Source organism: Physcomitrium patens, chromosome 11, assembly GCF_059467195.1.
Source record: "Physcomitrium patens ecotype Gransden chromosome 11, ASM5946719v1, whole genome shotgun sequence".
Classification (NCBI taxonomy): domain Eukaryota; kingdom Viridiplantae; phylum Streptophyta; class Bryopsida; order Funariales; family Funariaceae; genus Physcomitrium; species Physcomitrium patens.
Genome location: NC_143420.1, coordinates 13,890,270 through 13,962,358, shown reverse-complemented (window position 1 = coordinate 13,962,358; position 72,089 = coordinate 13,890,270). Strand labels below are relative to the sequence as shown.

Below are 72,089 nucleotides of genomic sequence, written 5' to 3'. Positions count from 1 at the left end.
GTTTTTTGATATTTCTATCTTCTTGAATATTAATGTACCTACACATAATGTAAATCAATTTATGATTAGTCCAATGATACAACAATTAAGATCACAAATAATCAAAACACTAATAAAATACTTCTTCTTCCTATCAAAGAATGTATCTTTGTAATTCTTTAGGCACTAACTCAGGAAAAACGGTGTCTCTTTGATAAGTCTAATGCAACCTTAAAATCCAAAAAGACTAAAAGATTGGCTAATTTAAAGTCTTTGGATAATATTTGGCCACTACAAATATTGTTGTTTGAATAAAAGAATTATCAAAATTATTTGATTTGTAAATACATATATTATATTTTTACTAATATTCCAAGTCCTTCTCAATCTTCAAATATTGGCTCTATTTTCATATGATCCAAATATCATGGACATATCTATTTACTCCAATAATTATCTAGATAATATAAATAGCTAGAAGTAAATTAGAGTAGATAAATTTGATAATACCATGTAGAAAAGCTTCTTAGAAGCTTCATAAATATGACTTTGACTTTATATATATTTGAAGTTGATTTTAGGATTAGAAACGTGGCCAACAAATTAGCCTTATTTTGCACATATTGGTAGCTTATAATACAAGTTAATTATATAATATACATATAAGAAACTTGCCTTACAAATTAAGACATGTGTCTTACAAATTAAAAACATGTTAGAAGTCCTATAGAATGTTGCCATATAGCTTCTAGTTAGATAATATATATGGATGCAAGAAAATAGCCTTCTTTATTCTTGTCATTTTCTTTCTATTTCTTAATCTTATTTCAAGACTTTTTAATCTTTTTGTCTTTGGAAAAAGCTATTCTAGTTTAATATTAAGTTACATGATTTGATATTGAATGCCAAATCTTGTCAAATATATGTAGTTTACTTTAATTGTGGTTTTTCATCTATTGATATTTTTTTTATTAATTGACTTTTTTCATATCAACTAAGGTTTAAATACTTAGATGGAAAAAAATTCTTAACTTAACATTCTTGTCAAGTCAAGTCTTAAAAGTAATTTTTGAAAGATTTTTTTTAAGGATTTATTTTAGCTATGGTGATTTAGCAATTTTGTAAAGCTTTAAAGTTTTTTTTTTATCTTCACACTTACACTCTTAGATTTCCCTTTTATAATGTGAAAGATAGCTTGACTTAATTTAGTGTAGGTTTCTAATCTTTCCTTGAAAATGTGTTAAGTATGTATTTGTATTTAATTTAAATTACATATTTTATGATTGATTTATAGCAATTGATATGTTGTGTATAACAATCTTTATTTACAAAACAACTATATCATCTTTGAATGATTATCTATTTTTTTTGAATAACACAAGAATATATTGATTTTTTTGATTCTTTAAGATTTATATTCTTAATAATTTGATAAGAATATTATTTTATTATTCTTATTTTATTTTTACAAGTGAATAAATTATCTTACTTCTATTGTTGTTTTTTGAAGATTGTAGATTATCCATTTTTAAATCAATAGTATAATTTATAAGATTAATATTTTTCTTAAATAGAGTCGACTACTCTTCTTTGTAGAAATTTTTATTTGATATGAGAGGTTTTTGATTATCTTCTTCTAATTTGACTTATGAATTTATTTGAGTTGTCTATAGAAGAAATTATTTTAGATACAATTATTATCATTAAAATCATAGGTTTTGTGAGTTAGTAGTAGAATTCTTAGATAAATAGAAAATAGACTGCCTATAGCATATATTCAATCTAAAGTACGATTTATTAAGACAAATTTCTAAGATGAATATGTTTTTTTTAAAATTTAGCTAATATTAGATGATGATTAAATAGGTATATATATAATAATAAAAAATAAAATAAATTAGAAGTAAAATAAATAAATAAATAAATATATATATGTATATATATATATATACTAGAAGAAGAAAAAAAATATAAAAGTGAGAAGAAAAACAAGAAGTAAAAAAAAAAAAAAAAAAAAAAAAAAAAAAATGAGGAGAAAGATAAGAAACTGTCCTTGAATTTCAATAGCTTCTTTATTGATAGGAATTTGGATTGTCTCAGATCCCTCCTCCTTCTTCATTTTTTGTTTTTTGTGTATGATGAATCTTGGATTCTAATCATTGTGCATTTTCTTCTTATCTGTATGTATGTATGTATGTATGTATGTATGTATGTATGTATATTTTTTTTCCTACATGTGTATAGTTATAAGGTGTATTCTAGGTCTCATTGAAAATTTTGGATGTGGAGATGCTTTGATCAAGAGGCGTTAGTGTTTCTAGAGCTAATTTTTTTTTTTTTTTTTTTTTTTTTTTTTTTATTTCAATGGCATAGCTTTTTTCTTTATTTTTTTTTTGTATCTTAATAAGGTGCTATTGCAGCTTTCTTTCTACAACTTAGTTGTGATGTCTCTAGTAAGTGCTTTAGGTTGTAAAACTTCTTCAAGAAGAGTTCTAGTGCTAGCTGGAGCAAATTTTAACCTAATAGAAGTAGTGACTTAAGACTATTGATATTATTGCCTTGGTTTCTTTACTCATATTATTATGCAACAATAAGATATCTTGGATTTAGCACGTGGTTCTTTTTTATTTTCTAATTGGTATTATCTTCATGATATTTTAGTAATTAAAGCTATTATCACTTTTTATTGTATTATATGAAGTCTTGCTTGAGAATGCACCAAGTACTTGGCTATGGAAGGTAAAGAAATTTGGAACAATAAGTCATAATAATTCTAATAGAATCACATATAAATTTCAATTAAAACTTAACAAATAGAATTAAACATTGATCAAGTTAAATTAATTTTTCAAATAAATTTAAAAAAAAATACAAAAAAATCTTTAAAAAATCTAAAAGAAATCTATAAAAATCTTAAAGAAATTTTAAAGAAATCCTAAAGAAATCTTAAATAATTTAAAAGAAAAATAAAAATAAAAATCTTTAAAGAAATCTAAAAAAAATTCTAAAGAAATTTAAAAGAAATCCACAAAAACCTTAAAAAAATAATAAAAAAAATTTAAATCCTAAACCAATCTTAATTAAATCTTAAATCCTAAATTAATCCTAATCAGATCATAAATCATAAATCAAATTCTAATCAAATCATAAATCCTAAATCAAATCCTAATCAATCTCTAAATAAATCCTAACTATAACCTAATTAATTTAAATCAATCCTAGGGCAATTTTAAAACATCAATATCTATTGAATAAACCATCAATCTTGCTTCAAATTTTACATACATCTCAATTTATTATATAACAAAAATCATAATAAATTTGAAAAAAATCAAACTTACTAAATAATAGAAAAATTTCATAATCCATTAAAGTCTCAGTTAGCTTCTATCTTTGATCTTCTTTCAATAATAACTTGTAATTGAATTAGTAAATTACTTTCAAATTTTGGACAAGTATTGAAAGTCAAGTCAACTCTTTGATTAAGGTCAAATTTACAACATGCATTTAGCACAATTATACTTATAATTCTATAAAATTTTATTTAAAGATCTATTACAATAGTTATAAAATTTTCCAAATTATTATCTCTATTATATTTCATAAAACCTAGAGTTATTTAAAACAACTCTAACTTTGCAAATCTCTTACAAAGTCATTATAAACTTAAATTACTCAAAAGAAATGCTTTAAAAAACCTTAGAAAGTCTTCTTCCAAATTCAATTATTTGATTTGCAAAAAACCCTAGAGCCATTGTAGGTACATGGTTTTATGCCTCATGGTCTAATTTTGAGCCTAGTTGACAACCATTCTTCTTTAGGTATCAATTTTTGTCTTCTTTCAATAAATTCTACTAAAATTAAATCCTAAATCTTTCTTATATATGCCTTTATGTTTTATTTTTCTAATCTACCTTATTTTTTATTATTTATGGCTTCACAAAGTAAGTAAGAGCCCACTTTGCAAAAAGACAATATTTATAATTTAAGTTTACTATTCTTTAATTCTTATCTATATTTATAAGATGATTTGTTATAATATTTTGAAATAAAATCTTCTAAAATATAATATTTTATTCATTATTTTATCTATTAGCTATGTTATATCACAACATCCATCCTCTTTAAATTTGTGCATCTTCATGCTAAAACTTCTTCCAACATCTCTACTGTCACTTCAATATCATTAGATCTTCTTTCTAATTGTTCAATTTGTAATGCTAAAAGTTCTTCTCTATTGAGATCATTCTTTCAAAGCAATATAATCCATGTAGGTATTACTTCTTGTATTGGCATTATTGATTTTTTTCCTTATATTAATTTAAAAGGCATATAACTTATTATTGAACTATAAATTGTGAAATCTACCAATAGTGCAAAGAATACTAATCTAAGCCATTCATATGCTTAGCCATTGCATATCTTTGCTAATGCCTTAATAATAAGTAAATGTCCATGCTTATTCTTATCTTTACATTTTAGATTATATGCTATTGTTAAAAAATGTTTAATTTTTGTTCTATTAAAAAATTCTTATGCTTTTTTTGCATCTAATTCAATCCTATCAATTGAAATTCTTCAATACAATCAAAGCAACAAATAACATCTTCTAAATCAAATTGACACACACTTTCAATACCTTTTGTTCTTAATCCTTATCTTTCACCTATATTTAATAAATCTTTTCATGAAAATATCAAATACTTCATTTCTCTAAGTCCTATAAATATTCTTACTAAATCCACCATCCACTTATAATATAAAGCTAAAAGTTATGATGGAAGTAATCCATCTCAATGCCAAATATTTGAATATACTCGATAAGTTTTATAAGATCATACAAAATTTACTACATCTTTATGCATGCCTTTCTATCAATATTTTTCTTTCAACTTAATAAATATTGTCCAAATATCTTGATGCTCTATCTATAAATTTTCATAAAATTCCTTAATAATATTTTTTTGAGCTTTTAAACCACATAAAACTTGTTGTGGTATTTTTATTCCCCTCTTTCAATGCTTTTATAAATATCTATCATGTAAAAAATATCCAAAGGCTTTCTTATAGACTTTCTTAAATTCTTGATTTGTCCAACCTTCTTATTACTTCAATGTGCTTAAATACTCTTCAATATTTTTTTTTCTTCATATAAATGTCTTAAAAATATTTTTAATTGTGTATTCAAGTATATACCTTCTTTCTTTGATAATGCATAAGTATAAAAATTTGTACTCACATCATCTTTCAAATCAATCATATCTTTTTTATTGTAATACCTTGCTCTTGATAACATATCTACAATTGAATTTTTTTTCCCTGCAATGTGTTTAAATTCTAAATTCATAGATTTGATATATGTTATCTACTTTAACATAGCAATATCATGAGTTGAACAACTTATAATCATGTCTAATAAAGATAAACAATCTGATTCTATAAGTACTAATGCATCAATCAAATATTATTTTTTTTTAAATTTTTTTTAAAGCTATTACTATAGTCCATAATTTTCTTTTGATTTGTACATATATCCTTTATTTAGCACTCAATAATTTTTTTCCAAAATTTATTACATATCTATTCTTTTATTCATTATCTTATCCAACTGTCCAAGCTATTCTAATTGGACTTGCATTAATAGTTAATATTACTAATCTTCCACATTCATAATTTATTTTCTTCAAAGTTAAAATATCTATATATGATAGAAAATACATGGTCTTATAAACCTTTTGATTTTTTTCATGTTTGCACAATCTTTCATTTTTTTAATAATATCAACTTTTTCTATATTTAACTTGTATCCATATGATCTACATATGTCTCCTACCACCAAAACTTCTTTTATTCCAAACATTGATTTTGTCCCTAATAAGGTTGAACAAACTTCTTCTAACCTTGTAAAAACCTTCTCATAATCATCAATATGATTGGCTACAAGCTTTCTACATTCCTTTGAATCCAATGTTTCATCTTTTCTTTCTTTTTGTCATCACTTAATTTGCACAACATCTAAAAAATAAATTATTATACTTGAAATAAATTCTCTTAATACCTAATGTATCCCATTTATCATATCTGCTATTGAATTTGTAGCCCCTTATGGTTTTGTTGTTATAAACATACATAGGTATTCTAATAAATATCTATATGATTAGGTAAGAATATATAAAAATGGATAAAAGTGGATTAATTTCATAAAATCTTTTATAAAGGTTCCTAAAAGCTTCATAGATGCTTCTTGACTTTACATGTATTTTTAGTTGATTGATAGGTTAGAAACTTGGTCAACAAGTTTATCACGTATTGATAGCTTATAAAATAAGTTAACTATATGGTGCACATTTAAAAAACTTGTCTTACAAGTTAAGATACATGTCTTACAAAGTCAACATATTTTGGAGGTTCTATAGGCCATCGCCACATAGTTCCTACTTTAGAATATATATGGAAGCAAGAGTGAAGCCTTCTTTACTCTTGTCAATGCCTTTTTAGTCCATAGTATTGTTCCAAGTCTTTCTAGTCTTCTTGTTTTTGGCAATAGTCATTCTAGTTCAATATTATATGATTTTTGAGTGACTTTCTAGTTCCTTTCAGTGATATATGGATGTATTAAGGATTTTCTTTTCTTGAGATTCATGTCTTTGACGATTTGATAAGAATCCTAATATATTATTTTTGTCTTATTTTAGAAATAAATGCATTATCCTACTTTTACTGTTGTGGTTTGAAGATTATAGACTATCCACCTTTAAACAAAAAATTCTTATTTTTAACATTGATCTTTTCTTTAAAGAGAGTGAATTATCCGTCTTTATAGAAATTTGTATTAGTCGTTGTGGATTATCCTCTTCTAATTTAATTTTTTGAATTTATTTGAATTATCTATAAAAGAAAAGATTATAGATGCTACTCTTAGTAGAAAAGAAAATAGATTTGTAAGTCTTGCAAATCTTCATGACCTTATCAAAATTCTAAGAATAAAAATCTTATGTATTTTTAATGTGAATCATGAAGATACTATGCCTATGCCTATGGAAGAAGTTCAAAATCTACAATAAGAAATTGTGCAATTGAAGAAAGCAAGTACATCAATCTTATAATCAAATCTAGAGAATTTCGCTTCTACAAGTATGATGAAGACAAAGATTAATATTCTCTAGAATTTTATTGGAAAAAAATCCAAATTTTGAGGATTTTTGCAATAAGTCAATATCTCGATGGATTTACTCAAGTTAAATTCATAGGTGTACTTTTATCAGGAAGTGCTCTCTCTTGGTTTGCATCTTTAATAGAAAAAAATTTGCTACTCTTTTATGTTTTGAATTCATTCTTAGAAGTATTTATGGCCACATTTGAAGAAAGTGATCGAGAAAGAATAGCAAAGACTAAACTCTTATCTTTACGATAAGGATCATGATCAGCCACTATACATGCTGCTAAATTCTAAAACCTTGCTTGCGATGTGGACTAGAATAACAAAGCCTTTATCAATCAATTTTGATATGGGTTGAAGAATAATGTCAAAGACTTGTTACTGACAATGCTAAAGACTAAATCTTTTGAATAATTTATTGCTTAAGCCATTGTATATGACAATCAATTATTTGAAAGACATCAAGAATAAAGATATGGCTAGAGAGAAACAAATCAAATAATATTGACACTTCCTAAGTTGTCAAAAACTTATTAATCAAAACTAAAACCAATGCAAAATGATACGGTATGTTTTAAATCTTTCACAGAGTTGAAAAAGAGTTGATGACGTCAAGAGGGCTTATGCTTATATTATAGAGAAGCTAAATATATTGCTCAATATTATCTAAAGAAACAATGCAATTATAAAATGAGAAGCACAATTGCCAAAGAAGACAATGTATTGGAAAATGAATTCCTCTAGCTACAATAGAGATTGTATGGCTCAAATCATATGAAACATCTAGTAAAGGTCCTATTCTCTTTTCTGATTTCTCATCTTATTTTACAATAAAAGTTTGTTTAGGTGTTAGGGACATAGTCCTTAGACCTTTCTAGAGACAAGTTTCTAGAACCTTCTAGAAAGAAGTCTCTAGAAACTTCCAGAAGATTCTTTGAATATTCTCTTAGAATATTCTTCAAAGATTCCCTAAAGATTCTTTGAAGATTTCCTAAAGATTCCCTTAGAAGGCTCTAGAAGATTCTTAGAATATTCTAGTAGATTCTAGGAAGTTACTTGAAAAGCTTCCTAGCTCTTGGGTAGTTGCTCGAGAAGCTTCATAGTTCTTGGGAAGCTTCTTGATGCGCTTCCTTAGAATCATAGGCCAGTAGTATATATAGGAGTCGAGGCTGAAGAGTTCTTCAGTCTCGACAACACATCTCTTGGAGTTCTAGCTCACCTTTCTGGTGTTGTTCTTGTACTCATCTGTTTAATCTAGTTCTGCCACTTCTTCTTGAACTTCTTGTTAGATTTCAAGTCTGTATTTTGTGTTCGTGACAGTTTGTCGAGACTACCTTTATCTTAATATCAGAGCTGAATCCTTCTTGTTTGAGAGCGGATTACCCCTCTTCTTGAAGGTATTCTAGCGCTTTAGGGGTTGCGGATTACCTTCCTCTAAACTGATATTTTCTCAATCACAATATCAGAGCTTAGTTCTTTGAGGCAGAGAGTGGACTACCCCTTTCCTTGGAGATACTTGAGCGTTCTAAGGGTTGCGGATTACCCTCTCTTGGACTGATATTAATTCCTTCTTTTTGTTTAGCATAGCTAGTAGAAAAGACTGTTAACATCGATTTCAGAGCTTTGCCTTCTTGATAGAGTGCGGATTACCCCTCTTCTCGAAAGCATTGAGGCATTTTTAGAGGTTGCGGATTACCCTCCTCTAAAACTGAAATCGTTTAGTGTTTTTTTTTTTTCCTTTTCTCCGAGTAGGTTTTAGTGACAGGTAGTACTACAATTTTCTCCAAGAGACTTAGCAATTTCTTCTTCTCTCAAAATTTTAATCCATCTATTCTCTAAATATGGAAGTAGACCAGGTCATAGACAGTGCATCTCTACAAGTAGACAATAGAGTGGCAACTCTTGCAGATCTTCAAGCTCTTATGAATAGTGTACGAAAGGAGATTGCATTTCTTCGCAATCCAAGTAAAGAACCTCAAATTGATCTAGTGACCGAAGAAGCTAGACGCGAAATTCATAGCCTACAACAAGAGATTATTCGACTGAGAGAATCAAGACATGTATCACATACGACCCCTATAGATACTTCAAGGATTAGTACAAAAGAACCAAAAGCGAGTATGCCAGACAAGTTTGACGGAACAAGAGCCAACTTCCGAGGTTTTGTACAACAAGTACGGCTTTACCTACGCCTATACCTTTCTCGTTATCCGAATGGATTTACCCAGGTTGCTTTCATAGGTACTTGTCACGGACACAAAATACAGACTTTAAATCTAACAAGAAGTTCAAGAAGAAGTGGCAAAACTAGATTAAACAGATGAGTACAAGAACAACACCAGAAAGGTGAGCTAGAACTCCAAGAGATGTGTTGTCGAGACTGAAGAACCCTTCAGCCTCGACTCCTATATATACTACTGAATAGGAAGCTTCTCGAGCTACTTCCGCTAACTAGGACGCTTCTCCAACAACTTCTACTAATTAGGAAACTTCTCGAGCAACTTCCTAGAATCTATCAGAATATTCTAGAACCTTCTAAGAATATTCTAGAACCTTCTAAGAGAATCTTAGGGAATATTCTAAGAATCTTCTAGAACCTTCTAAAGGAATCTTTAGAGAATCTTTAGAGAATATTCTAAAAGAATATTCGAAGAATCTTCCAATGTATGTCCATGACATCACCTCCTCTTCTAACTTCGAGGTCTCCGAGAAGCAATGTTGTTATCAGTCAATACCAACGCAAGAAAATGAAAATCTGTCGCATCACATCCGCTATGAATTCCAATTGTTGTTCGCGAGGCAAATGATTCATCGGCCCTTGGAGCCAACGGTAGTGACCAACACCTTCAACCTCTGACCAAGCGTGGACTTCTGTGTCTTCATTGTGAAACTGTCCTCCAAACACACCTTCTGGCTGACCGTCGTAGGCAGGCTCGACCTCAAATACAATTACTAGCGATCTATTGCTCGGTATCCTCCGACGTCGTCGTGGTGCAGGCGGTTCTTCATCTCGCGGTCGTCTTCGTGAGCTAGTCGCTTGAGATGACATAACAAGTGTAGTATCTTGACTATCCATGTCTAAAGGCTAAAATGATAAGAGCAAACTATAGTTGCTAACAAAGTTCTACACTATCGAACTATGGATTTTGGAGGTGCCCTCCTCCCTTTTTATGCTACTTGATGAGCAAGCTTCAGCAAGAAGCTATCGTTGAATCGGCTTAGGTTTATGAGGATATCGTTGATGAAATTCTTGTACCTTTTTTGGCGCATTGGCAAGATTTTCGGCACGCTCCCACGTTCGTTCATTGATGTCGTATCCACTCCAATGCACTAAATACTCCAATTTTCTTCTATTACGCCGTGAATCTAGTACCTTTTCCACCTCGTATTCCTCATGGTTTTCAATTTCGATACTTGGTGGCGGACTTTGTACTCTTTGGGGAAAAGCTGACTCTCGATAAGGTTCCAACAAAGACACGTGAAAGACTGGATGTACCTTCATAGTAGCTGGTAACTCCAGACGATATGCCACCGGATTGATCTGCTTCCCGATAACAAATGGCCCTAATCTCCGATAGTCCAATTTGTCACATGGCCGCTTGGTCTTGATATTCCGTCGAAGAAGCCATACTTTACTTCCAACTTTAAAAGTAGGCGCCTCATTTCGATATTTATCTGCAGATGCCTTGTAACTCTCTTGGGCAGATTGCAATTGAAGCTTCAACGTCGCTTGAAGCTCCGATAGTTGCTTCACAAATCCTTCAGCTGCTGGGTTGTTATTTGCTGAAGAACTCAATAAATTGAGCTTGGGGTGGTATCCGTAGTTGGAGAAGAATGGTGTTTGTTGAGTTGACGCATGAAGAGTGTTGTTGTATGCGAACTCAGCAAGCGGTAGATATGCAGTCCAATCATCTTGTTGATAGTTGATGGTGCATCGTAAATATTGCTCCAAAACTTGATTCACCCGCTATGTTTGACCGTCAGTTTGAGGATGAAAAGCCGAAGAGAGCTTAATATCCACCTTCAATATCTCAAAGAGGGACCTCCAAAACTTGGATACAAACTGAGTACCTCGATCCGACACGATATCATCTGGTAGGCTATGATAACGATATATGTTATCAAGAAAGAGTCTTGCGGTGTCTTCACTTGACGATGTTTTCTTGCAAGGCACGAAATGCGCCATCTTTGTAAATCGATCCACCACAACAAAGATGCTGTCAAATGAATTCGATGGCGGTAGGTCCGTAATGAAGTCCATAGAAACTGAAGACCATGGTCGGTGCGGAATAGGCAATGGCTGGAGAAGTCCATATGGACGATGTCGAGGGATCTTGGATCTTGAACAAACATCACAAGAAAGGACAAATTCCTTCACATCCTTCCACATTTGGGGCCACCAAAAATCTCTTGAAATGAGCTCCAAAGTCTTGTTGAATCCAAAATGTCCCGCAGCTGGAAAGTCGTGGCGAGATTGAAGTACTCGGAGTCGAGTTGGTCCTTTTGGGATATACAACCGCTCTTCAAAATACAGAAGATCTCCTTCTACCTTAAACTTGTCATTATCGACACGTTGTTTGATGTCAAGAGCTATAGAATCCTCAATGGTCGCAGTACGTACCTCGCTGAGGAAGCCGTCATCGATAGTTGCAACAGTAGCAAAAATCCTGAATTTTTCTGGTTTCAACAATGTTGTACATTGTTGATCAAACGCTGCTTCTCCAGCCTTTGGCGCAAGATACGATCTCCTCGATAATGCGTCAGATAATCCTTGCTGTTTTCCAGGGCGGTAGGTGATAATAAAGTCAAATCGTGATAGAGACATATTCCATCGAACTTGACGACGATTCAAAATTCGAGCTGTCATGAAGTACTCCAAATTCTTGTGGTCCGTATAAACAGTCACTGGATGTGCAGCTCCTTCGAGGAAGTGACGCCACTCTTGGAAGGCATCCACTATAGCAAGCAGCTCTTTGTCGTGGATCTCGTAGTTGATCTCAGCAGCAGAGAACTTTCGTGAATAGAACGCAACTGGGTGAAGCTTCTTGTCTATGCCCATCTGTGAAAGCATAGCTCCCAAAGCAAAATCTGAAGCATCGGTCTCTAAATAGAAAGCCTTTGCAAAGTCAGGGTGTACCAAGATTGGAGCCGTAGTGAATGCCGTCTTGAGATCTTGAAATGCTTTTGCTGCTTGTGATCCCCATTCGAGCTTGTCTTTGCTTGTTAGACGCGTGAGTGGTGCAGCAACTTGAGAATAATTCTTGATGAAGATCCGATAGAAGTTAGCAAATCCAAGAAAACACTGAACATCTCTAACCGTCTTCGGAACTTCCCAAGATATAATTGCTTCTACCTTTTTTGGATCCATCTTCAAGCCCTCTGTAGTCGCAATGAAGCCCAAAAATTCCATCTCATTCTAGTGAAATTGACACTTCTCTAACTTGGCGTAGAGTCCTCGTTCGCGTAGTTTTTCAAGAACCAAACAAACGTGCTTCTCATGTTCTTCTTCATTCTTGGAAAATATCAAAATATCATCCAGATAGATGACAACAAAGTCATCGAGGTACTCCCGAAAGATGTCGTTCATCATATGCTGAAAGACCGCTGGAGCATTGGTAAGACCAAAAGGCATGACATTGTACTCAAAATGGCCATACCTTGTACGAAAGGCTGTCTTCCATTCATCTCCTTCTTTGATTCGCACAAGGTTGTAGGCTCCTCTTAAATCAATCTTTGTAAAAATTCTTGCACGTCCAAGTTGATCTAAGAGGCCGGAGATCAAAGGTAAGGGATAGCGATTTTTCTTGGTCACCTTGTTGAGTCCTCGGTAGTCCACGCACATCCGCAGTGAGCCATCCTTTTTCTTCACGAATAGGATTGGTGCTCCAGCTGGCGACTTTGAATGTCGAATAAAATTCTTGGCTAGATTCTCATCGATGTACTTCCGCAATTCTGCCAACTCCGTCTGCGATAGGTTGTATATTGGACCAAAAGGTGGTTGCGCTCCTTCCTCTAAGTCTATGGCGCAATCATATGGTCGATGTTCCGGCAGTATATCGGCGTTCTTCTTCTGAAACACGTCTTCAAAATCCCTATATTGCTCTGGTATATTCGATGTTGAGATATTCTCGCCGCTAGTTGGAGCTGCATAAATGACAAATGGTGCGCCTTTCTTGGACGATCTTAGGAACGCTCTCGCTCCAATAAACATGGATTTCTTCATATAGGTTCTACCAACAGGTTTATTATTATTTTTTTCAGGAAATGTTATCCTTCGTAGCCTCCAATCAATGGACGGAGTATGATCTTCTAACCAAGAAAGACCAAGGATAACAGGGCTTGATGGGGTTCTAATAATATTAAAAATAACGTGACTACTATGGTCCTTAAACACCACTTCTATAGGTTCTGATTCGTGGGTAACGTTGCCTGACAATAAGGGTCGTCCATCTATCACCTCTACGTGAACAGGTTTGGACTTCTGTACTAAACGGATCTTGTGGCGTTTAGCAAACTCTTCATCTAAAAAACAAGTAGATGCCCCCGAATCCAATAAAGCTAAAGTTTTTTGTTTTTGAGGGCCTAAAAACAAAGGAATTGTAAAACAACGGGCAGGTTGGACAGAAAAGGAGGAACCTGATTGTTGTCGTGATATTAGATTGTCCAGCCGCACGGTTCCTACTATGGCTGGGCATCGTCGTTTTCCGGAATCATCGCACTTCTAGTCTTGACAGGGTACCAATTTTGCTTCTTTGGGCAATTTCCAACCTTGTGACCTTCTTCTCCACAGTACAAACATAACCCTTCCTCCATACGCCGTTTCTTCTCTGTTGGAGTAAGAGATCGGACACGCGCCGTGTCGATTTGCATGTCTGTTGCCTCCGAATGTGAGTTTAAGCTATTTGCAGACATAGTCACGTCGTAACGAGTCATTTGGTGTCTTGGACGTTGGTCTTGGCGATGCTGGAATAGGCGGTTGTCACACTTTACAGCTTGGCTAATAGCTTCGTTGAGCGTTTGAGGATCAGGAAGAGATAACAGCAAGTCCTTCACATCATCCTTCAAGCCCCAATAAAACTGACTCACCAACGCTTCTTCACCTCAATTAATGTCACTTGCCAATTGTCTGAAATCCGAGGCATAGACTGATGCAGAGCGTGTTCCTTGTCGTAGCGATCGGATCTTTGTTGTAGCCCATCAAACTTTATCATGCTCGCCAAATGCTTCTGCAAACGCCTCCAAGAACGTTTCAAAGTTGCTCAGGATTGGCGATCGCTTCTCAAACAAGGGAGTAAACCAAGACAGAGCTTGTGCTGTAAGCAAGGTTCTAACAAGCCCAACACGCGCTTCCTCCGTCGGATAACTTTCGGGCTGTAAAATTGTTATCAACCTGATTTGGTTGACAAAACCTCGAAACTTGGAACGAGTTCCATCAAACTTATCCGGAAAACTAACTCGAGGCTCCTTTCATTGTAGGACTACTCGATCTTGTTGAAATGGAGGTAGAACTGCTTCTTCTGGCGCAGAAGTTTGAGGCTGATATGCTTTAGATGGCGCTATCCCAGATGCTCCATTGTTATGGAGTCCTACCATGACTCCTTCGATCTCTGTTGTCCTATGTGACAACGAGGCAAGAGCATTTATGATGGCGTCTAGTTTGGATTCCAAACTTTCAGCCATTTTAACGTCTTAACCTTCGGCTAACCTTCAGAAAGAAGAAAAAAGAGTTTTGACAAGAGGACAATATTGGTTCAGAGGAGGGTACTCCGCAACCTCTAAAACGCCTTAAGACTCCAAGATGAGGGGTAATCCACTCTCTCCAAGAAGAATAAGGCTCCAATATTGAGAAAGAAGAGATATCAGGTTAGAGGAGAGTAATCCGCAACCTCTAAAACACTAGCACACCTTCAAGAAGAGGGGTAATCCACTCTCTAACAAGAAGGAACTAGCTCTGATACCAGTGAAAATGTAGTCTCGACAAACTGTCACGGACACAAAATACAGACTTGAAATCTAACAAGAAGTTCAAGAAGAAGTGGCAAAACTAGATTAAACAGATGAGTACAAGAATAACACCAGAAAGGTGAGCTAGAACTCCAAGAGATGTGTTGTCGAGACTGAAGAACCCTTCAGCCTCGACTCCTATATATACTACTGAATAGGAAGCTTCTCGAGCTACTTCCGCTAACTAGGACGCTTCTCCAACAACTTCTACTAATTAGGAAACTTCTCGAGCAACTTCCTAGAATCTTTCAGAATATTCTAGAACCTTCTAAGAGAATCTTTAGGGAATATTTTAAGAATCTTCTAAAACCTTCTAAAGGAATCTTTAGAGAATCTTTAGAGAATATTCTAGAAGAATATTCGAAGAATCTTCCAATGTATGTCCATGACAGTACTCTTCTATCAGGAAATGCTCGCTCTTGATTTGCTCTACTATTGGAGAAGGATTCTCCAATATTGTACGACCTAGAGGCTTTCATAGAGAGACTTATTGCTACGTTTGGAGATAGCGATCGAAAAAGAGTGGCTGAAAGAAAGATACAAAATCTGCGACAAGGATCACGTTTTGCTGCAATCTATGCTGCAGAATTTCAACAGCTTACATGTGATCTTGATTGGAATGATAAGGCGTTCATGACTCGATTTCGATATGGACTGAGAGATGATGTCAAGAACTTATTGATCACCATGCCTAAGGCGGATACTTTAGAAGAACTTATATCTCAAGCAATTATTTGTGACAACCGCCTCTTTGAATTACGACAAGAAAGAAGATCAGGCTGGAGAAATGATGGAGCATTTGCTACATTTTCAAAAGGTCCAGAGAATCACTCCACAGATCCTGAACCCATGTAAATTGATGCGGTACGTTTCAAACCCCTCACAGCTGAGGAAAGGAAGCGACGGTTTGAACAAAACTTGTGTTTATATTGCGGAGAAGCGGGCCATAAAGCTGTAGATTGTCGGAAGAAACAGAAGCCTCAAACAACAAGACTCAGGAGTACAAGCATGCAGGAAAACAAGGACGCCCAGCCATAATAGGGACCGTGCGGCTGGACATCTCAACATCCAAAATTAATCAAGGTCCCTTTCTCTCAGCTCAACCTTCAGATTGTTTTATGGTACCTTTACATCTGGGTATTCAAGAACTACAAGTCGATGCTTTATTAGACTCGGGTGCATCCGCTTGCTTTATAGATGAAGAGTTTGCCAAACTTCACAATATTTCTCTTGTAAAGACACTTAAGCCTGTCCATGTAGAAGTCATAGACGGACGACCATTGTCTTCGGACAATGTTATCCATGAAACTAAACCATTGAAGGTACGTCTTGAAAGCCATGAGAGCAATATTGTGTTTAATGTTATCAAGACCCCTTCATGTCCTATCATTTTGGGACTATCTTGGCTTGATAGATATAATCCATTGATAGATTGGAAGTTGCGGAAAGTGACATTTCCAACAAACTCCTTGAAGGTGGAATCTGCCAAGACAATGTCTAGAAACAAATCCTTGTTTATAGGTGCAAGGGCTTTCATGAAGGAAGCCAAGCAAAATACACCTCTTGTCATCTTTGCAACTCCGACTCGAGAAGATGCAACTCCGACTTTGGTTATTCCAAAGCAGTATGAAGAATTCAAAGATGTCTTTGAAAAGAAGAATGCTGATATGCTGCCAGAGCATCGACCCTATGATTGTGCCATTGAATTGCAAGAAGGAGCACAACCACCTTTTGGACCAATCTACAATTTGTCGCAGACGGAGTTGACTGAGTTGCGGAAGTACATTGACAAGAATCTAGCCAAGAACTTCATCCGTCATTCGAAGTCGCCAGCTGGGGCACCAATCTTATTTGTGAAGAAGAAAGATGGCTCACTACGGATGTGCATGGACTATCGAGGTCTCAACAAGGTGACAAAAAAGAATCGCTACCCACTGCCTTTGATCTCTGGTCTTCTAGAACAACTTGGGCATGCAAGGATCTTTACAAAGATTGACCTAAGGGGAGCTTACAACCTTGTGCGAATTAAGGAAGGAGATGAATGGAAGACAACTTTTCGAACAAGGTATGGCCATTTTGAATACAATGTCATGCCATTTGGTCTTACTAATGCTCCAGCAGTCTTTCAACACATGATGAATGACATCTTTCGAGAGCATCTAGACGATTTTGTTGTCATCTATCTAGATGATATTTTGATATTTTCTAAGAATGAGGAAGAACATGAGAAGCACGTTCGTCTGGTACTCAAAAAACTACGGGAGCGAGGACTCTATGCCAAATTAGAGAAGTGCTTATTTCACCAAACTGAAATGGAGTTTTTGGGATTCATTGCGACTACGGAAGGATTGAAGATGGATCCAAAGAAGGTGGAAGCAATCATGTCTTGGGAAGTTCCGAAGACCGTTAGGGACGTACAATATTTTCTTGGATTTGCTAACTACTATCGGATCTTCATCAAGAATTATTCTCAAGTTGCTGCCCCCCTCACTCGGTTAACGTGCAAGGATAAGCTCGAATGGGGACCTATCGCAGAAAAAGCATTCCAAGATTTGAAGATGGTATTTACTACAGCTCCAATCTTGGTACATCCGGACTTTATAAAGGCCTTTTATTTGGAGACAGATGCTTCGGATTTTGCTTTGGGAGCTGTACTTTCACAGATGGGCGTAGATGAGAAGCTCCATCCAGTTGCGTTCTATTCTCAAAAATTCTCTGCTGCTGAGATCAACTATGAGATCCACGATAAGGAACTCCTTGCTATAGTAGATTCTTTCCAAGAGTGGCGCCACTTTCTCGAAGGAACTGCACATCCATTGACCGTATATACGGATCACAAGAATTTGGAGTATTTTATGTCGGCTCGGGTTTTGAATCGGCGTCAAGCTTGGTGGAGTATGTCGCTATCCAGGTTCAACTTTGTTATTACTTATCGGCCTGGGAAGCAACAAGGGTTGTTCGATGCATTATCAAGGAGATCATATCTCGCGCCAAAGGCTGGAAATGCAGCATTTGATCAACAGTGCACGACATTGTTGAAGCCAGAGAAATTTCGGCTCAACGGAGCTATTGTACCAATTGATGTTGACTTTCTCGACCAGGTACGGGCCGCAACCATTGAAGATTCTCTAGCCCTTGATATCAAGCAACATGCTAGTGATGATAAATTCAAGATGGAAGGAGATCTAGTATATTTCGAAGAGCGGTTGTATATCCCAAAAGGGCCAGCATGACTCCGAGTTCTTCAATCTCGTCATGACTTCCCAACTGCGGGACATTTTGGATTCAATAAGACCTTGGAACTTATTTCCCGCGATTTCTGGTGGCCTCAAATGTGGAAGGATGTGAAAGATTTTGTTGTATCTTGTGACATTTGTTCAAGATCCAAAAACCCTAGACATTGGCCTTATGGACTTCTACAGCCATTGCCTATTCCGAGCCGACCATGGTCTTCGGTTTCCATGGACTTTATTACGGATCTACCACCATCGAATTCATTTGACAGCATTTTTGTTGTCGTAGACCGGCTTACAAAGATGGCACATTTTGTCCCTTGCAAGAAGACATCGTCAAGCGAAGACACAGCAAGACTCTTTCTTGATAATGTGTATCGATATCATGGTCTACCAGATGATATCGTATCGGATCGAGGAACCCAGTTTGTGTCAAAGTTTTGGAAATCTCTTTTTGAGATATTGAAGGTGGATATCAAGCTTTCTTCGGCATTTCATCCTCAAACGGACGGCCAAACAGAACAGGTGAATCAAGTTTTAGAGCAATATTTACGTTGCACCATCAACTATCAACAAGATGATTGGGTCGCATATCTACCGCTAGCTGAGTTCGCATATAACAACACCCTTCATGCGTCAACTCAACAAACACCATTCTTTTTCAATTATGGATACCATCCGAAGCTTGACTTATGGAGTTCGTCAACGATTAACAATCCGGCAGCTGAAGGATTAGTGAAGGAGCTTTCGCAGCTTCAAACTACATTGAAGCTTCAATTGCAAACTGCCCAAGAATCTTACAAGGCGTCCGCAGACAAATTTCGAAATCAGGCACCTAAATTCACGATTGGAGACAAAGTTTGGCTGCTTCGACGAAATATTAAGACCAAGTGGCCATGTGACAAATTGGACTATCGGAGATTGGGACCATTTGTTATCCAGAAGCAGATCAATCCTGTAGCGTATCGTCTGGAGTTACCAGCTACTATGAAGGTACATCCTGTCTTTCATGTTTCTTTGTTGGAGCCTTATCGAGAATCGTCTTTTCCTGGAAGAGTACAATGTCCACCACCTAGCATAGAAATAGAGAACCACGAAGAATACGAGGTGGAAAAGGTCCTGGATTCACGGCAAAGACGGGGTAAATTAGAATACTTTGTGCATTGGAGCAGTTACGATATTATTGAACGAACATGGGAGCCGGCCGAAAATCTCGCGAATGCGCCACAAAAGGTACAGGAGTTTCATCGACGATATCCTGAGAAACCCAAGCCGGTTCGACGATAGCTTCTTATTGAAGCTTGCTCATCTAGAAAACAGAAAAGAAGAGAGAGCACCACCAAAATCCATAGTTGATGTAGTCATTCTCTCCAAGATAGCGTAGAACTTTGTTAGTAGCCCAAATTTGTTCTTATTGTTTTAGCCTTTGAATATGGATAGCCAAGATACTACACTTGTCATGTCATCTCAAGCAACTAGCTCACAAAGACGACCGCGAGATGAAGAACCGCCTGCACCACGACGACGTCGAAGGATTCCGAGCAACAGATCGCTGGTGATTGTATTTGAGGTCGAGCCTGCCTACAATGGTCAGCCAGAAGGAGTGTTTGCAGGACAATTTCACAATGAAGACATGGAGGTTCATGCTTGGTCAGAAGTTGAAGGCGTGGGCCACTACCGTTGGCTTCAAGGACCATTGAATCACTTGCCTCGTGAACAACAATTGGAGTTCATAGCAGAGGTTATGCGACAGATCTTCATTTTCTTGCGTTGGTATTGACTGACGATAATATTGCTTCTCGGAGACCTCAAAGCTAAAGGAGGAGGTGATGTTAGGGACATAGTCCTTAGACCTTTCTAGAGACAAGTTTCTAGAACCTTCTAGAAAGAAGTCTCTAGAAACTTCCAGAAGATTCCTTGAATATTCTCTTAGAATATTCTTCAAAGATTATCTAAAAATTCTTTGAAGATTCCCTAAAGATTCCCTTAGAAGGCTCTAAAGTATTCTTAGAATATTCTAGTAGATTCTAAGAAGTTGCTTGAGAAGCTTCCTAGCTCTTGGGTACTTGCTTGAGAAGCTTCATAGTTCTTGGGAAGCTTCTTGATGCGCTTCCTTAGAACCATAGGCCAGTAGTATATATAGGAGTCGAGGTTGAAGAGTTCTTCAGTCTCGACAACACATCTCTTGGAGTTCTGGCTCACCTTTCTCGTGTTGTTCTTGTACTCATCTGTTTAATCTAGTTTTGCCACTTTTTCTTGAACTTCTTGTTAGATTTCAAGTCTGTATTTTGTGTCCGTGACATTGGGATAAAAAATCACAAAGTCTTAGCTTTGTTGGATTCAAGAACCTCAACTTGTTTGATAGATGAAGATTTTTTCAAAAAATAAGATATAACTCTAGTTAAGAAAATCAAACCTGTACATGTAGAAGTAATAGATAGATGTTCATTATCTTCTGGAGATGTTATATATGAAGCTATTCCTATAAAAGTAACAACTAGTCATCACAATAGTTTAATAATATTTAATGTGATTAAATCTCCTTCTAATTTAATTATTTTAGGATTATTGTGGTTAGAAAGATATAACCCTCAGATAGACTGAATTTCTTACAATCTTGATTTCTTCCATAATTTAGCCTAAGGTCCTCCTAAGTAAGTAGAAATCTATAAGTCTAGTACATTCAAATCTTTATTAGTAGGTGCAAGAGCTTTCATGCATGCCGCAAATGAAGGACCATCTTTTGCTATATATGCCATATCTATTGTTAATAGTGAGAAGATATTAAGTCATATTCTTAGCCAATATTAAGATTTTTAAGATATTTTTGAAAAAAAAAATGTAGATATTCTTTTAGAGCATCGTTCTTATGATTGTACCATCAATCTTTAAGAAAGAAATCAACCACCATTTGAACCAATCTATAACCTAGCACAAAATGAGTTGGCTGCATTCAAAAAATATATTAATGAAAACTTAGCTAAGAACTTTATATGCTATTTTAAATCTCCAGTTGGTGCTCCTATCTTATTTGTGAAGAAAAAAGATGATCTTCTATGGATGTAAGTGGATTATTGAGGACTTAACAAGATCACTATCAAGAATAGGTATCTTCTACCTTTGATTTCAAGATTTTTGATCAATTAAATCAAGCAAAGATCTATACAAAAATAGATCTACGAGGAGCATATAACTTGATCCACATCAAAGAAAGAGATGAATAAAAGATTACTTTTTGAATTAGATATGGACATTTTGAATATAATGTCATGCCTTTTGGACTCACAAATGTACTTGCTACTTTTGAATATCTAATGAATGGTATCTTTCATGAGTTTCTTAATGATTTTATTATCTATTATTTAGACATTAATTTATTTTTATTCTAAGAACAGAGAAGAGCATAAAGTTCATATTTGTCATATGTTACAAAAATTAAAAGATGCAAGATTATATGCAAAGATGGAAAAGTATATATTCCACACTACTCAAGTTGATTTTTTGGGATACATCTTTTTTAAGGCCTTATAATAGATGCAAAGAAGGTCCAAACTATCATCAAGAATAATAAGAGATGTCCAATATTTTTTGGACTTTGTCAAATATTATTAAAATTTATCTAGAATTTTTCTCAAGTTGTAGCTCCACTTACATGTTTCACTTTTAAATACAAACTTGAGTAGAATAAAGAAGCCAAAGCATTGTTTATTGCTTTGAAGAAAGAATTTACTTCTGCACCAACTTTGTATTGCATTGACTTTTTTAAGGCATTCTTTATGGAAATAAATGTTCTTTCTTGAATAAATGGCAATGTATTTGATATAAGGACCTTCGAAGAAACTCTCCATGTTTGGTGATTTTATTAGAGGTAGGAACAACTTGTAATGGTGTTCCAAATATTTTATTTGAAGGAAGTTACAAAGGCCTTAATAATGACTAAATAATAAGATGGTCTTCTTGCCCTGATATAAGATACTATCGATGGCTATGAGGACCTATCAACCATCTTTGAAGAGAATAAAGATTAGAGTATGTAATAAATACAATTTATCACATCTTGGATTTCTTCAACATATGAAGACTACTCCTCATAGAACTTATCTCTAAAAGAGGAAATAATATCACGGACATATATAGGTATTCTAGTAAATACCTATATGATTAAGTAGGAGTAGGTAAAATTAAATAAAAGTAAGTTAACTTCATCAGACCTTTTAGAAAAGCTTCCTAAGAGCTTCATAGATGCTTCTTGATTTCATATATCTTTGTAGTTGATTAGTAGGTTAGAAACTTCGTCAACAATTTAACCATGTATTGATAGCTTGTAAAACAAGCTAATTATGTAGCATACATATAGAAAACTTGCCTTACAAGTAAAGATATGTATCTTGTAAAGTCAACATAAGTTGGAGGTCCTATAGGACATTGCCATGTAGCTCGTGGTTAAGAATATATATAGAACCAAGAGTGAAGTCTTCTTCACTCTTGTCAATGCCTTACTAGTCTTTAGTCTTGTTTTAAGACTTTTTAGTTTTCTTGTTTTTAGCAATAGCCATTCTAGTTCAATATTATATCAATTTTGAGTGACTTTCTAGTTCTTTTCAATAATACATGAGTATATTAAGGATTTTCTTTCCTTGAGATTCATGTCATTAATACATTATAAAATAGAGTTGCAATGAAAGAAGGAAAGATGTCTTCTTGCCTAGTAGAAGAAATGAGGCCATTGTAAGATCATCACAAGATGGATATATTTTATTCAAAAATATAAATAATTTAGAAAAGATAGAAAAAAAAATATAAAAAAAATATAAAACATGAGTTGAAAAAATGAGAGTGATTGATGAAAATAAATATATATCAAAGATGTTTAAAGAATCTTGCTATAGAGATATTATGGATACTTTTCAAATGCTAATGGATTTAGATTTTGAAGGTGCTGATAAGATAACAAATGTGTGTTCCAAGTAATTTTGTGATAGAATGAAATAATATGTAAATAAGAATGAAGTGAAGATGAATAAAAAATATCAAATTATTACAAAGAAGATTAAAACAATGGCATTGCCACTACCATGAGATTTTGAAGTGAAGATTGAGAAGGCTTTTATACAACTCAATTTAAAAGATCCTAAAAAATAGGTCATGAATTCAAGGATGAATTGACATTAGATGGTTTGATAGTTGGATGTGAGGAATTTTTAACAAAAGATGAATAGAGGTATTTCAAAAAAATGCTTTTACAACATGGTAAGGCATTTGCATTTGAATTACATGAGATAAAATGTATTGATCTAAGTATTGTAGCTCCTATGGTTATTTTCACAATTTCACATGAATCATGAAATACGAGTCTAATTCCAATTTTTAGGGCCCATTTATCAAAGCTAGTCAAATTACTCAATAAAAAAATTACAATGGAAATTTTAGAACCATCTATTATATCATATTACTATTGATGGCTCATACTACCTAAAAAAAATGGCACATTGAGATTTATTTAAGATAAACAATATATAAATAAAATAATTATTAATAACATGGACTCAAGTCCAATTATGGATAAATTTGTAAAGGTATTTATATAAAAATAAATTTATTCTATAGAAGATCTATATTTGGAATATGATCAATTTTAATTGTTAATACAAAACAGAAATTTGATAACTATGAAGATACTATTAGGATTAATCAGAATGTATAAATAACCTTAAGAGGCTACTAATTCAATGGCAGATATGATAAATGGAATACATTAGGTATTAAGAGAATTTATTTCAAGTATAATAATATATTTTTTAGATGTTGTACAAATCAAGTGATGACAAAAAGAAAGAAAAGATGAGACATTGGATTCAAAAGAATGTAGAAAGCTTGTAGCCAATCATATTGATGATTATGAGAAGGTTTTTACAAGGTTAGAAGAAGTTCGTTCAACCTTATTAGGTACAAAATCAATGTTTGGAATAAAAGAAGTTTTGGTGGTAGGAGACATATGTAGATCATATGGATACAAGTTAAATATAGAAAAAGTTGATATTATTAAAAAAATGAAAGATTGTGCAAACATGAAAAAAATCAAAAGGTTTATAAGACCATGTATTTTCTATCATATATAGATATTTTAACTTTGAAGAAAATAAATTATGAATGTGGAAGATTAGTAATATTAACTATTAATGCAAGTCCAATTAGAATAGCTTGGACAGTTGGATAAGATAATGAATAAAAGAATAGATATGTAATAAATTTTGGAAAAAAATTATTGAGTGCTAAATAAAGGATATATGTACAAATCAAAAGAAAATTATGGACTATAGTAATAGCTTTAAAAAAAATTTAAAAAAAAATAATATTTGATTGATGCATTAGTACTTATAGAATCAGATTGTTTATCTTTATTAGACATGATTATAAGTTGTTCAACTCATGATATTGCTATGTTAAAGTAGATAACATATATCAAATCTATGAATTTAGAATTTAAACACATTGCAGGGAAAAAAAATTCAATTGTAGATATGTTATCAAGAGCAAGGTATTACAATAAAAAAGATATGATTGATTTGAAAGATGATGTGAGTACAAATTTTTATACTTATGCATTATCAAAGAAAGAAGGTATATACTTGAATACACAATTAAAAATATTTTTAAGACATTTATATGAAGAAAAAAAAATATTGAAGAGTATTTAAGCACATTGAAGTAATAAGAAGATTGGACAAATCAAGAATTTAAGAAAGTCTATAAGAAAGCCTTTGGATATTTTTTACATGATAGATATTTATAAAAGCATTGAAAGAGGGGAATAAAAATACCACAACAAGTTTTATGTGGTTTAAAAACTCAAAAAAATATTATTAAGGAATTTTATGAAAATTTATAAATAGAGCATCAAGATATTTGGACAATATTTATTAAGTTGAAAGAAAAATATTGATAGAAAGGCATGCACAAAGATGTAGCAAATTTTGTATGATCTTATAAAACTTATCGAGTATATTCAAATATTTGGCATTGAGATGGATTACTTCCATCATATCTTTTAGTTTTATATTATAAGTGGGTGGTGGATTTAGTGAGAATATTTATAGGACTTAGAGAAATAAATTATTTGATATTTGCATGAAAATATTTATGTTTTTATGCAAGTACTTGCGCAAAACTTCATACCTATTATATCATATTCAATTTTTTTTAATATGAAATAATGTTGGATATTAATATACTTGATTCTTGAATGGTATTTTGGATTTTTGGCAAATACATGACATCTTTCATTGTCACTCATTATTGGAGTTGCTTTTAATTATATTAGTCTAATGTCTTCTAAAAGTTATCTTATCCAATATATATCTATTGCACAATGACTTGCTATCATGTACTCAGCGTTTATTATTGATCTTGGAATAGTAGGTTATGTCTTCTTATTCTATAAAATGGCTTCTATTCCAATAAAGAACACATACCCTATTGTAGATCTTCTATCATTTGCATCTCTAGTGCAATTTGTATCATAATAACCTTACAAATCAATATTCTTACCACCAATGCACAATTTGAAGTTTTTTATATATTTTAGGTACCTCAATATCTTTTTTATTATTATCTAATACAATGGTCCTGCTTTAAATATGTGTTAGCTCATAACATTCTTACTTAATATAAGATCCACTCTTATAGCTACCATTACATGCATAAGTAAGCTTACTGCTAGTTATTATAGAATACTTTACATCTCACCTTTAACTTATACATACTCTTCATTCGTGAGCTTTATCAACTTCAAATTGGCCTCTAAAGGTATTCCAATTGGCTTGCATTCTTCCATGTTGAATCATTTCAATACTTCTTTAATATATTTTCTTTGGCTCATTGTTATGGTCTTGTTATTACAATCTTATACAAACTCCATTCCTAAGGAATAGTAGAGCTCTCCCAAATCACTTATCTCATACTTCTTTTTTAATATGGTCTTCATTTAATCCATCTTTTTCATATTATTATCCAAGATAAGTAAATCATCAATATAGAAGATTACAACTAGCAAGTATTCTTTAAATTATATCACATATAGTGAATGATTAGCCTTATTCTTTAAAAAATCTTTATTGACAAAAAATATGTCAATACATTGATACCATGTTGTTGGTGATTGTTCAATCTAAACAAAGATTTCTTCAACTTGCATACAAGGTATTTTTTGTATTATTGTACAAATCCTTGAGATTGGTTCATGTATGTATCTTCTTATAATTTTTCATTCATAAAGGCCGTCTTCACATCGATTTGGTGTATTTTCAAATCTATTACTGCTGCAATTGCCACAAAGATTGTAATAGTGGTGAATTTGGCAACAAATGCATAAGTCTTATTAAAGTCAATACTAACAACTTGTGAATATCCTTTGGTAACTAATCTTGCTTTGTATCTTACTACCACACCCATTGTATCTCTTTTTGTCTTAAATACCTACTTATAACCAAAACTAAATTGATTTGGTGGAAGAAGTGCCAATTTGTATCTATCATTGTCCATAAGAGATTGGTAGTCTTTTTTTATATCCTTTTCTTACTTAATTACATTTTAGAACTTTATAGCATCACACAAAGATAAAAAAATCAATAAAAAAATAACATTTGTATGTTTTTTACTTATTTGAAGAAAGATGTGGTTCTTCCACTATTTGCCACATGATCTTCTTTTTCTTCAAGGATATCTCCTTTAATTTGAAAAAGAATCATTTTTTTGTACTCCATGCTTTCTTTGAAGCCTCTTCTTTCTTAAAGATTGTCTGTTTTTAATTCAAAATTGGTACTGCTCATCATCATCATTATAATCTTCAATATTTTCATTGTTGGATTTAAAAATTTGTAAGGTTTTTTTTTTTTTTTTTTTTTTTTTTTTTTTTTATCTTCTTTGCCTCTTCATCTTTATTTACACCTTCATCACCTTCATTTTCTTCATCTTCTTCTTGCTTTGCTAGAATTTAAAATGTGTATACAAACACACCATTACTCCCACTTGGACATATTTTTAAGTACTCATAAGTATTTTCATACTCTAAAAATTCAACATTATGACTTTTGATGAACTTTTTGGTGTCCAAATATACTAGCTTATATGCCTTGGTACCTTGAAAATATCTCAATAAAATACGTTTTGTATCTTTTCCATGAAGTTTGGACCTCATAGAATCTGGAGTCTTTGTATATGTAATATATCCAAGGATCTTCATATATGAAATGTAAGGTTGTCTCCAAGCTTTAAGCTTCAAGCTTCTTATAATGTCATTGATACAAGAGCACTTTTTGGATACCTATTCTTTATATATCATGCATTTATTATATCTTCCATCCAAAATTCATAACTAAGATTTTGAGTATGAAGCATGCTCATTGCTATTTTCACAATGGTTTGATTTACCATTTTAGCAACACTATTTTGTTGTGGAGTATATAGAATTATTATTTGTCTAGAAATTCTTTCATTCTTCAAATGAACATCAAATTGCTTAGACATGCAGTCACTTTTATTGTCTACATATAGCACTTTGATCTTGTATTCACTCTATTTCTCAACAAGTTCTTTAAATTCCTTAAACTTCTAAAAGCACTCATTTTTGGCTTTAAGAATGTAGATCAAAATCTTTCTTGAGAAATTATCAATGAAAGTGAGGAAGTACCTTACTTCTCTAATATTTGTGGTCTTTATAGGTCCTCATACATCAGAATGGACAATCTTCAACAACTTTGTAGCACATGTTGCTACACTACTTAGAAATAAAACCCTTTATTGTTTGCCTTATATGCATCTTTTACATATAAGTTGTATTACATTTTAACTTATTTTTCCAAGTTTTAAGTGACTTAATATAGACATAAGCTTTGTCATTTTTTTTATATTCAAATGGCCAAGGTAACAATATCATACATTCAACTTATCTTGGTTTGATGTAAATTCATCAAATATAGCTATTTCTATTCTATTGACTTTTTTTAGACTTAAGATAGTAAAAATTCTTCTCTCTAGAGCCCTTACCAATCATATTTTCATATAATGTTCTCACAAAACATCCATTTATATTGAATTGAACCATAAAACCTTCCATTACAAGTTTATTGGTTTATCCATTTACAACCACCTCGACTATAATAGAACCAATTTCAATGGCTTCACATGGACCACTATCTACCAAAATTACATTTGATGTTGGAATAGTCTCATAAGTTTCAAATGAATACTTATAAGTGTCACTGCCATAATCATGTAAGCTAATAATTACATATACAAATAGATAGAAGTAAGTAAAAGTAGATAAAAGTAAGTTAATTCTATAATATTTAATATTGAAGCTTCTAAGAAGCTTACTAGACGTTGCTTTGACTTCAAAGGTGTCTTTAATTGACTTTTTGGATTAGAAACGTGGTCAACAAGTTGGCCATGTGCCACACATGTTGTTAGCTTGAAGATCAAGCTAACTATGTGGCCCACACGTAGAAAAACTTGCCTTGTAAGTCAAGGCATGTGCCCTACAAAGTCAACACATATTAGAGGTCCTATAGAACGTCGCCACGTAGCTCCTAGTTAGATAATATATATAGAGACAAGAGTGAAGGCTTCTTCACTCTTGTCAACTCCTTTCTTGCTTCTAGTCTAGTTTCAAGGGTCTCTAGTTTTCTTGTCTTTTGGCAATAGCCATTCCAGTTTCTCTTTCAATATATATACTTGTTTATATATATTTTGTTACCTCTCTTTGAGTGAAGGCTCACTTGTCTGAATTGTTTTTTCATCGAGTTCTTGTCCTTGACAGATTGACAAGAGTACACCTACAATATCAGAGCTTTGTCTAATCTTGATTAAGAGTGGATTACTCCTTTTTCTTGATAAGATATAAGCGTATTAGAAGTTGCGGATTACCCTCTTCTAAACTGATATTGTCCTTAGTATTTTCTTTGTCCGCAAGTCCTCTCTTCTATTTGTCTTGAGCAATATTAGACATCTTCTCTCTTCTAAGTATTATCATGGCAGAACTTCTTGAAATGAAGAGTGCAATGGCACAAATGCAAGAGCAATTGAGGGAGTTAATGCTTGCGATGCATCAACTCAATTTACCACCACAAGGAGCAACAAGAATAGTAAGAAGTGAAGATATAGAAATGGTTGGAGCTGCTTCAACATTTGCACCAAACCATGTCCTTTCTCTTATGGTGGAACACCCTTCAAATGTTAGAGAACCAAGAATTGCCCTATCCAAGAAGTTTGATGGCACGAGATCTAAGTTTCGAGGATTTATCAATCAAGTGTAACTTGTGATTGAACTTCAACCCCAAAGCTATCCAACTCTAGGATCACAAGTTAGATTCATTGGTACGCTTCTTTCAGGTTCGGCACTATCGTGGTTTTCATCTTTTCTTGAACGACGAGATCCAATATTGGATAAACTAGAGGCTTTTTTGGCGGAGTTTCGATCCATGTATGGAGAACATGATGTAATTCGTGTTGCAACCAATAAGATCCATATTTTACAACAAGGGAATCGATCAATAACGTTATATGCTTCACAATTTCGACAACTTCCAACTGATATCAAGTGGGATGATGCTGCACTTATTAGCCAATTTCTCTACAGATTACAATATGAGGTAAAAAAATTAATGTTCAACTTATCTGATCTTCAAACATTAATCAAGCAATTGACTTTGCTGTGAAGTGCGACAATCGCCTTTTTGAATTTCGATCTGAGAACCGTACAAGTGGACCTCAACGTTACTATAATTCAATGGCAACACCAACATCTCTTCAACACATACATTTAGAAGTAGAGGATATGAAAATTGATGCAGTACATTTCAAACTTCTTACTGAGCAAGAAAAGACTCATCGTCGTCAAAAAAGATTATGTTTATATTGTGGAGAACCAAAGCACACTGCTCAGCATTGTCCAAAGAAACGACGCAATCACAAAATGAGGAGTATGGCTGTGAAAGAAGATAATATGTTGGAAAACGAATTTGTCTAGCTACAATAGGGACCGTGCGGCTGGAACCTTGCACAACTTCTAGTAAAGGTCCTATTCTCTCCTCAGAGCCCTCTCCTTGTTTTACATTAAATGTTATTTTAGGACCTAAATATTATAAAGTCTCTGCCTTGTTAGATTCAAGAGCCTCAGCGTATTTTTTAGATGAAGAATTTACTAAAAGACATAGCATATCTTTAGTAAAGAAAACTAAACCTGTTCATATAGAAGTCATAGATGGTCGTCCGTTGTCTTCTGGAGATATTACTCACGAAACCCTTCCTATAGAAGTAATAATCAATGGTCATAATAGTTTTGTAGTATTTAATATCATTAGATATCCTTCTAATCCAGTCATTTTAGGTTTATCATGGTTAGAAAAATACAACCCTCAAATAGACTGGATTTCCCAAACTGTCACTTTCTCTAAAAGTATAACTAATAGTGTAGTTAAGCAAGTAGAGAGTCATAAGTCCAGTTCAATTAAACCCATATTTATAGGTGCAAAAGCTTTCTTGCATGCTGCTATGAAAGAATCACCATACATTATTTATGCTACACCCGTTTCTACTGGTGAAAAGACTTCAAGTCGCATTCCAAGCCAATATCAAGAATTTCAAGATGTATTCGAAAAAAAAAATGCGCATACACTCCCGGAACATCGTTCCTATGATTATTCAATTGACCTTCAAGAAGGAGCACAACCGCCATTTGGACCAATCTATAGTTTATCACAAAATGAATTGGCTGAACTCAAGGAGTATATTAAAGAAAATCTAGCCAAGAATTTCATACGCCATTCTAAATCTCCGACAGGAGCTCCAATTCTATTTGTGAAGAAAAAAGATGGATCATTGCAAATGTGTGTTGATTATCGAAGACTCAACAAGATTACTATCAAAAATAAGTATCCACTACCTTTAATATCCAGACTTCTTGATCAATTGAATCAAGCTAAGATCTATACAAAAATAGATCTTCGAGGAGCATACAATCTAGTACGCATCAAAGAAGGAGATGAATGGAAGACTGCGTTTCGAACTAGGTATGGACATTTTGAATACAACGTCATGCCTTATGGACTTACAAATGCACCAGCAGCTTTTCAACATCTAATGAATGATATTTTTCGAGAGTTTTTGGACGATTTTGTGGTCTGTTATCTAGACGACATCTTGATCTATTCTAAGAATCCAGAGAAACATGAATTTCATGTTCGTCATGTGTTACAAAAATTAAGAGATGCAAGACTCTATGCCAAGATAGAAAAGTGTATATTCCATACTACTCAAGTCGATTTCTTAGGTTACATCATTTCAAATAATGGACTTATGATGGATCCTAAGAAAGTTCAAACTATTATAGATTGGAAGATCCCAAAAACAGTAAGAGATGTCCAATGTTTTTTGGGATTTGCCAACTACTATCGAATCTTCATCAAGGACTTCTCTCGAGTTACATCTCCACTTATACGTTTGACTTGTAAAGACAAACTCCAATGGAATCAAGAAGTAGAAGTTGCTTTTGAATCTTTGAAGACAGCGTTTGTTTCTGCACCAATCTTGTATTGTGTTGATTTTTCCAAAGCATTCTTTATGGAAACAGATGCATCAGACTTTGCTCTGGATGCGGTTTTATCACAAATGGAAATAGATGACAAACTTCATCCAGTAGCCTTTCATTCAAGAAAATTCTCAGCAGCAGAAATCAATTATGAGATCCACGACAAAGAACTTCTTGCAATTGTGGATTCTTTTCAAGAATGGCGTCACTATCTAGAAGGCGCTTTTAGTCCAGACATTGTGTATACGGATCACAAGAACCTTGATTATTTTATGTCAGCACGCATATTAAATCGTCGCCAAGCTCGTTGAAGCATGTCTTTATCAAGATTCGAATTCATCATCACTTATCGGCCAGAAAAATAACAAGGTTTATCCGATGCCTTGTCTAGACATTCTTATCTTACACCAAAAGAAGGAGATGTAGCTTTTGAGTAACAAGGAACGGTTCTCTTGAAGCCGAAACAATTTCATCTTCGAGCAATAAAATCAACATTGACTGTTGATTTAATTTTCCTTAAGCAAGTCCAGTCAAGTATGTCTTCAGACCTTCTTGTTCATGATATCAAGAACAATTCTTCTAAATTTCATGATCCATCTAAATTTGAATTCAAGAACAACCTACTCTATTTCGAAGGACGCCTATATGTTCCAGAAGGAAAAGCTCGTTTACGTATTCTTCAAGCTCATCACGACTTCCCAGCAGCAGGACATTTTGGATATAATAAGACTTTGGAGCTGATATCTAGGGATTTCTGGTGGCCTCAAATGTGGAAGGCAGTTAAAGATTTTATACAATCATGTGAAGTTTGTTCAAGATCGAAAACTCCTCGTCATCGACCTTTTAGACTTCTTCAGCCATTACCCATTCCAGAACAACTATGGTCTTCTGTTTCTATGGACTTCATCACGGATCTTCCAATCTCAGGTTTTTATGACTCTATATTCGTGATAGTAGATCGTTTTTCGAAGATGGTACATTTTCTACCATGTACAAAATCTATCACAGGTGAAGAAACAGCTAAGCTCTTTTTTGACAATATCTATCGCTATCATGGATTACCCAAGGATATTATATCTGATAGGCGAACTCAATTTGTATCAAGATTTTGGCGAACTCTTTTCAAGATTCTTAAAGTGGATATAAAATTATCTTCGGCATTCCATCCTCAAACTGATGGACAAACGGAGCATGTTAATCAAGTTTTGGAGCAATATTTAAGATGTACCATTAATTACCAACAAGATGATTGGACAACTCTTTTGCCATTGGCAGAGTTTGCTTACAATAACATGGTACACTCTTCTACAAAACAAACACCTTTCTTTGCTAATTATGGTTATCATCTATGACTTGATACTTTTGACTTTTCAAAAGTTGATAATCCTGCTGCGAAAGATTTAGCAATTCATTTATCAGAGCTACATGCAACGATGAAGGCGCAGTTAAAAGAGGCTCAACAACAACAAAAGGTCAATGCGGATGTCTATCGAAAGGATCAACCATCATTCGTCTTGGGTGATAGGGTATGGTTACTTCGTCGTAATATCCAGACCACTCGTCCTTGTGACAAGTTGGACTATGGAAGGCTGGGACCATTTTCTATTTCTGCACAAATCAATCTAGTTGCATATTGTTTATATCTATCGGAGTCAATGAAAATCCATCCAGTATTCCACGTGTCTCTTCTTGAACCATATAAGACAGTGGACATACCAAGAAGACGACAAGCTCCACCTCCTCCTACAGAAGTGGATAATAATGAAGAGTTTGAAGTAGAAGAAGTCTTAGATTCAAGGCGGCGCCGAAATAAATTAGAATATCTTATCCATTGGCACGGATATGGTATTAGTGAACGCACATGGAAGCCAATAAAAAATCTTGCAAATGCAACAAAGGCGGTGGAAGCTTTTCATCGACGACATTCATCAAAATCAAGATGAAACCTTCTTTATAAAAGAAACAACATTTAGGCAAGATAATATTCTACTTTCAATTCTTGTTTGTAGCTTCGTTATAGTAGTGGCACTCAAGAGATGGAGAACCAACAACCAGTGGATTCAACTCAAGAACCTTCGTTTGCTGACCTATCGGACGAGACATTACGATTGTCACAACCTTCAAGACGACGCAATCGAGATGAAGATCTTCAAGAATGACATGTTCTTCCTCGAACAGATGGTGAGATACAACGCGTTTGGTATCACGATTTGGGAAAGGACTCTCGATGTTTGGTGATTTTGCTAGAGGTAGGAACAACTCCTGATGGTATTCTAAATATTCTATTCGAAGGAAGTTACGAAGGCCTCAACAATGATCAAATAAGTGGGTGGTCTTCCCGCCCTGGTATGGGACACTACCGATGGTTGAGAGGCCCTATCAATCATCTTCGAAGAGAACAGAGATCAGAGTATGTGGCGAATATAATTCGTCGCATCATAGATTTTCTCAACATATGATGATCGCTCCTCGTGGAACTCGTCTCTAGAAGGGGAGGTAATGTCACGGCCATAATCATGTAAGCTAATAATTACATATACAGATAGGTAGAAGTAAGTAAAAGTAGATAAAAATAAGTTAATTCTATAATATTTAATATAGAAGCTTCTTAGAAGCTTCCTAGATGCTGCTTTGACTTCATAGGTGTTTTTAATTGACTTTTGGATTAGAAACGTGGTCAAAAAGTTGGCCATGTGCCACACATGTTGTTAGCTTGAAGATCAAGCTAACTATGTGGCCCACACGTAGAAAAACTTGCCTTGTAAGTCAAGGCATGTGTCTTACAAAGTCAACACATATTGGAGGTCCTATAGAACGTCGCCACGTAGCTCCTAGTTAGATAATATATATAGAGACAAGAGTGAAGGCTTCTTCACTCTTGTCAACTCCTTTCTTGCTTTTAGTCTAGTTTCAAGGGTCTCTAGTTTTCTTGTCTTTTGGCAATAGCCATTCCAGTTTCTCTTTCAATATATATACTTGTTTATATATATTTTGTTACCTCTCTTTGAGTGAAGGCTCACTTGTCTGAATTTTTTTTTCATCGAGTTCTTGTCCTTGACAATAAGATATCATATGCTTGGAACATCCTCAGTCCACAATCCATCTTGACATGGTAGCCATAGAAATGCTATTTGTTGTTGTGAATGTATAATCTTATCTTCCAAATTCATCTCGCATAGTATTTATATTTTTATTTTTTAACTTTCTACCTTTGCAGCAATATTGAGCAAAATATCTTACTTTATCATAAATGAAAGAAGTTTTAATATTACCTCATTGGTTTGAATAGTTGTTCTTGCCTTGTTGTGAATAGAGTGTTGAATCTTCACTTTGAGGCTCTTTTTCTTTCTTCTTGATGACTTTATGATTAAGTCTTGGTGTCACATAGTTTATTGTGAATTCTTTCATCTTAATGGATTCCAAAGCTACAAAGAAGTAGTTGTAGGATTTTGACAAGTTTCATGATAAGAGGCATGACAACATGTGCATCTTCTAAAAGCTTGTCTATAATTATAAGTTGATTTGCAAGTGCCTTCACCTTGTTGATATATACCATGGTCTTCACTTTCTTCCATCTTACAAGTAAAGAACTTCTTCCTTGTATAGATGATGTTCGATACGTTCTTACTTTCATAGATGTTGCAAAGAGTTTTCTATGTCTTTGCTGGACGTTGTAAGAAATAATGTGGGAGAAATTGACTTTATCAACATTACATGCAATCAATCTAAAAGCCTTTTTTTCATAACGTTTATAGTCCTTCTTCTCCTTTATATCAGCATATATACTTGGAGGCTCTTTACTTTCATTTATAATATTCCAAAGATCCAAAGAAGCCAATAAAAGTTCTATTTTTACCTTCCAATGGTAGAAATTCTCACCTCAAAATTGCTCTCAAGCCTTCACCTTTACTTGAAGCCATGTCCAAGGAAGAGATGCATCAAAAAAGATCAAGAAAAATAGTCCTAAAGCTCTCAATATTAGCAAAAAGGTGTTGCTACCTTACAATCTCAAAATGCCTTCTTTGTGAATAAACTAGTGCTTTCACTCTCAAAACACTCTCAACTTAAGTTCTAGGACTTTCCATAAGTCTAATGAATTATATAAATATCTCAAACCAGATTTGTCACTCTTATATCACTTTTATGCTCACAAATCACCTCTAAGTTTATACCCGCCCGAAGCGCTCCTGGTTAGAAGTTGACAACTTTTGTTTGACTGGTATCGTTAGGAAATTGACACCCGCAATATACTTATGTTATGCACGTGTTGATAACCCGGAAAAAGTTGATATCCGGAATCCGTCTCGGAAATGGGGGAGCTTTTCCGCCTAGAGCGGCGTCGGACGTTGCGACGGCCGCGCTCCTCGTCTCTCCTTGCGGGCCTGAAACGATGCCATTTCCCTCGATTGAGCTCAATTGTGGTCCCGCCGATCGTCCACACTCCCTCTCTCTCTCGCGCCAGCAACAAAAATATTTCAGCCTTTCCTTTATACGTCCGCATTGATTTCCTTTTTGAGGGTTTTTTTCGCTTCGCTTGAAAAAAAAAAGCAAAGCTTTTCCGTCAGTTTCGACATCGCCAGAGTGGACGTGGGAGACCCAAGACTCTGAAATTTTCTCGAACCTGTCACGATGGTTGTTGGGTTTCTGCAGCTGGTGATGGAAATTTATTGCCCAATAGGAGTTTGATTCACTTTCTTTGGAATTTTGGAGGGTTGGATGGAATTGCATGAGAGGGCGGGGCATTTATGGGCGGCGATGAGTGTTCTTGTAAGAGAGGCATTGCAGTATACTTGAGGAGATGGGGTTGTTGCTGACCTCATTAACCGCTTAATTATTTGAAAGGAGGATCGAAAGTGCAGCAATGAAAAAAAGAAAAAAGAAAAACTAGAAAGGACAAAACAAAAAAGAAAATATGAAGCGGAAAAAACAGCATGAGAAAAATTGGCCGATGTATGCGTGTATTAAAAATTTCGAGTGAAGGTTCCGTTTGCCGTGGTTATCCACGATGAAGTCCGTTTGATGTGGCAGCAAAGGAGGTGTGGGTTAGCGTAATCGTCTGAATTCTTATAAGGGTGGGACCAGCTCCTGCCAGATTTCCCTCACGCCATGATCGCCACTTTTCACTCACCGAAACTTGATGCTCCAAATCACAGAACTAAGCCCAACTGCTGTGCCTTTCTTTCCATTTCGGCAATTATGCCTGATCCTCCTCTTTATCCTCAAAATTTCCTCGTAATGATTCGTCATCACTGTTTGATCGTCAGTGCGACCTTGCCGACGACGGAGAGGAGCACGGCGTCGTGTAGATCTACACTGATTGTGTGACTGCGTCACAATTGAATTCCCAGCTGTTGTGCGATTGGAAGGGAATTGTGGAATTGCGTGTTTCGGTGGTGCATAGCGGTTTTGTTTGTGGGCTACGTTTCATCCATACTGAGTTGTTGACGTTCCTGGATTTGGCGTGTGTGATACATCACCTGTGGAGAAGTCAGCGAAGAGAATTCTGTGGGGGGGGATGATCGTGGGCGGTTAGGATTGTGGGTAGCAATCCAGCACAGGGTAGGGAGCTATACAATCCTAGGGGATGCCAGAGGATTTAGCATCGCAGTGACATCAATTATGTTGTCATGCGATCCACGAGGGACGAAGCTGTGTGCAGACAATTGGGTCGGATCGTGAAGGTCCCGACGAGTGGAGATTGAGACGAAGTCATTCTTGCCAGGGATTTCATGGGTTGGCAATGTGAACATGCGCGCTGAGAACATTCAGGGTTGGAGGCCGAAAAGGATTTTGTTTCGAGCAAGATCGAACAATTTTGTTTACAATGAATTACTTAGACACTGACGCCGACGCTGCGCTAGAGCATTTCGGCATTGGACCTCTGACTTTGGCGCAAAGAGTTGTGGCCTTTCGCGTCCTATTTTGTCGTTGGGTGAAAGAGCTTCGTGTTGCCCTCGCAAAGAGGCTGCAGCGGACACGGAGGGTATGGAGACAGGTGTTCTATATGTGGTTTGGGTGGTTGAACCCTCGAAATCCCAGCGTCCTTCTGTTAGCTGCCGTTGTAGCAACCATGCTCATGAGAAGAGCGAAGGCAGGGTCTCAGAAAGCAGAGATTGCGTACAGACGGAAGTTCTGGTCCAATTTAATGAGGGCAGCTTTGACGTATGAGGAATGGGCTCATGCGGCGCGGATGCTAGAGAAGGAGCAGAATCGGAGGAAAGATTCAGACTTGTACGATGAGGATTTGGTGCGTTCGAAGCTCAACGATCTTCGATTGCGTCGTTTGGAGGGTGGTGTGGAGGACATTCTTTTCTGCATTAGGGCCGATTTAGTGCGTAATTTGGGTAACATGTGCAATCCCGAACTGCACAAAGGCCGGCTACAAACTCCCCCCCTCATCCAGGAATACATCAACGAAGTGAGGTATATCTTCGTATCTTTGTCGGCCTTTCTAAATTCTCATCGTGTAGGTTAGAGCAAAAAAAATTTAAAACAATCAACTCCCATGTTTAGGTCCTTTTCTCCTGTCACAATGTCCTTAAGCTGGGGTTCGATCGCAGCGAGTATCAAATATCGGAACTAATCTTCACTAATTCTTCATGACTTGCGCTAGATACCATCTTCGAGCTGTGTGTGGGAGCGACTCGGACAGCTTCACACTTGACGAAAAAATTGCTTTTATTCATGAAACCCGCCATGGTTTTGGTCGCACTGCACTTCTTCTGAGTGGTGGAGCAGCTCTTGGAGCGTTTCATCTTGGGGTTGTTCGAACCCTTGTCGAGCATCGTTTACTTCCCCGAGTGATTGCCGGTGCCAGTGTGGGATCTGTCATATGCTCATTTGCTGCAACTCGAACTTGGACAGAGCTCCAGAGCTTTTTCGAAGACACCATGCCCCCCATGCACTTTTTCGAAAACATGGGGAGCATTTTTGCTATTGCGCACAGGCTTCTGACTCGAGGTGCTGTGCATGAAATTGGTATGCTGCAAAGGAAAATGAGACAGCTCATTGGGGATTTGACCTTTCAGGAAGCTTACGATCTATCTGGCCGCGTGCTTGGAATCTCTGTATGCTCACCTCGGAGACTCGAGCCTCCGAGATGTTTAAATTATTTAACTTCTCCCCATGTAGTCATTTGGAGCGCAGTCACTGCATCCTGCGCATTCCCAGGCCTTTTTGAAGCACAGGAGCTGATGGCGAAGGATCGAACTGGTCAACTTGTACCCTATCATTCGCCACCTCAGGTTGGCCTCTGCAAAGCTTGAAGCCGTTTTGTTGCAAGTCGTTTTGTGCTCAAACCACAATTCTGTGTTTAGACGAACATACATCAGCATCGACAATCGTGAAAACTTTGTGCTGGTGAGGTACGACGAAGAGGTTGGTTAATGGCTTGTTATATTTTCTGCAGTTGAGCGTGTTGTGGTGAATTGCTGCTCTAGGTTGGCCCCGAGGACAAGGACATGGAAAAGGGGATTGGGAAGCGGCGATGGCGAGACGGCAGTCTGGAAAGCGATTTGCCAATGATGCAGTTGAAGGAACTGTTTAATGTGAATCATTTCATTGTCAGCCAGGCGAATCCGCATATTACACCATTTTTGAGGTTCAAGGATTTTGTTCGTGCATATGGAGGAGATTTCGCTGGAAAAGTAAGTGCAATGACTTGTTTTACACTGTAAATTTGGAAAACGAATTGATCGATCTTCACGCTGTCAGCTTCTGAAACCTCTTGAAGCTGTTACTAAGGAAATTTAAGATTATCAGATCGTTTCTTCTTTTCTTTTCTTTCCATTTTTCTATTTTGTCCCTCGTATATTTATTTTTTTGTTTGAGAAACGTGTGCAGTTGGCACACTTAGCGGAGATGGAGGTTAAGCACCGGTGCAAGCAGATGATGGAGATGGGCTTTGAGGTGTTTGGATTGGCTAAGCTCTTCGCACAAGATTGGGAAGGAGATGTCACGATTGTGATGCCGGCCACTTTTGCCCAGGTGCGCAGCCTATTGCTCACATCTACTCAATGCATCGTGGCTTACCTCAACAGATTACGCCGAACGTTGCATCAAAATGTCTCTTCTTACATTACAATCCCCGAATCAGCCATCACTAACACACCATCTGTTGCAGTTTGCCAAGATCATCACGAACCTGACAGCCACAGATCTTCGCAAGGCAGTGATGCAAGGCCGACGCTGCACCTGGGCGAAGCTATCAGCCATTCAGGCCAACTGTGGCATAGAATTGATGCTAGACGAATGTGTCTCTGAATTAAACCGTCGTAGGAAAGCCCTGCGTGAAATAGAGCGCAGCGCAATGCAGAGCAGCCATGGTGGGATGCGCGGGTTATCAGGAACAAAGCGTATCCCATCCTGGAACATCATCGCCCGAGAGAATTCCTGCGGTTCGCTAGATGAAGAGAGTCTTCACGAGGGTGTGCAAAATGGGGGTCCTTGGGGAGGCCCCACGCTGCGGACCCTGAGACCAGTGCGGATCCCACATGATGGTAGCGACAGCGACGATAATCTGGACCAAAATCAGCTTTCGTGGACGAGAGCAGGTGGCCCGCTCATGCGGACCGCATCAGCAGCCAAATTCGTGATGTACTTCGACGGAGAACCCGACCCTGCAACGGCCACAACGCCTGCCACCACACCGCAAGAGCACAAAGGCGGTCACGAGAGCGGGGATGAATCTGATGCATACAAGTCCATGGCTGCAAACAAGTTGCACCGGAAAAACAAAATATGGGAGGTAGTGGGAGGTAGTGGAAACAACACATTCATCACGGGAGCTTCAAATGAGGAGACTCTTCGAAGTGAAGATCACGAGAATTCCTCATCACCTGAGGAACAACAACAACAACAACAGGAATTCGCCTCCCACCGGCAGCCAGCTGTGCTCACACCGGCGGCTGTCTTAACAACGCTGGACAGGTTGACAGCTACCGACACCGAGCAAGCTCAAGCTCAAGGTGAGAAGCTCACACCGAGCTGCAGCTGCAACAGTGTTTTCCCTCGCACATGTTGTGCAGCTGCAAGGGACACGACTTGTGAGGGTTCACAACAACTGGGCTGCGTTGGAAACGATGAACCATCAACTGGGTCCATTTTGTTTTGGCAAGGAAATCCAGAGATGAGTGAAGACCCGGGATTTGCAGCAGCAGCAGCAGACATGGGCATGAGGGAATCTCTAAGAGCCTCTTCAGCTCAGAAACAACATGAAAACTTGCAGGGTAGTAGTGCAAAAGACGGAGGAGCCTTTGGTTCATATGTCAGCAGTAAGCTGAATTGAGGGGAGTTTATGGAATCAATGCAGGAAAGATCGCGGTTTTAGCTTGCGTTCCACTAGTTTTCTGGTGGTTGTTTTCCTTAACTTGAAACACACAAGCTGCGTGACAGATCATGAGGTTCTTCTTTTATACATGGAAAAGCCAAAAGAGTGTTACTGATTTGTTTGTGAAAAGCCAGCAGCGGAAGGAAAAAAAACAGAATCCTCAGCGAAGGAGGCATGTAGCGTTGTTTCTGCGAATCGATGCAAGAGATTAGGGCTTTGATTAGACAAGTTTTCCAGGTATGTGGAGACTAAAAGATGCGATTTGATTAGCCATACTAGTTATGGCCATTTTGGCAAAATTATCTCCAAATTGGAATCAGTTGATGAATGTTATTGCATGGATGATTGTTTATATGGTGACATTTGGACAAAGGGTTTTTGTTCTTGGATATTGTTTATAAATTTTGTGAACAATTGGCAAGAGAATTTTTATTTTATTTTTGTCTATATAAGTTACAAATAATTGTTATTTTTCAATGAGGGAGGGAGTAGAGAGAGCAATAGATATAGGTCATAATGCAAATGGCAAGTAAAAGTTTCACACTTTAGAAGATCTTGAGTTTAAATCTTGTTTGCAGCACATTTTTATGATCATTAGGCTCCTCTTTTGTGGGCCACTGAGGTCAAGTTAAGAGGCTTTACTTTGGGCTACCATAAATAATGGATGTGCCCAGGAGTCTTGAATTTCTTCAATTTTTTGATTGGATGAATATACAACAAACTACCATCTCTTTGAGTATGACTTTGTAGGTTGTATTTCTTAAACCTATTATGACTAAACATATTATTTTGAAAAATCAAGATAATAACAATGATACAATAAAGTTTATCATTTATGTTTTAGATATATGAATCTAATATTAATTTATATTAATGTTAGTATAACACTTATTCTTTTTCTTTTTTTTTTTATTTCTTAGTCTCTTTAATTTTATTCTAAAGCTCAAACAATCAATAAAAATTATATTATATTCTACTTTGTAGGTTTTTTTTAAAAGCTCCAAATAAATTTTTTAACTTAAGGTTCTAAATGTGAATATTTTATACAAGTAGTTTTTTTAAGCTAAAAGATAAACAAAAAAGAATAAATCAAAGATAAAAATAAAAAATAAAAAAATAAGCAAAGAATTTTGGTATAAATTCCAATTATCATTTTTATATTTAAATATTTTACCAATTATTATTTTTCAAATAGTATTATATAGCTTGTTAACTATAAGAAGTTTTGAAGCCATCTTAAGAGCATTGAGAACCTTTTTTCATTCTCCAAAACAAATTATTTGAAATTAAAAAACTTGAATAATTATTTTAACTATGTTGTTGCTAGTAAATATTCTTTTTAGTACAATAAATTTTATACATATAAAATATATGTATATGAAGAGTTATATTTCTATTGGCTTCCAAATCAAAAATGCATGTGCAAATCACACTTATTATACTTGTTCTATTTGCATAAAATATGTGGTGGTTTCTTTTACAAATTTCGTATATTTTTATTCTTCTTTTTAAAAGATTAAAATGATTTAAATTTTTTTAAATAAAAAATATATAAATATAAAAATTATATTATATTATTTTTTTTAAAAAAAGTGATATTTTTTAAACTCTTAATTTATAATTAGGATTAGATAAAATATTAAGGATTTTTTGAAAAACTACAATATATTATACACTTAGTTTAGTGTGGGATATTTGCATGTACTTTTATTTCTTGTTATAAAATCTAAAATACAAATTAAAATCCTATAAGAATTTTCTAAATTTATAAATAACATTATTAACATATCTTAATTTTGTAAAATAGTATTTACAACTCTAAGTTGTTTAAGAAGAGTCTTTTTCTTATTAGTGTGGATTAAAATAGTGCCATCCTCTTCTATCTTATATCTAAATAACTATTACTGAGCAAATACTTAGTTTGATAGATCCTTGATTTTATAGACATTTTACAAACTATTTTCCATGGATCTTTAAAAATATTTTAATTAATAAAATAAAATAAAATATTTTTTTATCAAAATAAAATAGTTTTAAAAATAGCATCTTTAATCACCTCAAATAATCATCATAAAATAATTTTATAATTTTTTGTTGGAAAAGGCTTTTTTTAATATTTATAGTCTTTTAAAAGTCTATGAAAGCCAAAACCAACTCCATTTCAAATTTTTAAGTGTATATGTTCTATTTATTGGGGTTTTTAATAACCATTGCTTTACTATCATTACTTTAGTCTATTTTTCTTGAAAGTCTTTACTCCTCTTTTATGTAAATACAATTGATACCAAATTATTTATATTTAATAGTTAAATATTTTTTCAATAAATTGTTATAAAAATAAAAAATAAAAATTCCAAAAGATTTTTATATTGATATTTTTATAACAAATTCTATTAGTTGAATTATTTTAGGCCTCTTGATTCTTAGCAATGCATTCTTTGATTCACAACTTACTAAAGTATTTATAGTTACATATTTAAATTCTACAAAAAACTTAAAATGTTTCTATAAAGATCAAATTACTTAAATTACACTCTAAATTTTCTAACCAACTCCTAAGAACTTCAATACATAAATATTAAAGCACATGTAAATATTTGATTTAAATATGTAAGTTTGTATGCACTGAATAATCTTGTCAAATAAATACATCTACAATAATATTCAATATTTACCATTAATATTTCATTTTATTAAATCAACAAGCAAACTTGTGGCACATACCACAAGTACATGTAAACATTCTTTTGTACTTCAATACATAAATACAAATAGTTCGAACATTTATTAAAATATAGAAGAGAGATTGTGTTCATTCAAAACACAAGGCTTAGATGCAAAAAACATGCATACAATGTAACATGCTACTACTTATAAGGAATAATATTTAAACTATTAGTAAATTTTTTATTCACTAGATTTTCTATTAGATTTTCTATAGAATAACAATATTTCTTACTTTAATTTCTTTTCCAATCCAAGATTTTGTGCATAAAAATTTTTATATTTCAAAAAAGGTTTGGTCCTTATTTTTTTTATTTGTATAAGATTTATACATCACAATATTAAATGTATTTTTAGAAGTCTAACCATTGAATTACATCTCTAAAATTATTTTTAGAATTACTTCTTTATAATAAATTAAAAAATGATATAAATCTTAATTCTGAAATAAACCACAAATACAGGGAATAAATCAAATCAATAAATTTAATGTAATCATGTACTAAAAATATTGACTTAAAGTTTTATAACCGTATGCACAAGTTTGGAAATTATTCTTCTTATTTATAAACTAAATGCAATTTAAAAAAAATAAGAAACATTAAATAAAAATTTTCAATTTGTAAAACAAAACAAAAATTCAAAGAAAAACTATAAAGAAAAAATTTCTTAGATTTTTTTCTATATATATATATATATGTGAATTTAATATTCAAAAGTTCAACCAATTTTTTTAAAATAAAATATTATTTTAAAATAAAAATTTATAAAATTATTTTAAAAAAAATTAAAAATATTTATATTTTATTTTAAAATTTAATCCATTAATAGTATTTTAAAACTAAAAATAATTTTAGAAGAAATTAAAATATTAGCATGATTTCAAAGATTTATAATTTAACATTTGATTTATTATTATAAAAACCATAACAAAAATTAAATACTAATAAGACTATAGTTATCTAAAATATTCTTTGTTTTTTACTTTTTAAATCCACTTATTAAATATATATAATTTGTTCATGTACAATTTGCCTTCAATAACATAGATTAAAATCATTTTTTCTTAGAAAAGAATACACTTATTTTTCTTATTAATTAAATTAAATATAAAAAAAATTTCAATTACTGCATTATAGATTATTTCTCAAGATATTGAATTTCAACATTAAATTACTTCTAAGCTTGATCAAATAAAATATATATCAATTTTTATTTGATTAAAGCTTATCTATATTTTATATTTGATAAAATAAATCTACTAAATAACTCATATTTGTAAGTATTCAATTATTATATTTATTTTTTACAATTAAATTTTTATAAATTAATATATATATATATATATTAAATACTCAATCACAATTTATCTTTTATTTTTAATTTCTATTAATGCTTAATTTTTATGATTTATTTAATTTTTCTTTTATTTAAAATGTATTTAATCTTATTTTTTATATGTCCTTAACTTTAATGTCTTTTTTCAAACCTACAAAATAATTAATTTTGACATCTATAGTATTTAAATTATACATTATTAGAGTGTTTTCCATGTTTATTATTTGGCATAGAATACAAGATCATTCCAAGTTGTTATGTGTACACTTATATCTTTTGATACATCCAAGGCTTCTAATTGACACACTTGGATCTCTTTTCCTTGTCTCAGCACAAGTCCCAATCCTTTCTTCTTTGACCTCCGCTCTTCAACTATAGACTCAAATCTGTTGTGAATTTGCAATTTCGAGTCTTGGATTGTAAGAACTCATGTGCAACAAAAAGCCAATTGATTTGGAGGAATGCATTAGTTTTCATAGGAATCTTTGTATCTTCTCTAGCATTGTATGCAAGGAAATGAACTCCTAGGTAAGAAGCTCATTTAGAGCCAATATACCTTGTCTTTAACAAATTATAGAGTGAATCAATTTAATAATTAAAGAGAATTGTAACACAATAATTACCTTGTTATCAATGCATTTGATCAAAGCCTGCAAGCAATCACACTATGTCATTGTCTTTAGCACAAAATCGAATTCATATCATTCATAATCCTTTCAAAAACAAAAACACCTCAATTAGCTATAAATCTCTCTATGTGCAAGAGAATCCAATAGAATATTATATACGACAATAATAAGAGAAAATAAAGGGATGCACCATCATAACAAAAGGGTTAGCTTCATTACAAAGTACTTCAAATTTTAGAGTGAGGCTAGCAAATTCTATAACAATGGGCACGTGCGAGAAGTAACAAGGCTTTTTAATAAGTGGATAGGAAATAAGGAAGATGTAGCTATTGGATAAGGGTGGCACTAGAGTTGAGATTGGAATTGAGGATGACATTCATCTATTAAGAATATCAAGTGACAAAAACAATCTTCATTCATTCATATATTTTGCCAAAAGGTGTATTATCAATGATATTGACTATACAAATTATTCTTTGTCTTGGCCCCCCTTATTCATAAGAAAGAGAAGGTAGAGGGGACCAAGATCTATACTAGGATAAAGAAGAAAGGGAAGGGAGCTAAGGATAAGGATATTGGATAAGGCAAGGGAGAAAAGGAGGAGGACCAAGATCCATGCTTGGACAAGGAAGAGAGGGAGGGAGCCAAGACCCACTTAAAGACAAAGGAAGAGAGGTAGGGGGCTAAGACCCACATAACGACAAGGAAGAGAGGGAGGGAGCCATGACCCACACAAAGACAAGGAAGAGAGGAAGGGGCCACGTCCCTCACAAAGACAAAAGGGAGAGGGCCAAGACCCACGCAAAGACAAGGGAAAAAAGATTTGGATGAGCCAATCAAAAACCTTGGGTATGTCTAATGGGTGTGCATGTAACAACTTGGGGTGTGCTTGTAGCTTGATCTTGTTATTTAAATTATTTTGATTGCTTTTAATTAAATCAGTTTTATCAAAAACAAAGATCTGTACAATTAATCTTCAAAATTTTCTCAATTTTAATCAATCACCACACAAAGATTCTCATTAGTTCCCATTCATGTTACAGTAACGTTCCATTATAAAAAAAGAATCTAGAAGCGTGCAATTTGTAATTGAACTTTAAAACTATGGAAGGTTGCTGAAAATTTAAGGGTCACAGCAAAACTGCCAAGAAGCATCCACATCTTCAACATTTCGTTGCTTTCACCCCCGAAAATCATGCATAGGTCGACAAGTGACAGGTGATGAAAACTGGTAGAGAACAAACTGACAGACCACATATGTACAAATTGAAAATTCTGAAGAGGAGAAGATTATGAGTGATGAGATAGAGATCGTCAATCAATATGAACATATCCTCTCGAAGTCTTTTAACTAAGTAACAAGAGCTATAATAGCTCAAGATAATAATTCTAATACCAACCAAGTCCCGACATCATTTTAAAGGTTAATTAACCAGGCGCTAGCTGACCCAATTGATGAGATAGGAATTCAACACGAGGCCTACCGAAACTACTTTGCTGCGCATTCTTGCCACCCTGCGACACATCTTCTGTCTCAGACTCAGGCTCACGCTCAAGATCGATTTCGGCACGGGTGACAGGTTGTGGGTCTTCTGTTAGGAATTGCTCCCAGAAACCAGAATTGTGCGCTGCGGAATCCGTGCGTGCGCTCTGCACTTCAGCTTCATGGGATGCCGTGCCTCTATTACAGTCCGGCTCATGCAAATCATTACTATCACGGTATTCAGAGTGAGGATGCCTGCTCCTCTCTGCAGATTTATCGCCGGCTGCGACATTGAAAAGAACTTGGGGTTAGATAATAGCAAGAGTAGGATGGTCTCGTGTAAACTGTAGACATCATCACAAGGGACCTGACAACCTGACCCACAATGAATTGAGCAAGTTGTCGGTGCAGGGTTCAGGCTGTTTAAACAAAACAATGCAATCAGGGTGAAACGAAAAAATATAGTTGGAGGGAAGTTAACTCACATGACGCTCTCATGATATCAAAGTTGAGTGGCGATATAGATGTAGCTTCCTGCGCTTCATTGACACTCACGTCAATCACAACAGGCGCACTAGAGAAAATATCAGGAAGTTTGGTATTAATTTCCTCGACTGTGACTCTGGATTGTCGATTCAAAATATTGCTATCTCCGCTATTAGGAGAAGTGTCTGGCTCTCGCATGAGGGCTTCAAAATGACGGCTATCCATAGCGGAGTGGGAGTCAGAAGAGCAAAAGATCTCAATAACCCTGGCACGTGCTCTAGCTTCTCCAAGTTCCGAAGGCTGGTAAGTAACAATCTGATTTTCAATAGATGACTCCGGGCTCATAGATTCATCCATATCCCCATCCTCTTGTATTGGAAGTCGTCGCTTTTTGCGCACCAAATGGTTGCTTTCATTTTGTTGGGATACAAACTGAGCAAATAAAGAAGGATTTGCCATAGCTTTAGCAAGAAAGGTAATCATTCTTTGTTGCCGTGACTCTGATACGTGTAACCGCTGAGCCATGAGCTGCACCGTCAAAAATAACGCCAAGTAAGCCAAATTACTTCTACAGTAGATTTAAATTCAGACCCAACATAAGCATAGACGTTCAAAAAAGAAAAAGAAAAATAAATGAAGAAAAAAAAATAAAATAAAATAAAGTCATGACGACCAAAAGGGCTCGATTATTGACAGAGCTGCAAAACAATTTGTAACATCTAATTGAACCTCTTGACATACCCAGTATTTTCTGTATTTAAGATTGAGATGCATAATACTGAGACAGTGACACACTAGCTAAAAGAATACCTGCAGGTCTCTAAAAGTACTCTGCTGCTGCTGTCGAACCCTAGCCAACTCGAGCATCAAAACGTTTTTATCTGTTTTCAGCCGCTCAATCTCCGCCTCAAGTCCAGACTTTCCGCCTTCCACATATGCACCTTGCTGCTGCTGTGCATGACTTGAGGGCTTCCTGCGATGAATGCTCCGGAGCAGGTCTCGCCTGCCTCGCAAGAACCCTTCATTGGCAAACTCCCATCGGTCTGGATCTACTTTGCGAAAGCCCTGTAGGAAGGAATCATCCTTATCTTTAGCAAAGAAACGTGATCAAGTCATGTTCGGAAACAACTACAATGACCTCACTGTAAGGTGAAAATCCTGGCAAAAACTACTGTCTGGACGTGATGTTCCTCACCCTGTCATAGCAGCCAATTCTGGACTAACAAAGCCGTTGGGCAAGATAAGAAAAAGACTAATTCCGAACTTTAAAAAGAACTGACCACCCATGAATCATAGTCAGAAATTCGAATTAGCAGCCCCGGGAATGTATCACTATTCTATGAATTATCCAATCCGAAAGTACAAAACAGGCTTATGAAAAATTCCCAAAATTTTCCGACCATATTTCCAGCTGAAGAATAAGTCCTTCATGCAGAGAATCGCAAAAAAATTTAAATTAAATTAAAAAGAGAAAGAAGACACGTGCAGCCACATGATTAACAGAGAAGAGCACGTTACACGTTAGGAAATGTAACATAATACTAGAGGGAAAAAACAACCGATACGAGTACTTCGGAAAGAAAAATCAGGCCATGTCTACATCCTGCAAGCTACATCGTTTAAAGACGAGAAAACAGAAACTGGTGGCGCTTAGTTGCTAGTGTGAGGATTTAGTCATGAAAAATAGGAGAACCTGGTTACAGCTACGGGGTGCACAATTTAACCTTTCAGGCAGAATCAACGTGACCAAAAAAAAACTAAATGGTGAGAGAAATGCACTAAAATGGTACACTCCTGGAACCTCAAGGAAAAAGAGATCTCAAAGGCTCTGGATTCTTGGTATCATGTAAGTTTCAAAAGTGAACTTACTGATATTCTTCAGTGTGCTACACTTCATGAAAGTGCAGAATGACTTTGCCTAGATCTACCTTGCTATGAACCCAACTTCATCTTCAGTTGAAAAACCCAAGACCTGCTCCAGGACGAATCAATGCGTCAAAAAGGAAAAGGGGAACTGTTGATAATGAGGGGGATACATGACCGCATAAGTTTCCTTGAAGAGTGAATTTACAACACTAGGAAATCTCAGACTTTGGCAAATCATGCCCAGAATATATCAAGATACAAGTATGTTAAAAGATTTGGATAGACTAATAAATGATATAGGCGGTAGAACTCCCGGTTGCAATAAAAAATTAAGCACGTGCAGAAGTTTGAAACACGAAAAACGGAAGTCTCGAAAGCGAAAATCCTGTGAGCGGATAAAATGGCACTAACAAAAGCTATCTCTGCAATATGAAGTACGAGACAACGAATCGGTACAGCATTCAGCGTACGCCAATAATAAAGAGATACTGGACAGAGAACAAAATGAAGAACTTTCAAGCAGATGCAACAGGGAAAACTTCCCAGAGTGCTCACTAGAATTTTTAGTGCCCATCAGACGGAATTGTAAACATCAAATTGGCCATAGATAGTGTTCTAGACAAGCAGCAAAGAGAAACGTAGTGAATAAGAAATACAACGGCGTGACTCGCATAGCTGAGGACTGTAGTTGAGCACATTAAGCTATTACGAATATCGAAACTTCTTTCAGCTATATCACCTCTAAATTACAGGAAGACTGTCACTACGATCAAACAACAGGAGAAACTTGAGAGATACACACAGCCCAAGCACTCAGTCATTTCAAAAGGAACACGTACAAACAGTACCTGCAAGATACCCTGACGCCATTACCACCGTCACCAAAGGAGGGTGAGATAAAGGAGCAAGACTTAAAGAGAAAGACAATGACTTACGTAAGTGTTGAGTTGCCGGACGAAGCTGGAAAAATTATTGTGCTTGAAGTACTTGGGCAACAATTCCTGTGCGAATTCCGGAGTATTCCAAACTACGAAGCTGCTGCCGACCTCACTCCAAGACACAATAGCATCAGTAGCAGGATCATCGACCATTTCAAAAGTCTTAGTAAGAAAGGGCGGAGGCCCAGAGCTTTGAGGAGCATCCATCTGTGATGTAGGGTTTCCAGAGGCTGTCCCCCCTGCCGGTGGAGGTATACCATTTTTCTCTTTCGCTTCAGCCGATGGCCATTGCGTCTCGCCCCCCATTTCTAATCACCGGCCCGTCCTAGCCCTCAGAATAACAGATCACTCCAGTCCTCTCCTCTACGATCATCTCCAACTGGAACTACATATTCGCATGTCGGCTTCGCCTCGCACAGATCCTGCTCAAGAACCTAGCACACTAACCCTCGTATACTCTGCTCGTCAGAAAAAATACTCTCAACAACTGCAACCAAAGCGCCTCTACAACTCGATCCTACAAAACACTCCTTTAAAAAAAAAGGGGGACAATGCTGCTACTAAAATTTCTAAAAAGGAAACAAATGAAAAAATAAATAGACATCAAGTAAAACCAAAAACAAAAAAAAAAACAAAAACTAGCTAACAACGAAAACAGAGTCGACACCACCCGCTAAATAACAAACGAAGCATCAGTTCCTGGGGTTCTTATTCCGGCGAAACCCCAACAGCAAACACTCCTCCCCGCACCCTGAGGTAGTCGCAGAGAGAGGCTCCAACCACATGGCAGGTGAAGGTAGGTGAACATAGGTTGACGGATATCACCACGAGACCGACAAACCTTGCTTACCAAGGCACATTTTCCACAACAAATGTATTATTATTATTATTCATTCATTCATTCATTTATTCATTTCTTTACACACATATACATACATACAAACACAAACATTAAAAGTTAAAAACATAACAACAATAATCATACTAACGAAAAAGCTTACACCGGGTATGTCACACCGGCGTCACACCCATCGTCACTTGGAAGCCACACATAAGCCACACACCACTTACTCGAATCTTCGATCCCGAATCCCCTCTCCTCTACAATCTACCGATCTACCACCACCGAAATCCAGAATTCTCCCTCCGTCCATCCCTGCCCACACTCATCCAACCTCGCAGAAAATCGTCCTCCAAGCATCGCCAAACGCCCCGATCCAACTGCATGCACCGCACACTCTCCGCCTTAGCCACCATGAACTTGCTTCTGTCTGTTCTCCGCCCTGGGTTCGGGCCGGGCCGGGCCGGGGAAGGGTGAGACCCCGAAGTGGACCCACTCACGTCCAGTATACACCCGTGGCCACGTGGATAAAGGACCACATCCTATGACCAGGAAGGAACCTCACACACAGCTTTAAAGATGAAGCTTCTCGCACCTGCCACCCCACCCACACACAAGCCTCGGATCGAGCTCCCTGGACACGGTGATAGGTCTCTTCACCGCGGAAACGACAACGATCCCCTCGCCCGCGCGCGCTTTAGGTTGGTGCTTCGCCGAAGTGGCAGCGCGGGAGATGGTGACGTGGAAAGTCACGAAGGAGCTCGGAAGTTGCTAACGATGAGTTGAGGGCATTTAACCCGAAGTGGCCGTGTAGTTGCTTCGAGTGTGTTTTTGTTTTTGTTTTTTTGTGTTTTATTTTTGGTTTTTTGTTCCCTAGTGAAGAGAGGCTCATGGGGAAATAGAGAGGTGCTTCAGTTTGTTATGCTGGTGGATGGACATTTTCAAGGGCTTTACCTATTTCTCTTACTTTGTTGGAAGTGTTTGATGGCAACAGTTAGTGCGGTTACGGTGTCATTTCAAAAAAAAAAAAAATAGAAAGAAAGAAAGATACTGAAAAATTGAATTGGTATTCAAGTGAAACATGTATGTTTTGGAATTTGTAATAGTTCGAAAATTAAAATGTGTCTCAAATCTTATTCATTATGTTGATTCGTAGACTACAATAAATAGTCAGACTATTGTGTTCTAAAATATGATTGTGTTAGATAAAAGTTTTTTTAATACTTGTTGTGCGTGTTTTTGTTTGCAGGATCTTGCTATTCTCTCATCCTACTTTTGCTCTGAACTCTCACTTAAACCCACTGCCCGGAACCAAAACTGCGCAGAATCGGAAATGAATCCTACACGACCTCTAATATTGTCCCAACCTCTCTACCATTCAAAGGCAGTCTCGCATCGATGTGCTCTTCTCCACACGTCCGCAGACGTGGTGGTATTATTCCTTGCCCTTGCAACACACTCTCACTGTTGCAGTTGTTTTTTTATTCATCGCCACATGCTATCCGATTGCGCCGCTCATCTCACAGTCCTGCTTGAAACTGGCCACTCTCTCCCCATGGCCATGTGCTGCAAATCCATCCACCATGGCTTTCTGTAGATTCTCCCATTAGCACTTGAATGTAACTAACCTCACGTGCTCCAGCTCCAATCGTGACAAGCGCTACATCCATGAACATTTCTTTCACCTGGCGGAGAACGAATTAGATCAACAACCATAGACTTCGCAGCATTTTCGCAACAATTAGACTCAGTAGCATGTCTCTGATGTGCAGCAGCGCTCTCTTCATTCACTGTGCGCACATTTTCAGAAGCCAATTGTTGGAACAAATCATCCGATTGACACGCCTTATAGTAAAAAGTAGTTTTATTTCAAGTAAAAGCCAAGTTGATACACGTGATAACGAGTTGCATCATGTGTCAAATACAGAAGAGCCAGATGCAGATGCAGCATGGGAGACCCTCAAGCATATATTTGAAGCAATCAATGAAGCAAGAGCACTATATCTTAGCAATAAGTTAAGTAATATCAAAATGATGGAATTCACAACAATAGAAGACTTCATCAAGAGGGTAAAGAAATCAATTGCTCAACTTTCCAATGTAAGAGACTCGGTAACAGACGCCATAGTAGTATAAATTATGCTTAGAGCATTGCTGAAGAGTTATGATTCCTTTGTTTAAGTTGTGATGTGCCAAGTCTAGCTTCTTAACTTTGAATGCTTGTATAGTAAGTTATTCTTTGAAGAATCTCAAAAAGAAGAAAATTACACCTAATATGAAGTACTATCAATGATTAAGAACATGAAATATCATGATACATTTTACAAAAATCCAAAAATCCAAGAATTATTCTTGGAAGAGGATTAACATTGAATAATCATATAAGAACATCCAAAGGAATAAAAATAAGGCAAAGAGGCAATTGCAACAATTGTAAGGAATGGAACAACTTTGTTTGAGAATGTCATTATTGCATCTTGGAAAAATCCAATCATTACAATTTTAAAATGTAAGAGTATAAATTGCACATCAACACAATCTAAGATAAACTGATACTAGAAGAAATGGTCAATACATTAGAAATTTTTAAAGCTACTATGATGTCTTTAGATATTAAAACTCAAGATCCTAATTAGTATCTAGATTTAGGAGCAATCAAGCATGTTGCTAGAGATTCATCAAACATATTTAAAATCACAAATATATGGTACTCCAATGTAAGTTCCAATGGTCAGTACATCTATTTTGTTAAATGAAAGGAAGATGTATTATTCAAATACAATGTCAAAGCAAAAAAGAATCGGCAACATTTCTTATATATCAAAAATCACCAAAATTCTATTTTTCATAGATAATATAATTGATTAAGGTTAAATTTTTTTATTAAAATTACAAACTTGTCAAATTGTTAGCTCAAAAGGTCCTACTAACATACTATACATGTTAGAAATTATCCTCTTAAAATAGATTTGTTAAAATAAGAATTAAAAAAATATTTTGAAATATCAAAATTGAAAACATTAACATTCTATCAAGAAATTGAATTCATGTGTATAATAAAGGAATGGTATTAATTCAAAAAAAGATACTTACACAATCTATTAAAAAAATTAGCTTGCTAAACTATATAGTAGTCACCACACTAATAGAAGAAGGTGCTAAGTTACACTGAAACATGGATGCAAAACATATTGATACAACAAATTACCAAAGTCCTGTAAGAAGCTTCATTTACCTCATGTACAAGAGATCTAATATTTTGTATGCAATCAACTACTTAAGATGATTCATATTGGCACCACAACATCCATATTTCAAAACAAAAAATAAATAAATAAATAAATAAATAAAAATCTTCTATTACATTAAAGGCATGATTAGCTATAGTATTTTCTTTTCCAAAAATTTGAGCAAAAAACTTATAATTTATGTAGAGTCAAACTGGAAGAGAAATTAATATAAAAGAAAATCAACAATATGGATGATTTTCAAAATAGAAGAGATACCTTTATATTGGAGTAGGAAATTGTAATCAATAGTAATATTTTCTACTACTGAAGCAAAATACGAAGTACTATTAGATGGTATATTAAAGATAATATGGATTAAAACATTGATGAATAAATTAGAATAGAAGATAAGAGATGCAACAATTTTGTATAATGATAATCAAAATTCTATTAAATTGGTAAAAAATTCAATTCTACATACATGGATTAAGACATAAAACTTTAGTACCACTATATTTGTAAAAGAATGGAAGAAAAAAAAATCTATGCATCATACATCTACACTAATATACAAGATTTAATATCACAGACATACTTATTTATTCTAATAGTTACTTAGGTAATATGAATAAGTAGAAGTAAATAAAAATAGATTAATTTCATAATATCTTATAAAGTAGCTTTCTAAAAGCTTTATAGATGTGGATTCACCTTTATATATGTTTAAAGATGATTGATAGATTAGAAACTTAGCCAAAAAATTAGTCACATATTGTATGTATTGATAGCTTGTGGTACAAGCTAACAATGTCAAGAACATATAGAAAACTTATCTTACAAATTTAGATATGTGTCTTACAAATTGGAGAAATGTTGGAGGTCCTATAAAATATTATTACATAATTCTTAGGTAGATAGTATATATAAAGATAAGCATGAAGCCTTCTTTAGTCTTGTCAATTCATTTCTTGATTCTATTTATCTAGAACATACATATTTATTCTAAAAATTACTTAGATATTATGAATGGATAAAATTAAGTTAATTTGATAACATCTTATAAGAAAGCTTTTAGATACTTTATAGATATAGTTCAACCTTTACACATGTCTATAGGTGATTAATAGATTAGAAACTTGGCTAATAAATTAGCCATATGTCATACATATTGATAAATTATAGTACAAGCTAATAATATGGCACACATATAGAAAACTTGTCTTATAAATTAAGACATGCATCTTACAAACTGAAAACATGTTAGAGGTGCTATAGAATGTTGTTACTTAAATTTTCAATAAATAATATATATGGAAGCAAAATTAAATCTTTTTTATTCTTGTCAATGCCATTCTAGTCTTTAATTTTATTTCAAGATTTTTTAGTCTTTTTGTCTTTAGCAATAGTCATTCTACTTTAATATCATAATGTCTTTGAATAATTTTTTAGCCTTTTTAAGTGACACAAGAGTATATTGATTTTTTAGTTTTTTGAAATTCATGTCTTTGTCACGGACATACTTATATAAGCGGGTAACTACATATACAAATAGGTAGAAGTAAGTAAAAGTAGATAAAAATAAGTTAATTCTATAGTATTTAATATGAAAGCTTCCTAGAAGCTTCATAGACGATGCTTTGACTTCGTAGGTGTCATTAATTGACATTTTGGATTAGAAACGTGGTCAACAAGTTGGCCATGTGCCACACATGTTGCTAGCTTGAAGATAAAGGTAACTATGTGGCCCACACGTAGAAAAACTTACCTTATAAATCAAGGCATGTGTTCTACAAAGTCAATACATATTGGAGATCCTATAGAACGTCGCCACGTAGTCCCTAGTTAGATAGTATATATAGAGACAAGAGTGAAGCCTTCTTCACTTTTGTCAACTCCTTTCTTGCCTCCAGTCTAGTTTCAAGGGTCTCTAGTTTTCTTATCTTTTGGCACTAGCCATTCTAGTTTCTCTTTCAATATACATACTTATTTATTTATATTTTGTTACCTTTCTTTGAGTGAAGGCTCACTTGTCTGAATTGCTTTTTCATCGAGTTCTTATCCTTGACAGATTGATAAGAGTACACCTATAATATCAGAGCTTTGTCTAATCTTGATTAAGAGTGGATTATCCCTTTTTCTTGATAAGATATAAGCATATTAGAAGTTACGGATTATCCTCTTCTAAACTGATATTGTCCTTAGTATTTTCTTTGTTCTCAAGTCCTCTCTTCTATTTGTCTAGAGCGATATTAGACATCTTCTATTTTCTAAGTGTTATCATGGCAGATCTTGTTGAAATGAAGAATGCAATGGCACAAATGCAAGAACAATTGAGAGAGTTAATGCTTGCGATGCATCAACTCAATTTACCACCACAAGAAGTAACAAGATTGGTAGGAAGTGAAGATATAGAAATGGTTGGAGCTGCTTCAACATCTACACCAAACCATGTCCTTTCTCTTATGGTGGAATGTCCTTCCAATGTTAGAGAACCAAGAATTGCCCTACTCGAGAAGTTTGATGGCACCAGATCTAAGTATCGAAGATTTATCAATCAAGTATAAATTGTAATTGAACTCCAATCCCAAAGCTAATGTCACGGACATACATATAATTACCTATATGAATAGATAAAAGTATGTAAAAGTAGGTTAATTGTGTAATATCTTCTAGAGAAGCTTCTTAGAAGCTTCATAGACGCTGCTTTGACTTTATAGGAGTCTATAGTTGACTTTTAGGTTAGAAACTTGGTCAACAAGTTAGCCATGTGCCACGCATGTTGGAAGCTTAAAGAACAAGCTAACTACGTGGTCCATCCATAGAAAACTTGCCTTGCAAGCAAAGGCATGTGGCCTAGAAAGTCAACATATATTGGAGGTCTTATAGAACATCGCCACGTGGCTTCTAGTTAGATAGTATATATAGAGGCAAGAGTGAAGCCCTCTTCACTCTTGTCAACTCCTTTCTTGCTTCTAGTCTAGTTTCAAGGGTCTCTAGTTTTCTTGTATTTTGGCAATAGCCATTCCAGTTTCTTTCTTAATATACATATTTCTATTTTGTCCTATTTCTTTTTGAGAAAAGTCTCACTTACTCTTTAGCTTTCATCGAGTTCTTGTCCTTGACAGATTGACAAGAGTACACTTACAATATCAGAGCTTTGTCTTTTCTTGATTGAGAGTGGATTACCCCTTTTTCTTGATAAGACATAAGCGCATTAGAAGTTGCGGATTACCCTCTTTTAAACTGATATTGTTCTTAGTATTTTCTTTGTTATCAATTCCTCTCTTCTATTTGTTTTGAGCGTTATTAGACATCTTCTCTTTTCTAAGTGCTACTATGGCAGAGCTTGTTGAAATGAAGAGTGCAATGGCACAGATGCAAGAACAATTGAGGGAGTTAATGCTTGCGATGCATCAACTCAATTTACCACCACAAGGAGCAACAAGAATGGTAGGAAGTGAAGATATAGAGATGATTGGGGCTGCTTCAACATCTGCACCAAACCATGTCCCTTCTCCCAGAATGGAACACCCTTCGAGTGTTAGAGAACCGAGAGTTGCCTTGCCCGAGAAGTTTGATGGTACCAGATCCAAGTTTCGAGGATTCATCAATCAGGTCCAACTAGTGATTGAACTTCAACCCCAGAGCTATCCAACTCGAGGGTCACAAGTAAGATTCATTGGTACACTTCTTTCAGGTTCAGCATTGTCATGGTTTTCATCTTTTCTTGAACGACGAGATCCAATATTGGATAATCTGGAGGCTTTTTTGGCGGAGTTTCGATCCATGTTTGGAGAACATGATGCAATTCGTATTGCAACCAACAAGATCCGTATTTTGCGACAAGGCAATCGATCAGTAACATTATATGCTTCGCAATTTTGACAACTTGCAACTGATATCAAGTGGGATGATGCCGCACTTGTGTGTCAATTTCTCTACGGATTACAATATGAGGTAAAGAAATTCATGCTTAATTTACCTGATCCTCAAACATTGAGTCAAGCAATTGACTTTGCTGTGAAGTGCGACAATCGACTTTTTGAATTTCGATCCGAGAGTCGCACAAGTGGGCCTCAACGTTACTACAATTCAATGGCAACACCAACGTCTCCTCAACACATACCTTCAGAAGTAGAGGATATGCAAATTGATGCGGTACATTTCAAACCTCTTACTAAGCAAGAAAAGTCTCGTCGTCGACAAGAAGGATTGTGCTTATATTGTGGAGAACCTAAGCACACTGCTCAACATTGTCCAAAGAAGCGACGTAACTACAAAATGAGGAGTACGGCTGTCAAAGAAGATAGTATGTCGGAAAACGAGTACGTCCAGCTACAATAGGGACCGTGTGGCTGGAATCTTGTACAACTTCTAATAAAGGTCCTATCCTCTCCTCAGAACCATCTCCTTGTTTTATAATAGATGTGCGTTTAGGACCTAATAATTACAAAGCCTCTGCCTTGGTAGATTCACGAGCCTCATCTTGTTTTTTAGATGAAGAATTTGCTAGATGTCATAGAATATCATTAATACAAAAAACTAAACCTGTACACGTACAAGTCATAGATGGTCGTCCGTTGTCTTCTGGAGATGTAACTCACGAAACACTTCCTGTAGATGTAGTAATAAATGGTCATAGTAGTTGCGTAATTTTTAATATAATTAGATCTCCCTCTAATCCAGTAATTTTAGACTTATCATGGTTAGAAAAGTATAATCCTCGAATAGATTGGATTTCTCGTAAACTTGATTTTCCTCAGAGCATTAATAACAGTTCTATTAACCAAGTAAAAAACCATGACTCTAGTATAGTAAAACTCGCACCTATAGGTGCAAAAGCATTTATACACGCAGCAAAAGAAGGATCAACTTTTGCTATTTATGCTGCACCTATTTCTGAAAGCGTAAAGACTTCAAGTGGCATTCCAAGTCAATATCAGGATTATCAAGACGTTTTTGAGAAAAAGAATGCAGATATTCTTCCTGAGCATCGCCCATACGATTGTTCAATCGATCTCAAGGAAGGAACTCAGCCACCATTTGGACCAATTTACAGTTTATCACAAGATGAGTTGGCTGAACTCAAGACATATATTGACGAGAATTTAGCGAAGAATTTCATACGCCATTCAAAATCTCCAGCAGGAGCTCCAATTTTATTCGTAAAGAAAAAAGATGGATCTTTACGAATGTGTGTTGACTATCGAGGACTCAACAAGATCACAATCAAGAACAGGTATCCATTACCTTTGATATCAGGACTCCTTGACCAGTTAAATCAAGCTAAGATCTATACAAAAATAGATCTAAGAGGAGCATATAATCTAGTACGGATCAAAGAAGGAGATGAATGGAAGACTGCGTTTCGAACCAGGTACGGGCATTTTGAATATAATGTCATGCCTTTTGGACTCACGAATGCACCAGCTGCTTTTCAACATCTCATGAATGATGTATTTCGTGAATTCTTAGACAATTTTGTCGTCTGCTACCTAGACGATATCCTGATTTATTCTAAGAATGTTGAAGAACATGAAATACATGTTCGTCAAGTATTACAAAAACTCAGAGATGCAGGATTGTACGCCAAGATGAAAAAGTGTGTATTTCACACTACTCAAGTTGACTTTTTAGGATACATCATTTCAAATGATGGTCTTATGATGGATTCTAAGAAAGTCCAAACAATCATGGATTGGAAGATTCCAAAGACTGTAAGAGATGTCCAATGTTTCTTGGGATTTGCCAATTACTATCGGATCTTCATCAAAGACTTCTCACGAGTTGCAGCTCCACTTACACGCTTGACTAGTAAAGATAAATTCTAATGGAATCAAGAAGCGGAAGCAGCATTTGAAGCCTTGAAGACATCGTTTGTCTCTGCACCAGTCTTATATCGTGTTGACTTTTCCAAGGCATTTTTTATGGAAACAGACGCATCGGATTTTGCCTTGGGTGCAGTTTTATCACAAATGGGAACAGATGACAAACTTCATCTGATAGCTTTTCATTCAAGAAAATTCTCAGCAGCCGAGATCAATTATGAGATCCACGATAAAGAACTTCTTGCAATCGTGGATTCTTTTCAAGAATGGCGTCATTATCTAGAAGGTGCTTCTAGTCCAGTCATTGTATATACAGATCACAAGAACCTCGAGTATTTCATGTCAGCACGCGTGTTGAATCGTCGTCAAGCTCGTTGGAGTATGTCTTTGTCAAGATTCGACTTCATTATCACTTATCGGCCAGGAAAACAACAAGGTTTGTCCGATGCCCTGTCTAGACGTTCTTATTTTGCACCAAAAGAAGGAGATGCAGCTTTTGAGCAACAAAGAACGGTCCTCTTGAAACCGGAGCAATTTCATCTCCGAGCAGTGAAATCAACATTGACTGTTGATTCAACTTTTCTCAAGCAAATCCAGTCCAGTATGTCCTCAGACCCTCTTGTTCATGATATCGAGAATAATTCTTCCAAGTCTCATGATTCTTCTAAGTTCGAGTTCAAGAATAATCTATTATATTTTGAAGGATGCCTATATGTTCCAGAAGGAAAAGCACTTTTGCGTGTTCTTCAAGCACGTCATGACTTTCCAGCAGAAGGGCACTTTGGATATAATAAGACTTTGAAACTCATATCAAGAGATTTTTGGTGGCCACAAATGTAGAAGTCAGTCAAAGACTTTGTACAATCATGTGATATTTGTTCAAGATCAAAAATTCCTCGACATCGACCTTACGGACTTCTTCAGCCATTACCTATACCAGAACAACCATGGTCTTCTGTTTCTATGGATTTCATCACAGATCTTTCAAACTCAAGATCTTATGATTCTATATTTGTGATAGTAGATCGTTTCACCAAGATGGCACATTTTATGCCATGTACAAAATCTATCACAGGTGAAGAAACAGCTAAGCTTTTCATTGATAATATCTATCGCTATCATGGATTGCCTAAAGATATCATATCGGATAGGGGAACTCAATTTGTGTCGAGATTCTGGAGGACTCTTTTCAAGATTTTAAAAGTGGACATAAAGCTATCTTCAGCTTTCCATCCTCAAACTGATGGACAAACAGAGCGCGTAAACCAAGTCTTGGAATAGTATTTAAGGTGTACCATCAACTACCAACAAGATGATTGGACAAACCTTCTGCCATTGGCAGAGTTTGCTTATAATAATACGGTACATTCCTCCACGCAACAAACATCTTTCTTTGCCAATTATGGCTATCATCCACGACTTGATACTTTTGATTTTTCAAAAGTTGATAATCCTGCAGCAGAGGATATGGCAAATCGGTTGTCAGAGTTATATGCAATAATGAAGGCGCAGTTGAAGGAAGCTCAAGAACGACAAAAGATAAATGCAGATGTATATCGTAAAGAGCAACCACAAATCAACGTGGGTGATAAGGTATGGCTACTTCGTCGCAATATCAAGACTACTCGACCTTGTGACAAGTTGGACTATCGTAGGCTTGGCCCCTTTTCTGTTTCTGAACAGATCAACCCAGTTGCATATCGGTTACATCTACCGGAGTCAATGAAGATCCATCCTGTATTCCATGTGTCTCTTCTTGAACCATATAAGACAGTGGATATACAAGGAAGAAGACAAATGCCACCGCCTCCTATAGAAGTAGATAATAATGAAGAATTTGAGGTGGAAGAGATATTAGACTCAAGGCGGCGCCGAAATAAGCTGGAATATCTTGTTCATTGGTGCGGATATGATATTAGTGAGCGCACATGGGAGCCATCCAGGAATCTAGCAAATGCATCAGCTAAAGTCAAAGTTTTTCATCAACGACATCCATCAAAACCAAGATGAAAACCTCTCTTATAAAAGAGACAAGATTGAGGCAAGATAACATTCAATTTCCTATCCTTGTTTGTAACATCTTTACATTTTGTGACGCTAATTAGATGGAGAGCCAACAACCAGCGGATTCAACTCAAGAACCTTCGTTTGCTGACTTACCGGATGAGACATTGCGATTGTCTCAACCTTCAAGACGACGCAACCGAGATGAAGACCCTCAAGAACGACATGTTCTTCCTCGAATAGATGGTGAGATATAACGCGTTTGGTATCACGACCTTGGAAGAGATTCTCGATGTTTGGTGATATTATTGGAGATAGGAACGACTCCTGATGGTGTTTCAAATGTATTATTTGAAGGAAGTTATGAAGGCCTCAACAGTGATCATATAACAGGGTGGTCTTCTCGCCCTGGAATGGGACACTATCGATGGCTAAGAGGACCCATCAACTATCTTCGAAGAGAACAAAGATCAGAGTATGTAGCAAATACAATTCACCGCATATTAGATTTTCTCAATATATAATCACCGCTCCTCGTGGAACTCGTCCCTAGAAGGGGGGGTAATGTCACGGACATACATATAATTACCTATATGAATAGATAAAAGTATGTAAAAGTAGGTTAATTGTGTAATATCTTCTAGAGAAGCTTCTTAGAAGCTTCATAGACGCTGCTTTGACTTTATAGGAGTCTATAGTTGACTTTTAGGTTAGAAACTTGGTCAACAAGTTAGCCATGTGCCACGCATGTTGGAAGCTTAAAGAACAAGCTAACTACGTGGTCCATCCATAGAAAACTTGCCTTGCAAGCAAAGGCATGTGGCCTAGAAAGTCAACATATATTGGAGGTCTTATAGAACATCGCCACGTGGCTTCTAGTTAGATAGTATATATAGAGGCAAGAGTGAAGCCCTCTTCACTCTTGTCAACTCCTTTCTTGCTTCTAGTCTAGTTTCAAGGGTCTCTAGTTTTCTTGTATTTTGGCAATAGCCATTCCAGTTTCTTTCTTAATATACATATTTCTATTTTGTCCTATTTCTTTTTGAGAAAAGTCTCACTTACTCTTTAGCTTTCATCGAGTTCTTGTCCTTGACAGCTATCCAACTCCAGGATCGCAATTTAGATTCATTGGTACACTTCTTCCAAGTTCAACACTATCGTGGTTTTCATCTTTTTTTGAACGACGAGATCCAATATAGAATAATCTAGAGGCTTTTCTGGCAAAGTTTTGATCCATGTATGGAGAACATCATGCAATTCGTGTTGCAACCAATAAGATCCTTGATTTACGATAAGGCAATTGATCAGTAACGTTGTATGCTTCATAATTTTGACAATTTGCAACTGATATCAAGTGGGATGATGCTGCACTTATTAGCCAATTTCTCTACGGATTACAATATGAGGTAAAAAAATTAATAATCAACTTACTTGATCCTCAAACATTGAAGTTAGCAATAGACTTTGCTCTAAAGTGCGACAATCGCCTTTTTGAATTCCGATCTAAGAACCGTACAAGTGGACTTCAACATTATTATAATTCAATGGCAATACCAACACCTCTTCAACACATACATTCGAAAGTAGAGGATATGCAAATTGATGCTGTACGTTTCAAACTTCTTACTGAGCAAGAAAAGACTCGTCGTCGTCAAGAAGGATGATGTTTATATTGTGGAGAACAAAAGCACACTGCTCAACATTGTCCAAAGAAATGATACAATTACAAAATGAAGAGTATGGATGTGAAAGAAGACAATATGTTGAAAAACGAGATTGTCCAGCTACAATAGGGACCATGTGGTTGGAACCTTGCACAACATGTAGTAAAGGTCCTATTCTCTCCTCAAAGCCCTCTCCTTGTTTTACATTAAATGTTATTTTAGAACCTAAATATTACAAAGCCTCTACCTTGTTAGATTCAAGAACCTCGACGTATTTCTTAGATGAAAAATTTACTAAAAGACATAGCATATCTTTAGTAAAGAAAACTCAACCTGTTCATATAGAAGTCATAGATGGTCGTCCATTGTCTTTTGGAGATATTACTCATGAAACCCTCCCTATAGAAGTTATAATCAATGGTCATAATAGCTTTGTAGTATTTAATATCATTAGATCTCTCTCTAATCCAGTCATTTTAGGTTTATAAATGCTAGAAAAATACAACCCTCAAATAGATTGGATTTTCCAAACTCTTACTTTCTCTAAAAGTGTAACTAACAATGTACTTAATCAAGTAGAGAATCATAAGTCCAGTTCATTTAAACCCGTATTTATAGGTGCAAAAGCTTTCTTGCATGCTGCTATGAAAGAATCACCATAAATTATTTATGCCACATCCATTTCTACTGGTGAAAAGACTTCAAGTGGCATTTCAAGCCAATATGAAGAATTCCAAGATGTATTCGAAAAAAAGAATGCGGATACACTCCTGGAACATCGCCCCTATGATTCTTCAATTGACTTTCAAGATGGAGTACAATCGCCATTTGGACCAATCTACAGTTTATCACAAAACAAGTTGACTGATTTTAAGGAGTATATTGAAGAAAATCTAGCCAAGAATTTCATACGCCATTCAATATCTCCAGCAAGAGCTCCAATTCTATTTGTGAAGAAAAAAGATGGATCATTGCGGATGTATGTTGATTATCGAGGACTCAACAAGATTAACATCAAGAACAAGTATCCTCTACCTTTAATATCTGGACTTCTTGATCAACTCAATCAAGCTAAGATCTATACAAAAATAGATCTCTGAGGAGCATACAATCTAGTACGCATCAAAGAAGGAGATAAATGGAAGACTTTGTTTCGAACTAGGTATGGATATTTTGAATACAATGTCATGCCTTTTGGACTTACAAATGCACCAACAGCTTTTCAACATCTAATGAATGATATTTTTCAAGAGTTTTTGGATAATTTTGTGGTCTGTTATCTAGACGACATCTTGATCTATTCTAAGAATCCAGAGGAACATGAACTTCATGTTCGTCATGTGTTACAAAAATTAAGAGATGCAAGACTCTATGCCAAGATAGAAAAGTGTATATTCCATACTACTCAAGTCGATTTCTTAGGTTACATCATTTCAAATAATGGACTTATGATGGATCCTAAGAAAGTTCAAACTATTATAGATTGGAAGATCCCAAAAACGGTAAGAGATGTCGAATGTTTTTTGGGATTTGCTAACTACTATCGAATCTTCATCAAAGACTTCTCTCGAGTTACAGCTCCACTTATACGTTTGACTTGTAAAGACAAACTCTAATGGAATCAAGAAGCGGAAGTTGCTTTTGAATCTTTGAAGACAGCGTTTGTTTCTGCACCAATCTTGTATTGTGTTGATTTTTCCAAAGCATTCTTTATAGAAACAGATGCATCAGACTTTGCTCTTGGTACGATTTAATCACTAATGGGAACAGATGACAAACTTCATTCAGTAGCCTTTCATTCAAGAAAATTCTCTGCAAAAAAATCAATTATGAGATCCACGACAAAGAACTTCTTGTAATCATGGATTCTTTTCAAGAATGGCATGATTATCTAGAAGGTGTTTCTAGTCCAGTCACCGTGTATACGGATCACAAGAATCTCGAGTATTTTATGTTAGCACATGTATTAAATCATCGTCAAGCTCGTTGGAGCATGTCTTTATCAAGATTCGAATTCATCATCACTTATCAACCAAGAAAACAACAAGGTTTCTCCGATGCCTTGTCTAGACATTCTTATCTTGTACCAAAAGAAGGAGATGTAGCTTTTGAGCAACAAAGAACGGTTCTCTTGAAGCCGGAGCAATTTCATCTTCGAGCAATAAAATCAACATTGATTGTTGATTTAACTTTTCTCAAGCAAGTCCAGTCAAGTATGTCTTTAGATCCTTTTGTTCATGATATCAAGAATAATTCTTCTAAATCTCATGATCCTTCTAAATTCGAGTTCAAGAATAACCTACTTTATTTTGAAGGATGCTTATATGTTCCAGAAGGAGAAGCACGTTTATGTGTTCTTCAAGCTTGTCCCAGCAGCATGACATTTTGGATACAAAAAGACTTTGGAGCTGATATCTAAGGATTTTTGGTGGCCTCAAATGTAGAAGGCAGTCAAAGATTTTGTACAATCATGTGATGTTTTCTCAAGATCAAAACTCTTCGTCATCGATCTTTTCGACTTCTTCAGCCATTATCCATTCCAGAACAACCATAGTCTTCTGTTTCTATGGACTTCATCACGGATCTTCTAATCTCAAGTTCTTATGACTCTATATTCATGATAGTAGATTTTTTTACCAAGATGGCACATTTTGTACTATGTACAAAATCTATCACAGGTGAAGAAACAGCTAAGCTCTTTCTTGACAATATCTATTGCTATCATGGATTATCCAAGGATATTATATCAGATAGGGGAACTCAATTTGTATCAAGATTTTGGCAGATTCTTTTCAAGATTCTTAAAGTGGATATAAAACTATCTTTGACATTCCATACTCAAACTGATGGACAAACGGAGCATGTTAATCAAGTTTTGGAGTAATATATAAGATGTACCATTAATTACCAACAAGATGATTGGACAATGCTTTTACCATTGCCAAAGTTTGCTTACAATAACACGGTACATTTTTCTACAAAACAAACACCTTTCTTTGCTAATTATGGTTATCATCCATGACTTGATATTTTTGACTTTTTAAAAGTTGATAATCCTGCTACGAAAGAGTTGGCAATTTATTTATCAGAGCTACATGCAACGATGAAGGTGCAGTTAAAAGAGGCTCAAGAACAACAAAAGATCAATGCGGATGTCTATCGAAAGGAACAACCATCATTCATCTTGGGTGATAAGATATGGCTACTTTGTCACAATATCAAGACCACTCGTCTTTATGACAAATTGGACTATCAAAGACTTGGACCATTTTCTATTTCTACACAATCAATCCAGTTGCATATCGTTTACATCTACCGGAGTCAATGAAAATCCATTTAGTATTCCACGTATCTCTTCTTGAACCATACAAGATAGTGGACATACCAAGAAGACGACAAGCTCTACCTCCTCCTATAGAAGTGGACAATAATGAAGAGTTTGAAGTAAAAGAAGTCTTAGATTCAAGGCGGCGCCGAAATAAATTGGAATATCTTGTCCATTGGCACGGATATGATATTAGTGAATGCCTATGGGAGCCAATAAAAAAATTTTTAAATGTAAGAAAGGTGGTGGAGGCTTTTCATCGACAACATCCATCAAAATCAAGATGAAAACCTTCTTTATAAAAGAAACAACATCTATGCAAGATAACATTCTATTTTCAATCCTTGTTCGTAGCTTCTTTGTAGTAGTGATACTCAGGAGATGGAGATTCAACAACCAGTGGATTCGACTCAAGAGGCTTCATTTGCTGACCTATTGGATGAGACATTATGATTGTCACAACTTTCAAGACGACGCAATCGAGATGAAGATCTTCAAGAATGACATGTTCTTCCTCGAATAGATGGTGAGATATAATGCGTTTGGTATTACAATTTGGAAAGGGACTCCCGATGTTTGGTGATTTTGCTAGAAGTAGGAACAATTCTTGATAGTGTTCCAAATGTGCTATTCGAAGAAAGTTACAAAGGCCTCAACAATGATCAAATAAATAGATGGTCTTCATGCACTGGTATGAGACACTAGCGATGGTTGAGAGGCCCTATCAATCATCTTCAAAGAGAACAAAGATCAGAGTATGTGGCGAATACAATTCGTCGCATCATAGATTTTTTCAACATATGATGACCGCTCCTCGTGGAACTCGTCCCTAGAAGAGGAGGTAATGTCATGGACATACTCATGTAAGGTAGTAATTACCAATACAAATAGGTGGAAGTAAGTAAAAATAAGTAAAAGTAAGTTAATTCTATAGTATTTAATATAGAAGCTTCATAGATGCAGCTTTGACTTCATAGGTATCTTTAATTGACTTTTTGGATTAGAAACGTGGTCAACAAGTTGGCCATGTGCCACACATGTTGTTAGCTTGAAGATCAAGCTAATTATATGGTCCACACGTAGAAAAACTTACCTTGTAAGTCAAGGCATGTGTCCTACAAAGTCAACATATATTGGAGGTCCTATAGAACGTCGCCACATAATCCTTAGTTAGATACTATATATAGAGACAAGAGTGAAGCCTTCTTCACTCTTGTCAACTCCTTTCTTGCTTCTAGTCTAGTTTCAAGGGTGTCTAGTTTTCTTGTCTTTTGGCAATAGCCATTCTAGTTTCTCTTTCAATATACATACTTATTTAATTATATTTTGTTACCTTTCTTTGAGTGAAGGCTCACTTGTTTGAATTATTTTTTCATCGAGTTCTTGTACTTGACAATCTTTGGTATATTGATGAGAATGCTTATTTTTTTTTCTTATCTCATTTTAAGAAGTGAATGAACTATTCTACTTCTATTATTATATTTTGAAGGTTGCAAACTACCTACCTTTACTTCCGTATTTTAATTCTCTAACAATGATTTTTTCCTTAAAAAGAGTAGAATTCTATTATTTATAGGAATTTTTTTTTAATATTAGAGATTGTAGATTATCTTCCTTTAATTTGACTTATAGATTTTTATTGAATTATCTATAGAATGAAAAATTATGAATACTATTTTCAACAAAAATGAAAATAGATTTGTAACCATTATAAATCTTCACAAACTTGTTAACACTATTGAGGTAGAAATCTCATGTATCTCTAATGTCAACCATGGAGGTAGTATTCCAATGTCTATAGAAGAGATCAACAATGAAGTTCAAAGTCTATACTAAAAAATTATGTAATTGAGAAAAACAAGTAGATTAAGTTTACAACTAAATCTGAAAAGTCTTATTACTATAAGTATAAAGAACTCAAGGATAATTATTCAAAAGAAGTTTGATGGAAAAATATTAAAGTTTCAAGGATTTCTATAATAATAAAATTCTATCTAAGGTTGCATCTTTTTCAATATCATAATGGATTTATTCAAGTTAATTTTATAGATACACGTTTTTTTAAGAATGCTCTCTCTTAGTTTCTACCTTTGATAGAAAAAGATTCACAACTATTTTATGATTTAAATTCATTCTTAGAAGTTTACATTGCCACATTTAGAAAAAGTGATCAAAAAAAGATAGCAAAGACTAAACTTATATTTTTACAGTAAGAATTACGTTTAGCTACTATATATGCTACTAAATTCCAAAACCTTACTTACAATGTGGATTGAAATGACAAGGCCATTACTAGTCAATTTTCCTATGTATTAAAAGATAATGTCAAAGATTTATTGTTGACAATTCCATGAGCAGATTTATTAGAGCAATTCATTACTAAGGCTATTACATATAACAATCAATTCTTTGAAAGATGCTAAGAACAAAGGTTTGATTGGAGAGGTAGAAGTTAAGTCATAGCAAGAGCTTCTAAGTTTACAAAAGCTTATTTATCAAGATTAAAATCTATGCAAATTAAAACAATATATTTCAAACATCTTATTGAATAAGAAAAAAATTAATATCATCAAAAAAGATTATGCTTATATTGTAGAGAACCTAAGCATATTTTTTAATATTTTTCAAAGAAGTATTACAACCACAAAATGAGGAGCATGATTACCAAAAAGGACAATATGTCAAAAAACTAGTTTCTCCAATTACAATGGGAATCACGAGGTAAAATCTTTTGCAATGCCTAGTTAAGGTCCTATCTTCTTCTTAGATCCTTCATCTTGTTTTACAATAAAAACTTATTTAAGAAAGAAAAATCACAAAGTCTTAACCTTATTAGATTCAAGAACCTCAATATGTATTATAGACAAAAAATTTATAAAAAAAAAAAGATATATCTTTAGATAAAAAAATCAAACATGTATACATATGAAAAATTGATGGTTGTTTATTATCTTCCAGATATGTCATCCATAAAACTGTTCTTTTAAATGTAGTAACTAGTGGTCATAATAGCTTAATAATATTTAATATAATTAGATCTCTTTTTAATTCAATTATTTTAGCATTATCATGGTTAAAAAAACATAATTTCCAAAAATATTGGATTTTTTATAACCTTAATTTCTTTTATTGTTTAACCTAGGATTTTGCTAGTGAAGTAAAAATCCATGAGTCTAATATGTTTAAATCCTTCTTGATAGGTACAAGAGCTTTCATACATGTTACAAAAAAAAAAGGTTAATTTTTTCCATATATGCTATATCTATTTTTAATGGGAAAAAAATTCAAGTATTAAGATATGAATCTTAAAGAATTCAAAGATCAAGACATTCTTATGTCACTTGTTAAGACTAGAGAATCATTCAAAGATGATAATGTATTAAATTAAAATCGCTATTGCTAAAGACAAGAAGACTAGAAAGTCTTGAGATAAGATTAAGGACTAAAAAGATATATTTAAAGAATACGTAAATGTACTTCTCCTTCTAGAGTATATACGCAACCTTCAAAATAGAGTAGGTTGTTTTTGAACTCAAACTTAGAAGTATCACAAGACTTAAAAGAAATGATCTTGATATCATGACTAAAAGAATCAGAAGACATACTTGATTGAATTTGCTTAACAATAGTTGAATCAACAGTTAATATTGATTTTATTGCTTAAAGATGAAATTGCTCAAGCTTCAAGATAACCATTCTTTATTAATCAAAAGCAGCATTTTTTTCTTTTGATATAAAATAAAAATGTTTAAAAAGTGCATTTGATAAACCTTGTTGTTTTTCAAGTCAATATATAATCTTAAAATCAAATCTTGATAATAACATGTTCCAACGAACTTGGCAACAATTCAACATCTATGCTGACATGAAGTATTTGGTATTTTTATGATCTATATATACAATGAGTGCACTAAAAGAACATTTTTAGTCTTAAGTCTTATTTTAAGACTTTCTAATTTTCTTGTCTTTAGCAATGGTCATTCTAATTTAATATATTAATATCTTTAAATGATTCTCTAGTCTTTTTGAATGATACAAGAGTATCTTAATCTTTCAGTTCTTTAAGATTCATATCCTTGACATCAAATGATATTCCAATTTAATATCAAGATTATCAAAAAAAAAAATTAGAAGAAAAATATAAATATTTTTTTAGAACATTATCTCTATAATTGTTTCATTGATCTTTAAAAAAAAGCTCAACCACCATTTGAATCAATTTATAATCTATCACAAAACAAATTGGCTACACTCAAAGAGTACATTGACAAGAACTTGACTAAGAACTTCATTTGTTATTCTAAATCTCAAGTAAAGGCTCTTATCTTATTTTTGAAGAAAAAAGACGGATCTCTACAGATGTGTGTCAATTATCAAAGTTTCCAAAAGATCACCATTAAAAATAAATATCTTCTACTTTTGATTTCAAGATTTTTTGATCAATT

General features: G+C 34.8%; 2 protein-coding genes and 1 long non-coding RNA gene across 3 annotated transcripts; 2 read left to right on the top strand and 1 right to left on the bottom strand.

Moving 5' to 3' along the window:
• The first annotated feature begins 37,158 nt into the window (after positions 1–37,158).
• LOC112289043 (triacylglycerol lipase SDP1) lies at positions 37,159–41,587 on the top strand. Its single transcript, XM_024533969.3, has 5 exons — positions 37,159–38,383; positions 38,574–39,204; positions 39,400–39,606; positions 39,803–39,946; positions 40,083–41,587. Exons 1-5 carry the CDS (start codon positions 37,785–37,787, stop codon positions 41,244–41,246), a joined length of 2,745 nt encoding a protein of 914 aa, XP_024389737.1. The 5' UTR covers positions 37,159–37,784; the 3' UTR covers positions 41,247–41,587.
• Positions 41,588–47,250: 5,663 nt separating this feature from the next.
• On the bottom strand, positions 47,251–51,422 carry LOC112288868 (heat stress transcription factor A-2e). Its single transcript, XM_024533549.3, has 4 exons — positions 50,750–51,422; positions 48,759–49,013; positions 47,948–48,476; positions 47,251–47,745 (listed from the first exon to the last, which is right to left on the bottom strand). The coding sequence occupies exons 1-4, from the start codon at positions 51,056–51,058 to the stop codon at positions 47,408–47,410; spliced, it is 1,431 nt and encodes a 476-aa protein (XP_024389317.1). The 5' UTR covers positions 51,059–51,422; the 3' UTR covers positions 47,251–47,407.
• Positions 51,423–52,202: 780 nt separating this feature from the next.
• On the top strand, positions 52,203–54,663 carry LOC141045946 (uncharacterized). Its single transcript, XR_012218562.2, has 3 exons — positions 52,203–52,676; positions 52,843–53,025; positions 53,521–54,663. It is a non-coding gene; the product is annotated as an uncharacterized LOC141045946 (long non-coding RNA).
• The last annotated feature ends 17,426 nt before the right edge of the window (positions 54,664–72,089 follow it).

What these genes read in the sequence shown, in the direction of transcription:
- LOC112289043 (XM_024533969.3), top strand. Translation starts at nt 37,785, where the DNA reads ATGAATTACTTAGACACTGACGCCGACGCTGCGCTAGAGCATTTCGGC. An exon ending in CCTATCATTCGCCACCTCAG is followed by an intron (nt 39,205 to 39,399) that starts GTTGGCCTCTGC and finishes TTGCTGCTCTAG; the next exon opens with GTTGGCCCCGAGGACAAGGA. An exon ending in GAGGAGATTTCGCTGGAAAA is followed by an intron (nt 39,607 to 39,802) that starts GTAAGTGCAATG and finishes AAACGTGTGCAG; the next exon opens with TTGGCACACTTAGCGGAGAT.
- LOC112288868 (XM_024533549.3), bottom strand. Translation starts at nt 51,058, where the DNA reads ATGGGGGGCGAGACGCAATGGCCATCGGCTGAAGCGAAAGAGAAAAAT. An exon ending in TCCGGCAACTCAACACTTAC is followed by an intron (nt 49,014 to 50,749) that starts GTAAGTCATTGT and finishes TCCTTCCTACAG; the next exon opens with GGCTTTCGCAAAGTAGATCC. An exon ending in GTACTTTTAGAGACCTGCAG is followed by an intron (nt 48,477 to 48,758) that starts GTATTCTTTTAG and finishes TTGACGGTGCAG; the next exon opens with CTCATGGCTCAGCGGTTACA.